Genomic DNA, 72,089 nt, shown 5'->3' with positions numbered 1-72,089 from the left:
TAATCTTTTGTCTTTGAAGCTTGTGGAAAACTTCTAGCCTGGTATCAACTCTCAAAATAATGACTCACCTAGTATTTATCAGGGTGCATCAAACTGATGGCATGCTTTCTCTGTCCATGAGGTATTCATTCAATATTCACTTTATTCATGAATGAATATTGTGAGACATTCCCAGGGGTGAGGATATAGCAAGAATTTCAGTTGAATAACCAAGTTCCAATTGAAATGCAATTTTCAATTTTGTTATGTTATGCTCTAGTTCTACTCTGAGTAAAGAGTAAACAGTTTTTTTTTTATTTTTTTGTGATTTGTTTATCAATTCACATGATGTTTATTCATTCACTCTTTCAGCTTTTATTTAATTGGAGTATCTTACTTTCACGCTATTCACTCCAATAGGGAAATCCCAGTCCTTGGTCCTTTTAATGCTTATAAATAATGTTACGTACATAATCCCACAATGCAATACTTTTCAACATGAAAAAGAAAAAAATGGAATATAAAAATCTTTTGTATCCATTCAGGATTTGTGAAAAGGCCCCTATAATTCTTGTAAATGATCCTTGAAAGGATATGGTGGATGCATACACACATTTGTCCAAGAATTAACTTCTGCTACACTGTTACAAACCTGTGTCATAGTCAAAGACTCAAATAGCTAAATGATTGTAGCTTATTTTCTTAATCTTCTTTGTTGTAACTCTACATATCTCCTATGTGGAACAAGTTTTGTTTGAGCTAATATTATCAATTATAGGCACAAAGGATGGGCTGACCATATAATCTCTCTCCTCCCATCTTTCCTTTTACATTTCGCTTCCCTTGTTTGATTTGCTGCATGGATGTTATTATACAAATTTTTAGGTATCGACTTGCTTCAAGTGTGGTGGTGATGGCAAGATAATCACTGATCACTGCCGAAGGTGTGGTGGCAGTGGTCAAGTGTGGTCAAAGAGAAACATGAAAGTGGTCATACCACCTGGCGTTAGTGATGGAGCAACAATGAAAATTCCAGGTGAAGGGAATGCCAATAAGAACAGGTTTGCTATCAATTCCAGATTTTTATTTTATTTTATTTTTTTCTAAATTGAGTTTTTCTAATGTAATCTTTAAATTGAATAATCAGAGTTTTGCCAAGTGACTAGAAATCGGCTCTTTCTGTTTCTATTTGGTGCCAACAGCTCCAGAAACTGAGAAAGATTAATCAGAGAAAGGGATATGGAAGAAGTAAAAGAGTGAAAATGAAGCGTGCCTTAAGGGGCATGACTTTGGCTTATTACTGATATATTGTCCTGATTTCATTTGTTCCATTGTATGGTTTTAAATTGCTAATAATTTTTTAGTGAAGTGTTTTTTAAGTCCATGAGGGGGTGGATACAATATAGATCAACATTAGTGTAAAATTTGAGCTGCTTTGTGGCCTAAAATTAGGAGTGAAAAAGTATGATGAAATTTATGGACAGAGTGATTCTAATGACTAGAAGGAAAACCTAAGCCATTCATCATCTCTTATACTCAAGCCCAAATATTATAGAGGTAATTTTTCTCTTTTGAGGATTCTGAAGAATATGAAAGTGTACAGAGGTTAGAGTGTGTGAACAATGGACTAGAGTATTGAAAAATAACTTGATTTCTTAGATATGTTTGTGACTCAAAAGTCTTAATGGCATTGCTGAAGATTAAAAAAGAAAGAATGGTTAGAAGCTTGCGCTTTCAAATCCTACTAATGTCATTTTCACTACTACTACTATCTCTAACTGGCATTCCATTCTTATTCTTCCCCTTATCATGTTATGACATGCTCATTATCAGGGCTATTTGATTGTGTTCTCAAAAATAGTTTTTTAAAATTGTTACTAGAGAACAAGAAAAGCATTTAGAAATATCTTGTTTGTGATCATTTTGTTTTACCCTAAATTTGAAATCAAAGAAATAAAAAAAAAATAAAGCTAGTAAGTAAAAGTTGGAAACAGTTTAGGAAACACATCTGGTAACACATTTTTGGACTTTTTTTTTTTTCTGTTTTAATGAACGAGAACGGAAAATTAGCTGTAAAAGTTGCAACAAAACAGGTCGTTGTACGTTTGTTTTGTTTTGTGATTTTCACTTTACAAGACATAAAGTACTTATCAAAAGGATTTTTAGACAATAATTTTTTTTCTTTATAAGATATTTTTTAACATAAAAGAAAAATATGGTATCATCACAGGGATGTTTAAACTTTGTTTCACTCTTCTGTCTTTTTTTCCTTTTGGCAGGGGTGTAGTTGGTGATCTCTATTTGGTCCTCCATGTAGATGAAAAGCATGGAATTTGGAGGGAAGGTCTACAGCTTTACTCAAAAATTAATATTGACTATACCGAGGCAATACTAGGGACTGTAGTTAAGGTAATAATAACTCCTAGTATTATAGGTGGAGAGGTTTTATTGTTCTTTGCCATTCATCTACTTAGTTCTATTAACAAATTATTTGATGCAATTAATATTTTGCCTCATGTTTTCCTTTCTATGTTGATTTTGTTATACTTAACTTTCATCACCACATAAATAAGAGATTAAAAATGTAAGCTGGAATTGTCGATCACTTTGTAGAATTGTGAATCTAATAAGATCTACCAAAATGGGATTCCATCTTAGGTTTCACTAGTTTCTATGGCATAATCCAAAGTTATAGAAAAAAAAAAAACGCATAATTCAGAGGCAATTCCACTTGATTTTTCATCCCTAACAAACTTGGTGACATGATTGACCACCTAATTACCATTAATACTACCTCTGACTCAGAATTTTAAGTGGTATCTAACTTGGCCTTGTGTTCTTGTTTTGAAAATGCAATCAAATTGAAGAGTTCAATTCTAACTTGCACTTCTTCTTTTTTTTATTGGCACCGGGTGTCCGGGAACAGTGTCCTGACTAATATTGGGGGTGCACAGGCCCTCAGTAAGGAATTTCCCACAAGTGCACCTCGGGTAATTTAAAGGGAAAATCCCTAGTCCAATGGCCCCTAGAGATTGTTAGCACTCAAGAGGACTTGAACCTTAGACTTGGGGGTAGCATACCCCCAAGCCTAAGGCCTTTACCACTTGAGCCAACCTCTAGGGGTTAACTTGCACTCTAATTGCCAATATGTTTCAATTTGTACCTTAATTTATGAAAAGTTTCAATGTGCACCTTAAACTACCAATAGGTTTTGTTGTGCACCCTAAGTTCCAAATTAATCCCTTAGATGGACAGGGGGTGCACATTGCAGTTTTCATCGTTTATGGTACCAATTGAAACTTTTGGACCTTTGGTACTTTTTGATCCACAGAGAAAAATGGATGGCAATTTGGTAGAGCAAAATGTAATTTCCCCCTATTTTTATCTACATTCTTCTGTCATTGCAGTTTCTTGAATATTTTTTTATCAGTAAATAAGCATTTTATTGATAATAGATGAAGCCAAGTACACGGGACTTATACAAGAGCCACACCTAAGTTTCATGAATATTTTTATCTGGCTTGTGTGTTGTTTTTCCTACTTTCTTCTGTCATCTTTGAACTGTGGGGTGTCTGATAAGCAAGAGTTATATGGTATTCTCCAGAGCACTATGGCCGGTAATATTGGTGTGGTTCAAAATATGAATAAATAAAATGACATAGAAATCTTAATGTGATTTCAGGTAGAAACTGTTGAGGGTTTGAAAGATCTTCAAATTCCCTCCGGAATTCAGCCTGGAGAAAAAGTTAAAATTTCACGCATGGGGGTTCCAAACATCAATAAACCTTCTCAGAGAGGTGATCATCACTTCATTGTCAATGTTCTGATCCCAAAAACTGTCAGGTGCGTGCCATTTTGATGTTTATACTTCTTTCCTATGCAGTGGATTAAGTTGGACAGCTTTTAACAGTATATTTCTGTCTACTTCTTGTATAACTTGTTTTTCTTTTCTTTTTTATTTTTTATTTTTTATTTTTTGTGTAAGTAATGGAGAATTTTATTGTTAGATAACACAAAAGCATAGACCAAGTGCATTGGATGTATACGAGAAAAATGCTTTAATTAGAAGTAGAAAATGATAGAAGAAAGCATGAAAATCCAGCACATGAAAGTCTGTTGTGGCATGAAATTCATTGAAATTCAGACTTGTGCGCCGGCAGCCTCTGGGTTGTCTCCCCACCATGTGACATCCCACCCCTATGTCGGCGACACTCCACCAACAGAGCCACTACAGATCGACACGACGGTGCATACAGAGCATATGGGTGGGCCACCAGACCTCCGGGTGGCACAGACTTTGATGCTGGGAAACGCTGGGCTGCCTCCCATCTCCCCGGCGGCGACGATTGTGGTCCCAGTGTTGGAGAAGACTACGGCACAGTTGACAGTGGTCCCGTGTCCTTATGAACACTGTGGGTCACCACAGAAACCACTGTTGGAACTTTCTGTGCTGGTCAATAACTGCTGGTCAGTGTCATCTACTGCACAGTTATTGGAAAAATTCTGTTCGGCAAAAAAACAGATATCGGAGATAAATGGAGGTGTGGACTCTGTGGGTGATATGGGGGAGGTTGAATTGGTTGGTTCTTTGGTTTTGTATGAGGATTTTAAGGATGGTGAGGATGAACCCACTCTAAATTCTTTTCATCCCAACGTGACAGATTGGGTTATCCAAAAAGCTATGGATCTTAAGCAGGTGATAGGGATTAAATGTGAGGGCTTCGAAGCTGAATTTATGGCTTTACTCAGCCATAGAGGCTGCTAATGCTCAATCCAAAGCGGACCTGTCTATGAATTTGGCCAAAATGAGGGAAAGAGAACTCAATAGGCTAACATGGGCAATGAAAGACAATGGTGGTGAGAAGAGCTCGAATCGGGAGCGTTGTAAGGGGAGGGGTAAAATGGTTGTCCCATGAAGCCAAAAATAATATCATGGGACGTGAGGGGCTGCATGATCTTAATAAGCGGCTCCAAGTTAGAAATTTACTTCGTCAATTGAAGTGGGATATAATTTGTTTACAAGAGACCAAGTTGGAAGCTATTACAAGACAAATAGTGCGCAGTTTATGGAGAGGGCTATTAGTGGATTATATTTATTTAAATTAATTCCTATGTTTATCTATGTATTTCGGGTATAGACAGATTTGTACAGCTGTATAGGATTTGTAATTTGAATATTTAGATTGGGTAGATAAGTATGGGAAACATATCTTATCCAAGATTTGAATCCCTTTAAGATAGGAAGTCGGATTTCGAATTTCCCATCTATGTAATCTATTTTTTGCTATTTATGAATGGGAAGAAAGAGCAGGAGATCATTCAACAAACGAAAATTGTTATGGTATCATAGCAAGGTTCATAATCCTAGGTTTTTCTAATTCTAAGATTTATTTATTTATTTATTTTTTCGGCTAGTGTTTTTCTGTTTCCAGAGTTGCGGCTATTTTTTTTTCTACTCTCAAGGGTTGCGGCTAAGGTTTCTTGTCTATCATGTCTTCTGAAATTAGAGATTCTCTTCTGGTTCAATTCGATGGAAAGAATTATGCTGCGTGGTCTTTTCAATTTCAACTTTTGGTGAAAGGGAAGGAACTTTGGGATCATATTAATGGGAGTAGTGTGGCACCAGAGGACAAAGATCAGTGGGCTTCTTGGGAAAGCAAGGATGCCCCAGTCATGTCTTGGATTCTTGGATCTGTTTATCCCCATATTATCTTGAATTTATGCTCATTCAAGAATGCTCGTGATATGTGGAATCATCTCAAGGGCTGTATACTTAGAATAATGTAGTTAAGAGATTTCAACTCGAACTAGAGATGTCGAGTTTCTCTCAAGGAGCTCTCTGTGTGGAGGAGTTTTATTTTGGTTTTTGTAACTTGTGGGCTGAGTCTACAGATATTGTGTACACATCAATTCCAGTGACAAGTTTGGCTGATATTCGAGCTGTTCATGAAGCAAGTATGTGGGCACATTTTCTTATGAAACTAAGGCCTAAATTTGAATTTATTCGTGCTAATTTGATGAACTGAGATCAAGTGCCTCCACTTGATATGTGCTTGGGGGAGATATTTCGAGAGGAGCAAAGATTGATGACTCGAAAAGCCATGCTACTCCAGCTCCTGTGGCATATGCAGCTCAAGGAAAAACCAAAGGGAGGGATTTGAGCACTACTCAATGCTATAGTTGCAAAGGTTATGGGCATATCGCTGCAAATTGCTCTAAGAAAACTTGCAACTATTGCAAGAAGCAAGGACATATCATCAAGGATTGCCCGATACGTCATCCACGTCGCCAAGAAATTGTCTATTCAGCTGCTGCTGAGGCTACTAGTATTGCCAGTTCTACCTTGGCCACTTCCTCTCATGTTCTAGCTTCCACTTCTCAAAATCCCACCTCTATTACACCAGAAATGGTACAACAAATGATCATCTCAGCTCTTTCAGCTTTTGGTATTTCAGCTCTAAGGGCAACATGTTGGGTGGTCTTATCTGCCATCAAAAGGAGCATCTAGGGGAGTTCTAATTATGTTTGATAAAAGGGTGGTGGATATGGTGGAGGATTGTGTGGGAAATTTCTTTGTTGCATGCTCTTTTGTAAATTTAGAAGACGGCTTCAAATGGGCATTTGCTGGAGTTTATGGCCCAAATATTGATTCGGAGAGAAGGCTAATGTGGGAAGAATTGGCAAGACTTCCTCGTTGGTGGGAGCTACCAAGTTGCATTGGTGGGGTCTTTAACATATCTCGCTTTCCAAGCGAAAGTTTGGGTGTATCTCACATCATTCCAGCAATAAGGGACTTTTCTGATTTCATTTCATAGCAGGAGCTTATGGACATTCCATTGACAAGAGGCACGTTTACTTGGTCCAACAACCGAGAAGTTCCATCTTAGCCGAGGATTGATAGATTTTTGCTAACTCCTGAATGGAAGTCACACTTCTTGTATGTAGCTCAAAGAAGGTTACCCCGGTTATGCTCTTATAACTTCCCCATCATTTTAGTTTGTGGAAGCATCCAAGGTGGTAGAAGGCATTTTAAGTTTGAGAATATGTGTCTTAAAACTGAAGGTTTTGTAGACAAGGTCAGACAATGGTGGTCTTCTACAATTTCCAAGGATCCTCAAGTTTCATAATGGCGAAAAAGTTTAAAGCATTGAAACAGGACTTGAAGCAATGGAATGAACAAGTTTTTGGCAATGTGTTTCAGCAGAGGCATTCTCTTGTGGAGGAGTTACAGGGTTTGGAAGGAAAGGAGGCGGCCAGAACACCATCTGAACCTTAAAAAATCCGCAAGAGTCAAGTAGTAGCTGAACTGGAAACAGTAACTTTGATGAGCAGATTTCATGGAGATAGAAACCAAGGGCGCTTTGGCTTAAGGAGGGGGGATAAGTGCACGGAATTCTTCCACATGGTGGCTAATTCCCACAGGAGGAACAATGCAATTGATTCACTGATGGTAGAAGGGGCAGTTTCTTTGGACCAGTTAGTAAATCAGCAACCACATTGAGCAGTATTTTCAACAACTCTATTTGGCGACCGAAAGTGGATGGTTTGAATTTTTCAGCATTAGATCAGCGGAGTGTAGGGCGGCTAAAGAGGCTGTTTGCAAAAGAGGAGGTGTGCAGAGTTATAAGAGGTATGGCAAGTGATAAGACTCCCGATCAGGACGGGTTTACTTTGGGTTTCTTTCAAGTTTGTTGGGAGATGATTCAGGAAGATCTAATGCAAGTCTTTCATGAGTTTCATACAAATGCTAAATGTGAAAAGAGTCTTAATGCTACATTCTTAGCACTTATTCCTAAAAAGGTGGGGTCCACATATGTTAGAGACTATCATCCCATTAGCCTTGTGAATGGGGTGTATAAAATTCTGTCCAAAGTGCTCGCGAATAGATTGAGCTCGGTGGTGGAAAAACTTATTTTGAAGCCGCAAAATGCATTTGTCAAAGGTAGACAAATCCTTGATTCGGTGCTTATTGCAAATAAAGTTTTGGACAGACAACTTAAGTATAGAGAACCCAGGTTACTCTACAAGTTAGATATGGAGAAAGCATGTGACCATGTCAATTGGCAGTTCTTACTCTACTTACTTGACAGATGTGGTTTTGAGGGAAGATGGCAGAAATGGGTGGAATTTTGCATCTCTTCAGTTTGTTTCTCTATTTTGGTGAATGGCTCACCGGTGAGTTTCTTCAACTCCTCTCATGGCTTGAGACAGGGGGATCCACTTTCTCCTTTACTTTTTTTATTTGTCATGGAAGCTCCCAATAAGATAATTGAGAGCGTTGTGGAAGGTGGGCTACTATATGGTTTTTCGGTGGGGAACGGGGATCTCAATATATCTCACTTGCTTTTTGCCAATGACACTCTCGTCTTTTGTGGTGCACATCTTTGACACATTCAAGCTTTGAGGGCACTACTTCTTTGTTTTGCAGCTATGTCAGGCTTGAGTATCAACCTTTCAAAGTCTGAATTAGTGCCAATGGGGGTGGTCCACAATGCAAAGAGTTTAGCTACACTCTTGGGTTGCAAATTATCATCTCTGCCTATGAAGTATCTTGGATTACCATTGGTTGCTTTTTTTTTTTTTTAAATCAGAGAGGATTTGGAATGACGTAGTCGAAAAGGTGGAGCGCAGATTGGCTTCTTGGAAGAGGTTATATTCATTGAGAGGAGGTAGGCCAACTTTAATTAAAAGCACTCTATCAAACCTACCCACCTACTTTTTGTCCTTGTTCCCGCTTCCTACAAAGGTAGCTAACCACATTGAGAAGTTACAAAGGGATTTCTTGTGGAGTGGCTTGGGGGAAGAGTTCAAATTTCATCTAGTTAATTGGTCAATGGTTTGTACTCCAATTTCCAGGGGAGGATTGGGGATTCGCCACTTGACGAAATTCAACCAATCCCTCTTGGGTAAATGGCTATGGAGGTACCAACATGAAGGGAGGCGTTATGGAAGTCTGTTATGGATTCATAGGTTGGAGAGGCTTTGGGTGGATGGTGTTCAAATGAGATATGAGGCACGCATGGAGTGGGATTGTGGAAATATATTAGGAGTCATTGGGAGTCTTTCGAGGACATGAACACATTGTGGTGGGTGATGGTTCTCGTATTAGTTTTTGGTATAACAAATGGTGTGGTAACCATAGCCTCCGAGACACCTTCCCTACTATCTTTGAGATCGCAAGAGAAATGGATGCAGCGATTGCTAATCTTTTGGCCTTCTCAAATGGCTTCATTAGGGCAGCCCAAGATTGGGAGTTGAAGTCTATTACTGAGTTTTTTGTAGCATTGTATTCTGTAAGTCTGTCATGGGGTTCCGAAGATAAGATGCACTGGAGTCGTTCCAAGAAAGATAATTTCACTGTTAGATCATTTTACCAAGTGCTAATGAGTCTTGGAATGACTAGTTTCCCATGGAAGAGCATATGGCAGACGAAAGCTCCTTCAAAAGTAGCCTTTTGTGTATGGTCAGCATCTTTGGGTAAGATCCCCACTATGGACAATCTAAGGAAATGACGGATAATAGTATTGGATTGGTGTTGTGTGTATAAGAAGCAGGGTGAATCAGTAGATCATCTGCTTTTACACTGTGAGGTGGCCAGGAACATGTGGGATGATTTGTTCACAAGAATCGGATTGTCATGGGTCATGCCTTTTAGTTTGGTGGATTTCCTCGCAAGCTGGAGAGGCTTTCATGGTAACTCTTAGGTAGTTGCCATAAGGTAAATGATTCCTATATGCATGTGTTGGTGCATTTGGAGGGAGATAAATGCTAGAAGTTTTGAGAATCAAGAAAGAACAACGGATGAGCTAAAAGTTTTCTTCTATAAGTCCTTGTTATTATGGGCAGGGACCATAGTTTGTAACGGACTAAGTGTCCATGATCTTCTACTTTCTATTGTAACTTCTAGTTAGGTGTTTCTCATGTATACTACCTGTGTACCTTGGCTTTACCTATTTTTATGAAGGAAAATTCTATACACCATACTACCATCCTACTTGCATCCCACTAAGTAAGATGTGGCACATTTACCACCATTGAATAATTATTTATTGCATGCTTCTTTATCATCAAATGGTGATAAATGCGCCACATTATATATAGTGAGATGCCAGTGAGATGGTGGTGTGGTGTATAGCATTACTCTTTTATGAATATAACTTCTTGATTACCTATAATAAATAAATAAATAAATAAATAAATAAAAAGTCCCATTGTAGTTTCTCTATTTGATTGGCCACAATAGTGAGGGGCAAAAGGGATGGAAAAGATGTAGACAATGTGGACAGAGTACTCTTGATCAACATGATCTCACTGCCTTTAGACAAATAAATTCCCTTCTAGCTAGCCAAACGATGCTCAATCTTCTCAATCACATAATCCCACATAGACCTAGTCTTGAAAGAGGCACCCAATGGAGGCCAAGCTATTTCATTTACAAAGAGGATACCATATACTCCAATACTCTAGTCTAACCATCTACAAGCTAAAACTGAATGTAAACAAAATCTCACTCTCATCTATATCAGATGACTATCGGGCAAACTAATTGCTTAAGCTAAACTTAAAACTATCTTCTTAGTAATATGGAATTACGATGCTTAGCTATGTGATGATGGTTTCATTGGCGTGATCCTATTTTTATTTTGTTATCTTGTGCACATGTTTAAACCCAAATGAACATTGGCAATGGCAGTGATAAAGAACGCCAAATTGTTGAGAAATTGGCTTTACTTAGGGCATCAAGCAGACTCCATTCTGATTTTGCCAATACAACCGGTAATGTCAGCTATTTTCCTTATATTACCATCTTTCGATTGAAGTAGACTGTTGGTGAACATCCTGCTGGAAATCCAGATTTTTATACCTTTTTCATTCTTTCTTTCCAGAAGTACAGCAAGGTGACTCTGATAAACATAAAAGTAGAAACCAAGAAACCCATGCTTCAAGCTCACGGATCAAACGCATGGCATCTTTATGGAACTCCATTAAGGATTTCTTGGGGTATGTTTCACTGGCACTTCATATCATATCTTCTTAGCTTGACTTGACAGTTGGGCATGCAGAAAAGTTGAAATTAAAGTATAAAATTCAAAGATATTGAACTGAGAAAACAGGATGTCTTTAATTATTTGGAATTGACAAATCAATTAATGGTGAAGCCTTTACCACTTGAGCCAACTCTTAAGGGTTACATATGAGCGACGCATTTCTAAGTAGTTTGTTAGATGAATAACTTCTCGAAGTTTTTCCTGTAGGTTGCACCGTAGTTCCTCTTAAGAAAAATGAGCTGATGAGTTGTCGTGATTATGGTGTTCACTATTTAGAAATAGGACTAATCATGGACGAATTACTTGTTCATATAGGCAATTTTTGCATCTACTGGAAACGAGTCTTGAATTTGCTTACTTATCATCTGTAAGCATTGAACTCATCCTGCAAATTTCTATCTTCTGCTTATTTACAGGCGGCGAAGTTCCCAAGAAGGGTTTGCATCAGTTAGCTTGGAGCCATCTGTTTCATTGTGGAGGTGTAGCAAGCCAAACTCCTCATTTGTAATCTCAATTTATGTAATTTTTGTTATAACTTGTATATTGTCCTTGATTGGAAAGACCGAGGACAGCACATCGGTACGAAAAAGAATTAATTCCGCCGGTATCCACAGAAAAAGAAAGGAAATTGAATTAAAGAATTTTTTTAGGTAAACCATTTGAGGGTATATCTACATGTATTACTGCAGTGGACAATGGGATTGGATGTAATTTCAGTTTTGCCTGCATCCTTTTCCTTCATAACTTTATAATGCTCAAGAAATGTCTTATAATGCGTATTATATTAATATAGTCGTTTACTTATATGAAGAAGAAAGAAATGTCTCATAATTTTGTTGTCTTTTTTTCATCTTGGCTAATGCTGATTCAATCTGTCATTGATGCTGAAATATGGATCTCATACTGCCCAAGGCCTGACTTCATCAGCATTGAGTGTTCTGAAAAACACCACACCCACACAACAATAGCGAGACAAACAATGAAATAAATATGGAAATACAGGAATTAAGCACACACAATCACACACCACAATATTTACGTGGTTCAACAATTTATTTACTTTCACGAAGCTGCATGAAATTTTATTCAAAGGAGATTACAACACAGTGAATTACAAAAGCTTCACTTTATTCACAATCTCAACTCTCTGTCTGGGGCTTTTTTCTCTCACAAGAAAGCTTTCCATGCCGTTTGCCTCTCTCTCACTTCAATCTCATCAACAAACATATGAAAAAACCTTTATATGTATAGGCTTCGACATGAGGAACCCTAAGGTGGCAAAATTAGGACTCTTTGCTTGAGTGAAGAGTCGAATGCATTGTGAGATAACCTCGAGTGAATATTAGCGTTTTTATCGCTTGAGCCAACAGTCGTGTACATCTTGAGCGAACTCTCTCTCTGAATTTTGCTCGAGCACCAAGTCAAGCGTAATTTAATGAACAATCTGTCTGGTACTTTTCATCTCTCAAACTAGGCTCCACACTCAACCCAACATTGAGAGGAGTTAAGTAGTGGCTGCATGTGCACCTCTTTATACAGTTTGAATGGTTCTAAAAAAATTAGTGTTTTTTCTTAAACAGGTTGGTAGATACATGATTCAAGCCACAAAGGATTCTTTCTTGGCTTCCCTTGTCTGAAATTTTGCAAGAGTTTTATAAGAGAGTAGTGAAATTTCAGCCACAAAAAGTAATTATCTATTTCCTTCTTAATATCCACAAGGTATTTGCTATTATTACCAAGTCTAAAATTTGACTAAAAATTAAAATCATTGGAGATATTAATCCGTTATCTATCTCAAAGTCAAAATAATAATATAATATTAAATATTTTAATAATAATTTTTTTTATTTTTTATTTTTATAAATACACTCTATATATTAATTAATAATTTATTTTTACTTAAAATTATCATTTCCCAACTAGTAAAAATAAATTATTTCCCACCTAGCTCATAGACCATGGAAGTAAAGAACCAGCTCTTGAGCCCTTCTTCCCTACAAACGTGTGTCACAAAATCAATTCAAACTCATCAAATCCAAATCAAATTTTCAAATAAAAGACCTTCAGGCTTCAAAACATACCATGCAGATGGGCGCTCGCTTTCGCCAGAGACATACTTGTACACCAAGAAAAGGCCCTCCTTTGGATCAATGCAAAAAGTTAAAAACACAGCAGAGGAACAACATTTGGCTTGTGAAGAGGGCTAGCAATCATCAATTCCCTCCAGAATGCCTTTGCAGATTCCTTATCTTCCTTGTCCAACTGCCTCGTTGGGGTATGCAACTCAGGTAAGGTAATATATTTTAAATAATAGTGAAATTTTTTAGTTAAAATAAAATGAAATAGTTTGTAAAAAAAAATGTGTTTGAATAGTGAGATGAGATGAGATAGATTTTACTTTTTAAGATTTGAAAAATGTGTAAATCCTGCAGTATTTATAGAGTACCTGAATTATGTACTGTTCATTTTAGTTTGCGCTGTTTATATACTATTCACATCAGATTGGCATTGATCATGTATTATTCATGTCAGTTTTTACTATTTTATATTGTTTATTTAAGTGGATATTTTCAAAATTTAAAAGATAAAATATTGCGTTTAGATAGCTGAAATTATTGTACGGTACAACTCCGGATGTAGGGCTGTAATCGAGCCGAGCCGAGCCGGTTTTTGGCTTGTCGAGTTCGGCTTGACCCAAAATACTCGAGCTCGAGATTCTTTTTTATTCTTTGTTTGAGCTCGACTCGATAAGATAAAATCTCAACTCGAGCTCGAGTTCGACCTCATCCCACAAACGAGTTCTAGTCAAGCCGAGCACCAGCTTGAATTGTTTTTTTTAATAAGATTTAATAATTAATAAATTAAATAAATAAACAAAAGAACTAATATTGAATTTATACAACTAACAAGTAGAACCTCTATTAAATTATAAAATTTTAAAAAATTTATAAATAATTAATATCTAACTAATTTGTATTTATCTTACATAACAATATATTATATGTTTACATATATTATTAATACATACACTTAATATAATAGCATATATCTATTTCATATATGGTTCTCACATACTAATATATGGAATTATTAAATTGTATTGACTAATTATTATACAAATTATAAAATATGCCTATAAAATATATTCACTATATAGACATAAGTAATTAGAATCTATATTATATATTTAATTATAAAAGAGGTATGTTTTAGGCCTGCAACCCGGTCTTCCAATATCGGGTTCGCGTCTGACCCAACCTGTGACGCCCCCAAATTCCGTTTGGGATTGGACGGACATTTGAAGCGTCGAGACATGCAACACAAGGTTACCTGCCCCCGTTCATGACATATAAGATGCAATAATCCTAACATGCATCTAACATTATGCAATATTCGCAGCGGATAATTTTTTTTTTCTTTAGCAATACTATGCACCAAACTGAAAATATCCCAATACTTAAAACATACTTCATACATAAAGATCCATTGAATAACTAAGATCACAGCACTATTCCAAAATAGTTATGATCCAATAGTACTGGAGATGCAACTCCATCGTACAAGTAGTAATTTAACTACTATATTAACATTAACGACGCACCGTCGTTCAGTCGACTGTGTCTAGTTGGTCAGCTCCTGATCCTCCTTCAGGTCCTGTAACAAGATCTACCATTCGGGAGGAATGGTAGTTGGGACTACCACAGTGAGATTTGATTACAAATCTCAGCAAGTTAACAAAAAACTTCCATACAGACTAATGATGCATGGATGACAGTAAAAGCATAAATGCATAATCAAATTCATAAGTAATTAAAGCATAACTTAGTGTACAACATAGCATAATTGACATAGCTTAAATTGAATCATGAAGTGAACTTGACTTAGCATGAACTTGCTCTGAAACTTGAATTAACATGAAAAATACATATTCCACAGTTGTTGTGGCCCAATGTATTCTACGTGTAAATACATACTCCACAGTTGTTGTGGCCCCATGTATTCTTCACAAACTTGACTTAACATTAAAAATACATACTCCACAGTTATTGTGGCCCCATGTATTCTACACAAACTTGACTTAACATGAAAAATACATACTCCACAGTTGTTGTGGCCCCATGTATTTTACGCATCACATTTGTAGTTAAATACATACTCCACAGTTGTTGTGGCCCCATGTATTCTACACAACTTGACTTAACATTTAAAAATACATACTCCACAATCGTTGTGGCCCCATGTATTCTACACAAACTTGACTTAACATGAAAAATACATACTCCACAGTTGTTGTGGCCCCATGTATTTTACGCATCACAATTGTAGTTAAATACATACTCCACAGTTGTTGTGGCCCCATGTATTCTACATAAACTTGACTTAACATGAAAAATACATACTCCACAGTTGTTGTGGCCCCATGTATTCTATGTGTAAATACATACTCCACAGTTGTTGTGGCCCCATGTATTCTACACATCACTATGTAGTTAAATACATACTCCACAGTTGTTGTGGCCCCATGTATTCTACATAAACTTGACTTAACATAACTTGAAATACATGACCAACTTGAGAGAGAAACATTTCGTAACATGGCATAACATATAATAAACAACATATTTAACATGACATACTTGCAACAATGAATATTACATGACTTGACATACATGTAATAGATGGCATACTTAGCATGATGTACTTGTAACGTACAATAATACATGACAGAATATATTATGTAACAGATAAAAACTGATGACAGAATAAATTCTGTATAACAGATAATTATGTGATAACTTAGCATGGCATGACATATATAATAACACATATACATATACTGTAGTTCCTTTACTTAGCACACATACACAGTAGACTGCTAGTAAGTTAAAAGCTAACTTACCTCGATCTCCGCGTTTCTTATAAAACCTCAAGCGCGATCACGAGGAACTGTAATTAGTGATTCTAAAAGTTAGTACTAAATCACTAATAATTTGAAATATGGAAAAATACTAACTTAAAGAGTAAAATTTCCATTTTACTTTCTACATGTAGGAAAATGACCGTTTTACCCATAACTTAATGATTTTGCATACTAACTCCAAAGGTCACCAAAATTTACATGCCTCATGTAAATTTTATCCTCAACTCAAATATCAATTTAGAAAAATTTAAAACTAATCACAACTATTAAAACTCCATAGGGCCGAAATTCTCATATGCTATTTCTATTGATTTTTGTTTCCAACTTGTTTTGATCAACCTTTTGATCTATGACTTATAAATATGTGATCTTCAAACCAAACCATCACATGGTTTAAAAAGATGTCCTAAAACATATATAAGCTTCTAATTCAAGATCACATGGTTAAAAATTAACCAAAACATAAATTTAGCCAAGAACATCCACACTTTGGCTTATCTGAATATCTCTTTGCATAAAATTTCATATCTTTGAAACTAACATCAAATATCTTCAAAATAATAATATAACATGTATATAAGATGCTTAGGATCCTCCAATAAAATTATCAAAGTCATTAGAATAGGTTTAGACCACCAAAGAGTTAAACTTTCTCAAAATAGAAACTGTTTTTCTTCTTCCAGTTTCTAAGTTTCTAAATCTAAGCAAATATTTCATCAAAACCTTCAATCATGCAAAAATCCTCAACCAATAGTCATATATACATGTTAACAATACTCCATAAAAATTTCGGACCAATATCTATCCATTAGCTTGGTCAAAAACTCCAAACTATAACATATTCTCCAGTTTATCTCCCAGAATGACCTTTCTATAGTTTACACAATATTTTACTGACCAAATGATCTTCAAATGGGACAAATAAGATATCCATGTAAACTAGATTCAAAAAGGAACAACTTATATGAAGGAGACTTTATGATAAAACACTTACAACAGCTTCGAAATGGGCATGCAAAAGAACTCCTAAAAGCTGTCCGAGAGAGAATGTTTGATATTCTTTTAAAGAAACGTGTAAATGAAGATAAGTTCATGGGTGATGGCTGGAGATGCTTATGGAAGAGATAAGGGAGATGATAAGGCTGGAGTTGAGAGTTGAGTGTGGTTTTCTCCTACCCAAAATATCTATAAAATATTATCTCAAAATATTCTATCCAATAATATCTATAAAAATCAGCTCAATATATTTTCCAAATGTGGAGTAGACTTGGAAGAGTAAGGTGGCTAAAATCTTTCTATGTGTATTTTAAATCTCTATTCTTAAGATATTTTCCAAATGTGTATTTTGCTTAGGTGTCATGATCTCACACCTTGATTTCCTTCACAATTCCATCTAATGGTTTCTCTTTGTGCCAAGTATCTAATACTATTCATTATGTGTGGTTAAGATCTTGCCAAGTGTCCAAATAAAATATCGCTATCCTAATTTGGACATTTCACACTATGATTTTGAAAACACTGCGCTCAGTACATTTACCGAGGTTACTATTCACTCCAAAAATAAACGTAATAAACTTAGTACTGAAAAATTCTAAATATTCAATTAAGCCTAGTGGTGTAGACTATAATGTATTTTGACACTTTTAACTATCTCAAATAATTAAAATCGCATTTCTGGCACCATAGTGAGTGATAACACTAACTATGTTGACAGGCTAAAATTTATGCGATTAGTTGATTCGTGTAAACTTACAAAGTTTTCACGAGGTTCCTAAAGTCAATAGAAATTCCTTAATTGAATTTCTAGCGGGCTGTTACAATCTCCCCTCCTAAAAAAAAGATTTCGTCCTCGAAATCGAATTAAATAAGAAATAGAAATTTAATAAGGAGGTGTTGCTTACCAACCTACTGTCTATCCCGTATATATTTGCCTTTGAGATTATGTCATTCCTTAACTCTCTTACTTTAATCAACAATTAGATTATACTTCTTTGTACAAGGTTGGCCAAGTTGTAACGACATACTCTCCAAACCTAAAACTTTAAGTAAATAATCTTCCGAAACTCTTCTTTAGAAAAGCATAGGTGATATACTTTAAATGTTCTTGTAAATACCATAGTTAGTAAAGAATTCATCAAAATTAAACCGTTAACCTCTCTCTTTTTAACAAAATCGGTGGCACTCTGTTTTAGACCAGACAACTCTGATCCGCGTGATTTTTATAGGTCTTCTGTAGTTGTCAGGCGCCGCATAGCTACGACACTACTTTGTTCTTCTGTAATTGTCAGGCACCGCAGCTATGATACTACATTGCTCTTGTCTCTTGTAGAGAAATGATTCACGAGAGGTGATTCGTCATAATTTTCTCTATAAAAGAATTATTCAGTTCATCTTCTTTCTCATCTCATCTTCTTCACTTTTCTGAAATTAATCTGCATTCTTACTCTGCAATCTCTTTCTGCTTACTCACTTTTCAATGGCTCAGCAATCTTCTCATTGCCAAAACATGAGGTATTCTGCACCTCGTTCCCCAGTTGTTTCTGCTTCTTCCATAGGTGCTATTATGCAATCAAATAATGATCTGACTAATAAGTCAGAAAATGAACTTATCTACGAGCTTGTGAGTCTCGGTACTCGATACTCATCAGCCATTGTCGCATATTCTCAGAGACTGCAATCCAGGACTGGTGGGGTTGACAAACTCCACGAGAGTATTTCTCTGCTTCAGAGGCTTCTTATGGAATCCAACATGAAGATAGAAGCAGTAAAGCGAGAGAACAGAGATTTAAAATCTTTGCTTAACTCTTCTTTTCGAGTGGCTACTCCTTTAGATAGGAGAGGCATGCAGATTTTTGAAGAGCAAGAACGTTTAAAGATTGAGGCAAAGAGCCTCAAATTTCTGTAATTTTGCTTTATGATAATAAAATAATACTTCACAAATATTCATATTTGTGTTTATATCTTCTGGTATATGTTTTATGTACTCCATTTTATTTCTTTCAGGGATTTTCATATATATGACATGATCCAATGACTTATATAAATATGCATTTAATCATGCATATTCAAACTCTCAGTAATCTTCAAGTTAATAAAAACCTCAAGGAGTTCTACTGGTCTAGGACTAACTTACTTCTTTATAATCGCAACAATCAGTCATCTTCCTAGGTGGTACTTTGATAACTGACCAGTTAATAACTTAAACTTGAAACTTTCTCTCTTATGATTGTCATAACTCTTCTATCCATCATAAGTTATCAATTATTCTAACTCTAAATGATTTGTTCCTAATGTTCACATAAATCCTCAAGACCAATATTTTACTCTCCATATAATAGTCTTCAAAAGAAGATCGATCTATGTATCCATAAAGATAGTGTTTTGCCAGAAATCATTAACTGGCGACGTGGTAATACTATTATCATAAATAAATTGTACTAAGGCTAAAGTTTCTCCTAATCAAATTACTCTTCCAAACACAATTTCTATCGTATTCTCCGAATCAAAACAATTCTTCAAATATGTGGAATACCATTTATCAATCCTACATATCCTTTCTCATATTACTAAAAGGTATTCTATATCTACATTGGTATGAACAATAATACTTCTAATGAAAATTGTTACTCTTACCACTAGGGTAACAATTTAGCTTCCAAACTGAATTCTCAAGCACTATCACAATTAATAGAAACAATGACTCGTTTGAATCAAATAATGTACAATTTACCAACCCCAATGACTTGACTTACTCCAAAATAATAATAATGCAATACTACCATCAATTGCAATCAGATCAACGTTAACTATGTTTACCTCAACTAATTCTTTATCCATCGGAAAATTCTGATCTTTTTGATTGTTATCTCCCGTAGGATTCCGAGGTATTCTATCACGAGTCATGTGTCCCTTCTTGAAACACACGAGCATATATATTAAAACCACATACTACCCTTCATACCTTAAGAAATTCAAGCCTAATGTTTGGTGCATTTCCTAAGGACATGTGGATTTACTGCCCAGAGACGTATTGCTCTGATACCACCCTGTGACGCCCCCAAATTCCGTTTGGGATTGGACGGACATTTGAAGCGTCGAGACATGCAACACAAGGTTACCTGCCCCCGTTCATGACATATAAGATGCAATAATCCTAACATGCATATAACATTATGCAATATTCGCAGCGGATAATTTTTTTTTTTCTTTAGCAATACTATGCACCAAACTGAAAATATCCCAATACTTAAAACATACTTCATACATAAAGATCCATTGAATAACTAAGATCACAGCACTATTCCAAAATAGTTATGATCCAATAGTACTGGAGATGCAACTCCATCGTACAAGTAGTAATTTAACTACTATATTAACATTAACGACGCACCGTCGTTCAGTCGACTGTGTCTAGTTGGTCAGCTCCTGATCCTCCTTCAGGTCCTGTAACAAGATCTACCATTCGGGGGGAATGGTAGTTGGGACTACCACAGTGAGATTTGATTACAAATCTCAGCAAGTTAACAAAAAACTTCCATACAGACTAATGATGCATGGATGACAGTAAAAGCATAAATGCATAATCAAATTCATAAGTAATTAAAGCATAACTTAGTGTACAACATAGCATAATTGACATAGCTTAAATTGAATCATGAAGTGAACTTGACTTAGCATGAACTTGCTCTGAAACTTGAATTAACATGAAAAATACATATTCCACAGTTGTTGTGGCCCAATGTATTCTACGTGTAAATACATACTCCACAGTTGTTGTGGCCCCATGTATTCTTCACAAACTTGACTTAACATTAAAAATACATACTCCACAGTTGTTGTGGCCCCATGTATTCTACACAAACTTGACTTAACATGAAAAATACATACTCCACAGTTGTTGTGGCCCCATGTATTTTACGCATCACATTTGTAGTTAAATACATATTCCACAGTTGTTGTGGCCCCATGTATTCTACACAACTTGACTTAACATTTAAAAATACATACTCCACAATTGTTGTGGCCCCATGTATTCTACACAAACTTGACTTAACATGAAAAATACATACTCCACAGTTGTTGTGGCCCCATGTATTTTACGCATCACAATTGTAGTTAAATACATACTCCACAGTTGTTGTGGCCCCATGTATTCTACATAAACTTGACTTAACATGAAAAATACATACTCCACAGTTGTTGTGGCCCCATGTATTCTATGTGTAAATACATACTCCACAGTTGTTGTGGCCCCATGTATTCTACACATCACTATGTAGTTAAATACATACTCCACAGTTGTTGTGGCCCCATGTATTCTACATAAACTTGACTTAACATAACTTGAAATACATGACCAACTTGAGAGAGAAACATTTCGTAACATGGCATAACATATAATAAACAACATATTTAACATGACATACTTGCAACAATGAATATTACATGACTTGACATACATGTAATAGATGGCATACTTAGCATGATGTACTTGTAACGTACAATAATACATGACAGAATATATTATGTAACAGATAAAAACTGATGACAGAATAAATTCTGTATAACAGATAATTACGTGATAACTTAGCATGGCATGACATATATAATAACACATATACATATACTGTAGTTCCTTTACTTAGCACACATACACAGTAGACTGCTAGTAAGTTAAAAGCTAACTTACCTCGATCTCCGCGTTTCTTATAAAACCTCAAGCGCGATCACGAGGAACTGTAATTAGTGATTCTAAAAGTTAGTACTAAATCACTAATAATTTGAAATATGGAAAAATACTAACTTAAAGAGTAAAATTTCCATTTTACTTTCTACATGTAGGAAAATGACCGTTTTACCCATAACTTAATAATTTTGCATACTAACTCCAAAGGTCACCAAAATTTACATGCCTCATGTAAATTTTATCCTCAACTCAAATATCAATTTAGAAAAATTTAAAACTAATCACAACTATTAAAACTCCATAGGGCCGAAATTCTCATATGCTATTTCTATTGATTTTTGTTTCCAACTTGTTTTGATCAACCTTTTGATCTATGACTTATAAATATGTGATCTTCAAACCAAACCATCACATGGTTTAAAAAGATGTCCTAAAACATATATAAGCTTCTAATTCAAGATCACATGGTTAAAAATTAACCAAAACATAAATTTAGCCAAGAACATCCACACTTTGGCTTATCTGAATATCTCTTTGCATAAAATTTCATATCTTTGAAACTAACATCAAATATCTTCAAAATAATAATATAACATGTATATAAGATGCTTAGGATCCTCCAATAAAATTATCAAAGTCATTAGAATAGGTTTAGACCACCAAAGAGTTAAACTTTCTCAAAATAGAAACTGTTTTTCTTCTTCCAGTTTCTAAGTTTCTAAATCTAAGCAAATATTTCATCAAAACCTTCAATCATGCAAAAATCCTCAACCAATAGTCATATATACATGTTAACAATACTCCATAAAAATTTCGGACCAATATCTATCCATTAGCTTGGTCAAAAACTCCAAACTATAACATATTCTCCAGTTTATCTCATAGAATGACCTTTCTATAGTTTACACAATATTTTACTGACCAAATGATCTTCAAATGGGGCAAATAAGATATCCATGTAAACTAGACTCAAAAAGGAACAACTTATATGAAGGAGACTTTATGATAAAACACTTATAACAGCTTCGAAATGGGCATGCAAAAGAACTCCTAAAAGCTGTCCGAGAGAGAATGTTTGATATTCTTTTAAAGAAACGTGTAAATGAAGATAAGTTCATGGGTGATGGCTGGAGATGCTTATGGAAGAGATAAGGGAGATGATAAGGCTGGAGTTGAGAGTTGAGTGTGGTTTTCTCCTACCCAAAATATCTATAAAATATTATCTCAAAATATTCTATCCAATAATATCTATAAAAATCAGCTCAATATATTTTCCAAATGTGGAGTAGACTTGGAAGAGTAAGGTGGCTAAAATCTTTCTATGTGTATTTTAAATCTCTATTCTTAAGATATTTTCCAAATGTGTATTTTGCTTAGGTTTCATGATCTCACACCTTGATTTCCTTCACAATTCCATCTAATGGTTTCTCTTTGTGCCAAGTATCTAATACTATTCATTATGTGTGGTTAAGATCTTGCCAAGTGTCCAAATAAAATATCGCTATCCTAATTTGGACATTTCACACTATGATTTTGAAAACACTGCGCTCAGTACATTTACCGAGGTTACTATTCACTCCAAAAATAAACGTAATAAACTTAGTACTGAAAAATTCTAAATATTCAATTAAGCCTAGTGGTGTAGACTATAATGTATTTTGACACTTTTAACTATCTCAAATAATTAAAATCGCATTTCTGGCACCATAGTGAGTGATAACACTAACTATGTTGACAGGCTAAAATTTATGCGATTAGTTGATTCGTGTAAACTTACAGAGTTTTCACGAGGTTCCTAAAGTCAATAGAAATTCCTTAATTGAATTTCTAGCGGGCTGTTACACAACCCGATAACACACATGATCAGCTGGCAACCAGGTCCAATCCAATCCATCAAAACAAAGGCGGGTCGAACCCGTATGATCCGATGAAAAAATGAAAAGAAAAAGAAAACATGCAGTCTTTCTTCTTCAGTGCAGAGGGACCGTGTACCACTACCCATACCCTTCTTCACAACAGGTCATTTTTGGAAGATGGAGTCTTCTAGATGTGTCATTTGAACGGTGAAGATTGATCGGACATTTACACTCATCCATGTATCTTCTGCTTTGGGGATTTGGTTTCGTTTGGTCACCCATCCATCCTTCTATCCATCATTAAAAAAAAAAAAAAATACAGAAAGAAAGAGAGCGAGTACTGGAGAGCTTGAGAGAGGAGTTGGTGGGGGAAGCCGGAAGCGAAGGTCTTCTGATGGATGTCACTCTGCGCCATCCTGTAACCGCAAGAGAGAGAGAGAGAGAGAGCAGGAGGGATAGTGGACCGAGTTGCAGGGCCACTGCTACTCCACCGTGGTCCAGACGATTCGACAAGCCGCAGATCAGATCAAATTAGAATGCTTTTTTGCACAACTAAGTCGACCCACACCCACACTCTCACCCCGTCTTGACGATCTAGTCTTTCGCCTTTTTGCTGTCCTCATTCTCTCAACTCAGTTATGGTGGTTACACTTTCAACCGATAAATATTGGGTTGGAAGATGTCGAACCTGTAGTTCAGTTGAACTCGACTTTATTCGGGTTGGGCAGATCGGGTCTTACATACGGACGAGCTACCGGTTTATTTTGCACAGCCCTACTATGCTTATATTATTAGCTAATATATATATACATGCATAGGTGTATGTATATATTTATTAATATATAAATGAGTTTTAATCGAGTCGAACTAACGAGTCGACTCGAGCATAAACGAGCCTTAACCGAGCCGAGTCGAGTTTTGTCGGGTATGTGTCATTTACAAATCGAGAAGGTATCTGCTTTCACGAACGAGTTTTTTTTTTTCATGAGTCTAGTGCGATTCGAGTTTAACCGAGCGAGTACCGAGCGGGCTATCGAACAGGCAGGTTCATCTACAACCCTATCCGGATGAGATGCATCCCAGTATCCAAACTTGGCCTAATCGCCATAGCCGTTCTGAATGGCCCAACTCTCGCCCTAAAGACAGCTCAAACCTCCTCTTCCCAAAACTCTGCCTACCAGTACAACAAAATCACTTACAATCATATAGAAAGAAACAAAATTTGATTCAAACAAACGAAACTGGCCATTACAGTACCTTTCGAGAAATTGTGAGTAGCTGAAACAATTTCACCATAGCTGAATCTGATCAGAGTATTGGCCACTGGGGAAATGCTCCTCTCCAATGACTCGATTTTGCGCCACTTGAGCTCTCTTGCTTGAGACTCCGTCATTCTACTATCCACATTCACCATCAAAACGGTAGTAGCAGTCGACGAATTCATGTTCTAGGTATTGAGTTCAACCTGGGAGCAAAAACTAAACCTAAAAGATGAATGAACCGATTGTGGGTCGGCATTTGTCAACTCCGCACCACACCTAATAGACCCTACTAGCAGCCATTCCTTGTTGTGTTCCAAATTCTTGTTACTAATTCTGTTGTTTTGGCCAGCCTTGCTCTGGTTCTTGCTAAAGCTTCATCTGAGTCAATTTTCTCTACAAATGGTTGAAGACTGTATAAGTTGAGTATTCTTACTTCCTCGACCGAAAATAAGTTGGAACAAAAATGGAAAGAAAAAAAAACCACAGAGAAGGGGAGGGAGGGAGTGTTTGGTGAGGGAAGAGGGAAGACGAAAATGGGAGGGAGACATGAGATGGTGCAAGTACTCTCTCGGCGTGAGAGGAAAGGAAGAGAAGGAGAGTGAAAAATGAAATGAAAATGGAAACCGAAAAACAAGGGAAGGAGAAGAACGTTGGGAATATAGTTAAGAGTAAAATATTGTTTTTGGTGATGAATATTAGTTAGGACTGTTCATCGACCCGACCCGACCCGTTAGCAAGGTATTCCGACCCGACCCGATAACAAGTACATTCCGTTCAACCGATGCCCGATACCGACTCGACAGCAAATTCGGAATTAAGTTCCGACCCCTTATACCGATTCTCTACTGCTAATGACTGTAATGACTCTAAAAGCAACCAAAACTAGAGTACCCATCACGCTGCCAAAGAATCAGAGACGACAAACTTGATTAACTGCCAAAAACTTTACTAAAATCTTTAGATAGAAAAATCTACGAGCACTCTGTTTTATATTTCTCACTGAGATTTTCCATTTCCGGACTCTAGCTAGTATAAAAGATCTAGCAAGGAGAATATATATGTTCGCAACAATTTCATCTCGCTAGTTATATTCTCATTTCTCATGCTTTTCTTCATTTTCTTAGCTAGCATCAGCCAAAGGGAACCCAGACAAATGAAACTCAATAAATAATAACTTAAGCATAACTCATGCTGTACTGAATCTAACAAACTGAATTTATGTCCCAGAAAATCCAAAAAAATGAAGAGAAGACAAATAAACCCTGAAAACGATCGGCTAAAATCAAGAATCGAAAAGCAAAATCAAAACTACGATTAACATGGCAAAGAGTAGAAAATAAAACAGGAAAAGTGAAAACGAAACCAATGACTGGAACCCAAATCCCATACTATATATAAAATCGAATGGAACCCATACTTCCCATGAAACCCAAATCCCATCTTGACCCAAGATACCCATACTTCAACCATCCAAGAAAATCACAATAACAAACCGAGAGAGAGAGAGAGAGAGAGAGAGAGAGAGAGAGAGAGAGAGAGAGAGAGAGAGAGAGAGAGAGAGAGAGAGAGAGAGAGAGAGAGTAATACCTTTAAATGATCTCGAAAATCAGGTGGATAAGAAATGGAGAGAAGATTTGAGATTTGAGAATGATGAATCAGGTACTGAAACTTGGAGGAAGCATTTGTCGTGAGAGAGAGCCTCTGGTTCTGTTGTGGTTTCTGATTTGTGGGTCTCAGATTTACGGGTATCGGGTAGTACCCGATAAGCAATGAAAACGGTAACGGGATAACCCGTTACCGATTCCACACCCAAACGAGTCGATATTTTGGGTCGGTTCGGTTCGATAGTTCGGGTCGGGTCGGGTCGGCCGCACGGCTTATTTGTACAATCCTAATATTATTAGTTGGTTAAATTTGGATAAAGAAATGAATTTACTGTAGCTTAGAAGTGAAGTTATTAAACTTTTTATTACTCCGATGCATACAAACCACTTTTATTCAAGTTAGCTAAAATTTAATTAGGTAGTGGCATTTCAATGTTCTTAGAGCATTCACATTTGGTGTTTCAAAGCACCAAATTTCTCTAATTTGAGATTTATTATAAGGTTTTGATTAAAATATCTCATACATTCAGATTTCTATTTTAGGAAAAAGGTTTAGGGGATGAAGATTCATTGTTCATCTCCTAAATCATTTTTTATTAATATTTTATTTTAATATACAAAATAAATATTTTTTCAATCATCTACACTTTCTCTCATACTCATATTTATTATAATTTTAAAAATAATTTAATTAATTAAGAAAATATAAAAAAATTAATTTTAAAAATATTATCATATCCACAAAAAAATAATTTAAATTTTTGTTTAAAATATTCACTAGAGTAATATTTCAAAACATAAGATAAAATATTGAGTAGTTAAGTTTAAAAATGGAAGTGAGAAAAAAAAGTAATAAAGAAAGAATAGATAAATATTATTTTAATAAAATAAAGAAATGATAGAAAATTTGATGTATGAAGTTTTTAAAAAATAAGTAAAATTTAATTAAGTTGCATAAATTATATCTAAGTCAAACTCAACAAATATACAGTAATTTTAACTAATACCAAACTCACTGGCCAAATATGGCCAACGCAAGTTATTAGCCAAATCATATTTTGACCATAAAATATTCCTTTCCACTTGTGTTCATCATGAGCCAAAGCGCACGAAAACTCCATAAAAAGAAACCAAAAAGATACCAAACTCTTCGACGTCTCCCATACAATCTAGAGTAGCCATCAGCAGCCACATCCACAGTCCAAGAATCCCATCATTGCCCACCATCGCCATCGAACACCTTCTAGTAACCCCTCTCTATATTTCTACCTTCGGCTCTCTTTCAACCCTTTTCCCCCTTTCTCTAAAAAATCCTCTCTTTCAGTCTTCATTTATAAAAAAATTTCAACTTTTCTCATGGTATTGATGGTTTTTTGTGGAATATCGATCTTGGTGGCAAATATTCACCTTTTGGGTGTTTGGTTTCATATTGGGCATTCTCTGTATTTGATGAAACGTATTATTGGACACGAGATTTGATTTTACATTAATTCCATCGGTTTTAGACCTTTTGTGTGTTTTTTGGTCATTTTATTTGACTCAAATCTCTATTTTGGAACTACATCGATCACATGTGGAATTTGTGTGGGTAAGTGTAATTTTGGGTTGGCATCTCTCTCCTATAATATACATGTGAAGTACTTTGGCATGCCCATTTATGTTCTCTATTTTGGGGCTCTAAAGTTGATGATTGTGTTTATGTAAGCACCATGCAACTTAAAGTTTTTTTTTTTTTTTCAATTTATCTACATACTGCCGTTGGGATAATTCATTGTTGAAAATCCTCATTTTTGTGTGTGGTGTTTTATTTATTGATATACTACACTTTGTTACTTTAGTTTCGCTTGTTTATGCTTGCACAGAAGTAGGGCAATCTTGCTAAAGCAATGCTTTTGCTTAGCTTATAAAAACCCGATCTCTGAAGCACCAAGATGCCTGATAGGCTGATACCTTCCTTGTGTTTTATTTGAATAATTAATAAATAATCTAATCCCAAAAGGCTCTTCATTTTAACAACTAATATTTTAATATAATAACGATAGATTTAAAAAATTTAATATTTGATATTATTGAAAAATAAGTAACTAAATTTATAAAAATGTCCCCTTCCTTTTCCTTTGCTTCACTGCCAAGGAAAAGAAAAGTCGACAGGACCAAGTTTTTGAAATTCCAATTAATTGGTCCGTCTTTTCTCCCACGTCTACGTCACAACATCCAACTACCTCTTATTAATGCAAGCCCTCTACCTCAACACACAAATCCCATCCATAAAGCTTCGTTTCCTGGGAAAATCCCCCTACAATCAGTTTTTTTTATTGTTTCCCGTATTTTTCTGATCCCCTAAACACCCAAAAAATGGCTCTAGAATGGGTTGTGCTTGGCTACGCGGCAGCCGCAGAGGCCGTAATGCTTCTCCTGTTGACCCTCCCAGGACTCGACCCTCTTCGCAAGGGTCTTCTCTCCGTCACCAAAGCCCTTCTCAGACCTTTCCTCTCGATTGTCCCGTTCTGCATGTTCTTGCTCTTGGATATCTACTGGAAGTACGAGACGAGACCTACGTGCAATTCTCCCGGCGCCTGCACTCCTTCGGAGTCTCTTCGGCACCAAAAATCCATCATGAAGAGCCAGAGGAATGGGACCTTGATTGCTTCGGCGTTGTTGTTCTACTGGGTTTTGTACTCGGTGACGAATCTCGTTGGTCGGGTCGAGGAGTTGAAGTATAGAGTCCAGAAGTTGAAGGATTACAAGTAAAGGGAATCCCATTTGGAGCTGTATATCGTCTGGTTGTTGGGGAAAGATGGAATTTTTATGAGGTCTATGTAATAAATATTAGATTTTTTTTTTTTTTTTACACTAATGGATATTAGATATCATTAATTCTTAAAATCCATTTGAATGTTAGAATTAAAAAATAATTGCAAAGTTAAAATGAAATAATAAATACAATATATTTATTTTAATTATTAATTATTATTTTTATTAAACTAATTAAATGGATTTTTTCTAATCAATTGATGTAGTAATATGCTTGGACCCAAATTCGTGAGGGTATTTTTTTTCAATTTTTAAAAATAATAATATACTAAATATAATAAAGATTTATTTAAAAAACAAAAACCTAATCCTCAACATCTTTGGAAAAGATATTATATATTATCTGATGAGTTATTGTTTCATTTCTCTTTTTATTAACTACAATTTTCTAATAAATATGCATCTGTGCTACTAAAATTTCAAAACAAATACACTGGTAGATGTCAACAGCGCTCAAAGTCTCTCACGTCTTGGGCCATCCTCCTCTCTGATTCTCTCCTCTTTGCATCATCTTCATTGTCGTTGGTGTTCCAAATCTGAATTTCAATTTTTATTTGGAAAAAATGGAATTTGTATATGTATTATGGTACAAACTTTGATTAAAACAAGTGATTTTGAGAGTTTATTTTTTAAGTTGTTAAGTCCAAAGTGACCATGCCGGGAGACGTAATGATCGGTGCCTGATAGCAAGAATACCATGGTGCAATCTGATCGGAAACACCCACATCAAGAAGAAGGTCGATCTGTGCTCGTTTTCAGCCATAATCATCAAACAAGCTGATTTCTTTCCAATCAAAAGAAATGATTCTAAAATGTACAAGTCTCGCACTCCTTTTGAAAAAAATGAGTAAATACTTACATGAAAAAATTATTTTTTTAATAATAAACATCATCCTTTTCAAAAGGAATGTGTAGAGATTGCACACCCTAATACTGCATCTAGCAATATACCCAAAAACACCCGGGCATTTAGAAAATAATTGCAATTTCAGCGAGGAAATCACATACAGAAAAAATGGAAGTTATTTACACCAGCTATATAGATCCTACCGTCGAAGTTTCTTCAGTAACCACTTCCTCCGTGCAGTGACATCCATGGCCACAAACATCTTGGCCTTTCTCTCATCTTCCAAAAGTTCACAAGCCTCCAAGAAGAGCTCGTCATCCATGTCTGGAACAGTTTGAAGTGCTGCAACAATACATTCTATTGAGCTGTAGTCTTTGTCCTCTTCAATACCCCCGTGAGTTTTGACTAGACATGACTTCTCCTCAGCTGCTTCTTGTATCTCCTCCCCGAGTGTTCTCTGAACTTTTTGAATGCCTGCTGAGGTTGATGAACTTGCGGATTTTCTCTTTTTTCGCTTCCGAGACATTTCAAAGTCCCCAGATGGAGATTGCATGTCTCCCACATCATTGACCCCCATCCCCAAGGCATTATTGTCGGTTTCGAATTTTATGTCCAAACTACTTGTTCTACCATTCCAACTGTCATTTCCATGAATCAAGCCCAAATCACTATAACCATCTAAGATCCTATCTCGGTATGCAATTGCATCAGGATGCTCCTGCAAAAAATCATTTAAGAGAAAGCTACCTACTCAAGTTATCCATTCACTGCTCTGCAATCAGTACGACTATGTTCAGCACTACAGTAAAAGGCATGTGTGCATGCATGTGTGTACCATATACCATAGCAACATGTTAGGAATAAGAAAGAATGTTACCTTGATATACGCCATCCAAACATCATCATCAGCTATCACTGTTTGGTCTATTTCATCCCAAGCAAAGCCATTATGATTGAGGAGATTCAAGACATCTGTATACTCTTTCATCAAACTCAAATAGCGATCTTCTAGTACATCCTTGTCACAAATAAGTCCAAACTTTTGATTGAATGAAGCAATCATCCAGGTCCAAGCTTGCTCGTTGTACGTCCCATAAATCTTATTTCCTCTGTGCAGCTGCTCTAACATGAGGTCAATAAAATAACGGTCCATTTGCCTTGTCCAGTTTATCCCTAGAGGATCACTATTAGCAGGAGATTGGTCATCCTCTTCACCTACAAATTAAAAAAACTAACATTAGGTGAGAGAATTTATTCTACATGCATATGGTACCAAAGAAAAAATGAAGTAATTATGTAGTTTAACACTGTTCAACAAGAACAAAGGTTTCAAACATTACTTGGAATCCATAGATTTCAATGCTCAGCAAAGTAGAACTATTACTTATTACAACACTAATTGAGACCAACTATGGCACCCGTAATTACACACGTTCAGTTTTCACATGGCCCTTCAGTATTGATGCATGTACCTTAAAGTCTCTGGTGATCCTAAATAGATTGTACCAGTCTTGTCTACCTATAGGTAGTATTGCAAATGTGTGTGTGTGTGTGTGTGTGTGAGAGAGAGAGAGAGAGAGAGACCAATATTTACTCCCAGCATACAGTCCTCAGCTTCCATAGCGTGACTTGAGTAATTACTCCTTTTGCCAGTGTTTTCACTTCCGTAAATCATAAACAAATCATTGAAATTTGGTAGAGTTCTATTGCGATATGTTCGGGCATCAGGATGCTCCTGCAGAAACTCTCTGTAAGCTGCTGGGAATAGAGTTTTTATGTAATGTGAATTCTTAGGATCATCTTGACATATTAAAAAAGAAAACAAAAAGATCACCTTGACATAACCATGCCATAGATCATCGTCAGCAGTTATCATCTGCTGCATTTCATCCCAAGCAAATCCGCTATGGTCAAGTAGAGTTTTCATATCGTTGAATCGCTTCCTCAAATTCATAAAACGACTTTTCAGGACATCTTTGTCATACTGATACCCAAATTCTGCACTAAACTTTGAAACCATATCGCTCCAGGCTAGCTTGTTGAATTTATGATCAACAATACTTCCATTGCATACCTGCTCTAACATAAGATCAATAAAATATCGGTCCATTGGCGGCGTCCAATCAGTTCTCCAGTGATGGCTATTGCTAAGCCTGGCACCTTCAGAAAATTCTGAACAATATAAATATGGAAAAAAAATAATCTCTGGCTACTCATTAAAACAGTACATTCAGACACATTGAACAAGCCTAGTACTAATTGTTCACCAAGTACAGTCCAAGTATCAAAGACAAATATTAAAAAATATATATATGCCACATGTTGCTTTACGCTTGTCAAAACAAAATCTCACCAACACCATTACAGCCAATATCTTGACCTGACTGGTAACACCCTCTATCAGAAGCTGGATTTCCATAAATCAAGCACAAATCATTGTAATTTGGCTTTGGCTGGTTTCTGTATGATTTTGCATCTGGGTTTTCCTACACACACAAAGTGTTATCCACATATAATTGAAACTGACATATAAGACTAAAATAAGTTGACAAAATGCACCTTTAAATAAGCATCCCAAACATCACCATAAGCTGTGACCATTTGCCGTGTTTCATCCCATGAAAACCCACTTTGGTCGAGAAGATTTTTCATATCATAGTACTGCTTCTCCAAACTTCTATAATGAATCTTCAGGAAATCTTTGTCATAGTGTAGGGCAAATCTTTCCTTGAACAACATAATCATATCTATACATGCTTGATTCTTGAAAGTGAAATCAATCTTCTTCCCCTTATGTACTTCCTCTAGCATAATGTCAATGAGGTATCGGTCCATTGAAGGTGTCCAATGTGTTCTTGAAAATTCACTGTTTGCATTACATGGGATGTCCTCTCCTTTTACAAACCAGAGATTTTGTATGTTAATACAAAAAGAAACATGTATTTCAGAGAGAATAAATTCAATAATGCAACTGATAGTTCTCTTTTTGACTTTTTGTCAAATGCTAGGATTCAAAAACCCTTACACATAGATAAGAATTAGGTTTCTGGGACATAAAAATTGGGATAGCAATCGGCAGATATGGTGATAATGAAACGGAAAGGAGATGGGTTTTTTTTATAATTTGAAAGCAAACAGATATTGTTGGTTAAGAACAACATAATGGGAGTATGAGGAGACTGATTATAAGTTAGAAATAACATAATGGAAAAATAAGAAGCAGACGATAAAATTCCAATCAGGAATAACATTTGGGAAGTTCTGCACTGCTGAAAAAAGAAACATACCAATTATCAAATCTGGATCTTCACTGTCAAGATCTGCATTGCATGCTGAAACGCTGTGTCTCCCGTTAGAAACTTCCTCACCATATATGACACATAATTTGTGATAGCTTGGGACAGATGTATTTTTATATGACCGGGCATCAGGATGAACCTGCAAATATCATACATAAGGCACATAGTAAAACAACTCATCCCAAAAGATATAAGAATGGGTAAGTGGCAATTCACCTTAGTATAAGAATCCCAGAAGTAATCCTCAGCCGTTACCATTTCTCTTGTTTCATCCCAAGAAAACCCACCTTGTTCAAGAAGAACCTTTATGTCATTATATTGCCTTCTTAAATGTTTGTATCTATTCTTCAGAGAATCTTTGTCATAGTGAGTGCCAAACTTTGCATTGAACAATTTGACCATTTCAATCCAAGCCTCAGCTACAAATCCATGACCAATTTTATTCCCACTAAGCACCTGGTCTTGTAACAATTCAATGAGGTAACGGTCCATTAGGGATGTCCAAATCATTCTCTGGCATTCACTACCAGCAGAGGAATGGCCCTCCTTTTCTTCACCTGCAGGAATGATAAGACAGATTAATGGGGATGACTAATCTCTCGACAAAACATTAGAGAGTTTCAAACATAGATAATATATGAAGCAAGTGTTATAGTTGCCGTCATTCAAATAGTAATAATCTAATTTCACAACAATTGCATTGCTCCTGGGCACTGGCACATAACAATATCAATATCAGCAGCTCAATAATTCTCTATCCCTAAGAGAAAATTTAAAGAAATTATTAACAAGACTAATAATCTCATGCATCTTACTGAACTGGTCATGCCTACAGCTATGTAATGAAAAAGCAGGAACCTTAAAAATACAAATTCCATTAAAGAGAAAATATAACCATTATGCTGCATACCCATCTGTCTCATTAAAACTGTATACGATAAAATACAGTTTTATTAAGTTTGATACCTACCATCAAAATGATCTAAAAAATCCCAAATGGAAACATAAGGATGAACCCCAGCATTCTTTTTTTTCATAGGAAAAGAAAATGAGTATTAACGAATTTAAGAGCATCAGCATGAGGAATACAGGTTGTATACTAAACGTCCTCCAACATTTTTTTTATCGTTTTGATTTAAAATGACACCAGTCTTGAGTTGTATAAGATCACCTTCAAAATTTTTCCCTCGCTGAAATTGACTAAAATGTCCATTGCTAACAGCATTTCCAAATATCAATTCCAAATCTCTACAGTTTAGCAAGGTCTTCTTCCTATATTGACTTGCATCTGGGTGTGCCTACATTGGCAATTGTAAGTGAAAAATACAATTGAAAACATGAATCCTAATAACCAAATGGTCAAAACAGTGTACCTTGATATAAGTATCCCATGCATAATCAGCTGCTGCTATCTTTTGTTGCTTTTCATCCCACGAAAACCCTTTTACCTCAAGTAGTCTCTTCATTTCAGTATAGTACTTGAATAGTTTCTTATAACGGTGTTTTAAGAAACTTTTACCATATTTTGTTCCATATTTCCCATTGAACAAAGTGAGCATGTCTTTCCATGCTTGGTTTTTGAATGTATTGTGGACCTTATGGCCTTTTTTAAGTTGGTGCAACATAAGCTTGACAAAATATCGGTCCATGGCAAGTGTCCAATCTTTTTTCGAATGCTTTTTACTCACGGGTAAAAGGCTATTCACTCCAACACCTACAATAACTATGTAATCAGTAAAAGTAGTAGTTTCTATTCATTAAGAAGAGATGATGCTACTTGAAAATCACATTACTATAGAGCTAGCAGAAAACATGAATTATCATCTTAGTCTTACTGAGTTTATTTCCCAACAAAGCAAGAAACTCAAGAAAAAATAAACCATCAGGAGTGGTCACATCAAGTATTCACAAGCCAAGCACTTTCATCTCATTCTACCTCATCTTTCTAGTGGTAACCAGGCCACTGTTTACTGCCCCAAAGATTGGCTGAAAATGAATTTATAGAGATGGAGTAGAAGGCAATTTTGCTCCTGGTTTATAAATTATAGTGAGTATAGAGTTCCTTCCATCTGGGGTATACACTCATTTGGGGGATTTTAGAGAGGGGGAGGAAGGGAGGAGGGAGAGGGGGGGGGGGGGGGGGGGGGGTGTGTGTTGCTTTTGAGTCTTTTCTCCTTTTCTTGCATACTCTCTAAATTAACAATAATAAAAAATAAATAATTAGATCTTGGCATAATTTTAAGCACTACCAAAGCTGCTTCAACATAAGCACGGTACCAATAGGATACATTTCAACGCCAATGACAAATGCAACATTTCTGCATATCCATGACAGAACACAAAAACACACCAATATTCAATCCTTGCATGTCATCATCAAAGTCTAAATCATGACTGGACCGGCTGTATCTTCCATCTGCTGTTGTGTGTGCATATATCAAGCACAAATCATTGAAGTTCACCAAGGCTTTATTTCTGTAGGACTGCGCTTCTGGGTGAGCCTGCATTTGTACTATGCTGATTAACTTTCACCCCAAAGGTAGAGCTAAAAAAATATAAAACAAAAATGACCAGAGAAAGTAATGCACCTTGACGTAGGAATCCCAAACATGATGACTGGCTACCACCATTTGTTTAGTATCATCCCAAGAAAATCCATTCTGATCGAGAAGAATTTTTATATCATTGAATTGCGTCCACAAATTAGTGTAGTGACTTTTCAAGACCTTTTCGTCATATGGAGATCCAAAATATGCATTGAACATGGTCAGCATATCAGTCCAAGCTTGTTTGTTGAATGTATGGCCCATCCTATTCCCCCTATGCACCTGATCTAACAAAAGATCAATAAAATAGCGTTCCATTGCTGGTGTCCAATTTGTCCTTGTACGATCACTGTTCAAGGGAATTTGGGATCCCATTTCTTACCCTACAAAATCAACAATTTCATTGTAACCATATGGCCCTTTAAACATAGAGGATGACTCATATCTAGTCTTAGTAATGCTATGGCGCAAAAAAGATCACCTTAACCACACAAACAGGTTTGCACGCTATCTTAACACATCTAGCTTTGAAGACCACAATGTAAACTCTCACTAGTGATCAAACCAAGAAAATACAATGAAATAGAACAAAATTTTGAAATATCATATGATCTTTTGGGCCCCCCGGGGATTCAGAGAATAAAACCCAGAGATTCAGAAACAAACGCGTTGCACTGGTTTGTTCGCGGTTCGATAATCCCCAAAAAATAACAATTCAAACTCATATCGACGACCAAAGTAAAGCAAGCTACTAGAGAGCACACCTACAAAATGATCTCAAGTTCCGCATATTAACAATGTTTCTTTGCCAAGAAAGTCGAGGGGGAAGAAAGGAAAGGGGAAATGTTAAAATTTATACTCCATACTTTTCTAGATTTCTATAACACGAAGATCCCAGCTCAAATAGACAATAACGGCTTGGATTTAGGCTCAGTCCAGTTAAAATTTAGCTCCCAACAGTATCACAAAGATGATTATGTCGAGAATTTAAGTGGTGGTTCCATCCGCCGTTTCCTACACCTTCTCAGTAACCAAACAGCACATAATCTAATTTCATATATATCATGTGGGTGTGTGCGCGTGTTTCGCTAGAGAGATAGAGAGAGATTAGGGTTTAGCACCTTTGATTTGGAAGAAGGAGAAAGAGACCACGAAGAGAGAGTGTACGGAAAAAAAGCCGTTCAAGGCAGTCTGGTTTTACTCGACCAATGGATTTATCAGGGCAGAGACTTTCGCCGTAACAAAATATTTGTACAACTCCGGCCACATCAGTTACATATTAATAATCTTTCACGGCGGTTAATATCGTCTTATTAAGAGTTTACATTGTATATGTGCTGGATGTTTTTGTCTTAACAAATACCATAGATTGACTAGTTGACACAAAATGGGCCAACATAAGCCCAACATGTTGGCCCAGAATGTGCACAAGGATTAAGGTCGTCCTGAGATCTAAGACTGGCCCATAAGCCCAAGATTCCATCTCTAACCACTTGTACTCTTCTCCCCAATATTTTGAATACCGTACCGGATGTCGTACTGGTCAAGACATTGAAACGAAATATTTCGATACCGGTACCGTTTCGAAATAGTCGATATATAAATAAATTATATATATAAATATATATTAATTATATTCTAAAATAATAGTCTATATATAAATAAATTATACATAAATACATATATATATAAATTATAAATAACCTGATATGAATTGGAGGTCAAAAAATGAACTTATAGTTTGAAGAAATGAAAAAAAAAGGCAGAAATACCAGTTGGTACGTAGGCCGATACAGGCCGAAATATCGGCCGGTATTTAAATCGGTAAGAAACAGATGTAATTTCTGTACCGGACCAGTGGCCAGTACTACATATACCGGCTAGTACAGTACAAAATTTGAAACAATGCTTTTCCCTACACCCTAATTAGTCTCTTATGAATTGGATACTTGTTGCCGAGTATACTTAATAAAATGTTTACATGACATAATTTGATTTAAGAGATAAATTTTAAAATTTAAATTTAAATCTTACCATTTAAATTATGTAAATTACTTACTTTATACACCAGCTTGATATTAGAATTTTTCGAGTGATAGTTGTATTATTTTTTTCTCTTTTACATATTCATAATGACATGACACGTACCAACTTTTCACAAATATCAATTGATGATGAAGATAATCTCCATAATAAAATTAGGTCTTTGAAATATAGAAAGAAACTGATTCATACAAGTTCGGGATGTACAATTTTCTTAAGTCTTTCAAGATAACGATATCCACTTACGAAAACCCATTTTTAGTGGCATCTACAACTCTTTTTCAAGTGACTTATACGAGACTTGTATATCTTAACATTTTTAACATCACATTTTTCAAATTTCAATTGAATCCCTATATATGAAGTAGCCGATAATGGTGTTTTTAAGGCCGTGAGCATGAGTTGGGTCCCCATCAAAGGGTCACGTGCCCTTTAACCTAATTGAGGGGCAATTCACCGAAAGAGGCTTAAGCCTTTTCTTCATCGGACAATTGCTGGGGCCCCAATTCCTCAACATCAATGTCACCCCAGTATATATGCCGTTTTTAAGAAGCACCCTTGATGGTGAAATGTGGCTGCCAATACTTTTCAGTTAGGCTGAAGAGTCAAGCTCGCCAGCAGAAATTTATGGTTCTCCTCCTCCTCCTCTTTTATTTTTATTTTAAGTATAAATCAATCCAAAAAATAATCTTTAAGTCTGTGTTTGGAAGAGAATCCAACTTATTTCAAATTAATTATTGATCAAATCCACTATCTTTTTAATTTTTTTTAGAAAAAAGTTCAATTCCTTTTAATTTATTTCATATATTTTAATTTAAAAAGTTAAATTCATTTCAATAGAACTCACAAAATATTACTATTCACAATTCATCTCAACATCCAAGCGCAGCCTAATAGTTTGGACAGTTTGGAGAGTCAAACATACTCTTCTTTTAAGTAGTTAACTTTCATCCACTCTTAACCCTCTTCAAATTTAATTAAAAAAACAAAACTTCTGGTTTTATTTAGAGGACTGTTTGGACAGTTTTATCTTAAGAGAATTGCTAAGTGAACTAATAGTTTGATCGATTGTGCTCTTTTTGTTTTTTTTCTTAAAAATTCTTAATAATTAAGAAAGTGATTATTAATAAATTTGTGTACTTTTATTTTTTTTAATATCTAAAAATGTTTAAAAAATAGATAAAAGAAAATGAAAAATAAAAATAAAAACAATTTTTTTTGTTATCGGTCCTACTATGGGTATCGATTATCGGTACCAGTAGTATAACTCTTTATCTTAATTCTAAAACTTAAAATGATAAATAGATAAATGCATAAAGTACATCTTACAATATTTATTTATTTTTGTACTTGTATAACTATATCAAATGATTCAAATGTTTAAAAAATTTTAAGGCCTAATTCCATGTTTGTCTCTCTTGATAGATTGACATATCTTAGAACTTGAGCAAGAGTTTTAGAATATTTTAATCTAAAGTAAGATGAGATTACAATGAGTTGTATGTGGAAAATATTGCAAAGTTGGGTAGAGTTTACTGCTCCATATTTGAACAAGATGGTGGGTTGAGTGCAGTGACAAGTATCTTTTTCCTCAATTTCCAACCAACAATAATTTGCCTAATCCCATTTATTGCCTACATAATGAAACATTGTCTTTTGTAATCAATCTTCAGTACTTCATATATAAAATCTTGACCAATCCATTAAATATGAAAATGAGTTGTGGTTTTTTGTTTATGAAATGTGAAAGTTTGCATGCAAGTATATAAAAATCTTGACCAATTATTGTCTCATCTTATGAAATTCTTGTAGTATTAGTCGTATTCTGATTTTTTAAGACTCTTTTGGTCCACTATGTCTATCAAAGTCAGAAACATTTAAGCCTCGTTTGATTATACAGATGAGATGAGTTGAGAAATTTATGAACAATAGTAAAATAGTTTCTGAATAGTAGTAAAATAGTTTGAGTTAAAATATTTTATGAGATTTTAGAAAATAAGAGAGAAAAAATTGAATAAAAATAAGATATTTTAAGCTATATTTTCTTGTTCTAGAATTTGAAAATGTTGAATTATTTTTTGTATTTTGTTCAAAAGTTTGAGAAAGACTTGAAATTGCCAAAAGCCCAAGACCAGGTCACAGACACATATTAATTCCCAATCTATTATAAGATAATAAGATATCATATTTAATATCACATCTTGTTATAAGTTAGGACTACCATTTTGTTCATACTATAGGACTATCTAATAATTAGCCTCTCACCCACCACTTACAAATTCAGTTTTGACATAGAGTCTTGGAACATCCAATATTCATCCTAGCAGTACTACTTTGTCCTGATAGTCTTTTGCTTCTTCTTTTTTCCCCCTAAAGTGACTTCATTAGTGAAATAGAGTTATTACAATAAGGTAGCATATATTACAAGCCATGTTATTATTGACTAAGGAGGATCCTTCTCACTATGAAATTCTAACAAACATGGTGGGATTTCTATCAGAAGAATTTTTCTTAACTTCTTGTTGGAATATGCTTATTGCGCAATGGAATGCGTGTATCGATTTTAAAATTAATGTATCTTAACTGCTCTCCATTCTTCTAGATCCTTCAGCAAAAATCTGGTATCCCTTTCTCTCCACATATGTTAGTATATGTGGTCATTCATAATATTTTGTGTCAAGGCATTTCGGATACTATAAAACGGATCACAATATTACTCACTTCGACTGTTCTAAAAATAAGTTTGGGAAGATAAAATGATGAATACCATAAAAGATATGATTGTATCTCTACTAACACTAATTGATCTTAAATGGGGTTGGCAGTTCATAGTCCAACAAGTAATATCAAAGCTAGAAGTCATAGATTTGAGTCGCAAGAGCCTCATGCAAAAGCAAGTTTAGTTATTTTAAGTAGATTGACAGTTCACCCTCCGACAATCAAGAAGCAAAGACAATATTTTATTAAGAGTTGTTTCATGAGCATGGTTTAAAACGCTACGAAAGGCCAATCTTTGGAAGGGATTTTCAAGCAGTGGCAGATGTCGTCTTGACTAACGACACCTAATAAATTGGGAGATCAATCCCATCATCAAAGACACTCAAATCCGTTTCTGTTTCAACCGATGGAAGATGCAAAAGGTCAATCGATCATAGTACATTAACTTAATCATGTAGCTCAAGATCTAACAAAATGGGGTTTTGTACTTTCATTTCATGATATATAGGCAGATAGAACTGTCACACCATACTTGAATATATATATATATATATATATAATTAAAATTTGAATAAAATATTATCAAAAATATAATTTTTTAATATAATTCTTATTTTAGAATTTGAAAATGTTAAATTATTTATTATATTTTGTATGAAAGTTTCAAAAAATTGTAACGAGATAAAATAAGATAATTTGTGCAATCAAACGAAACCTAAAATAAAAATATAGAAAAGGAAAAAAAAATTAAATTGTATAAACTATTCTCGAAATTATTGTTATCTAAACATCCTCTTATATCATATCAAATAATTTAATAATAAATAACGAATAATATATAATTTTCAATCATTTAAAGACATACGGGAGAATGATAGTAAAAATATAACGAATAACAATTCTTTGGTTTATATGAAACTTGGAAGATACTGAGATTAACTTAGTTCAATTTAATTTTAAACTGGGTCTAATATCCAAACACCTAACTCTTAAATCGATAAATATTATTCAATTCAAAACTTCTTTACACGTGAGACCCACAATTCATCTTAATTTAACTTAATATCCAAACGGGGCAAGCAAAATTGTCAAACTCCAAGCTCTTTCATTCTGAACGCATTTCAATAATTACTCCCCCTCATTGAGGCTGATCCTCGCTAATCGAATCCGAGACTCAACACCTCTCGTCGGATTGTGAATTGTCAATCCACCAAAAATATTAATTATTGCTAGGGAAGATACACTCGAGTATTTATATACAAGTAGTCGACATCACACCCCATAAACTAGTATTATTATTATTATTGAAAATGTACACCAATAAAAACAAATTTAAAGAAAAAAATTTTAGTCACAAAAAAACTTTAGAAAAATAAATTCACAAACTGATATATTTTGATGTGATATGTTATATTATAAAGATATTTTTATTATAAAGTAAATCTAACATTCTTAGTAATTTATGGATTTACTATGTAGGAATCTTTTTGTGACTGTAGCACTTGAAAATAATTGATTAAGAAAATAATTGATTTTCTTAATGAAGTAAACAAGTTGCAAATTGCTTTCAGAAGTAATAGGAATGTCATTGTCTGCTCAAAATTAAAGCACCTCCCATCTAAACATGGGTTAAACTACTTGCATGCACTCGGCTGTCTGCCTGTTCTTTTCAACATGATGTTATATTTAGACCTAAGATTTTGTGTTGAAGTGCACGTTAGGTTTTGGGTCTCTTTCCGGCCTGTAAATTAATACACCCTTTAAGGAGCAATTAATCCTCAAAAACCGTAGTATATTCACTGGTTTACTTCGATCAGCACCAAACTCAACTAACCTTGGAATCTTGGTATTAATTAATACTGAATAAAAACAAAAGATAGGGTACAAGAAGTGAAAATTCGATCATGTGCTTTTTATAAGTGAATCATGTGAATGGTGCTTGTTGGTGTCCAGTAGTTTTGCATGCTTCACAAGATCACCAAAGAAAACTTAGTTACAAAGAAAGAAAAGAGGAGAAAGGAACATCTCACCTATGGTTAACCTAATTTAAGCATGTGTGTGATCTAAGCATGCCTGGGCATCTATATATATGATCCTAGCTAGCACCTTGCTTTTCTTTTCTAATAAAGGATGAAGTTTGAGATTTAATTCATTATTAAGCATGTGATTTATTAGGATTATAGGTCCGAGGGACGGGGGAGTTTGAGCAATGCTACCACTCTTCAACCTAATTAAATCTGGTCAGACTTAGTCACACTTATTGATGTCACATATTTTAAGTGATTTCATCTGTCAATTGCTTAAATTACAATCACTTAACACGTGTTATATGGTTAGTATGACTAAGAATGATGATAATATTTAAGATAAATAACTACATTTCATATTCAATTTCTCATTCATAAAACAGACTCGAGGTTAAAAATATATATATATATATATATATACATATATCACCATATAACAATATAAGAAAACTGTTCAATTGTGATCAGTTATTTCTTGCGAAAATGATTATTTTTTGTTAAAATGAGTGTTTTAATCATAAATAATCATTCTCGTCGCATATAATCTGTCACAAATTGTCATTTTTTTTGTAGTAATATTTTCTTTAGCACAAGAGAAACCTTGCACACAAAGCCACATAAGTAAACATTATACATCTCATGAATTGTTTCCCTTATCCAAACATCATGAATTCAAGCATCGACCTGCATGCAATATCATGGAGAGCATGTATACAGACAGGTGAATGTAGAGACAGCTAATTTCTGCCCTTATTTTATGTGCAGTGTGGCTGTCAAGATGTATAACTTAATGCCCTTTGGACTTTGGAGACTCTCTCCTAAGAATCTCACCTAATTAAGATCATAACACACCCTAGTTTTTGCTGGAAATTTGATTACTTTAATCTCATGGTCTTCATATCTCATCATTGGACAGCACAGTATTTGGCCTTAAATTATCATAAACATGCATGCATGCTAGTTTGTACCTCATCCTAAGCTAAGCTTCAAGTTGTGGTATTGTTTTTTCACATCAAATCTGTCATGCACTAATCATCACCATAAACTTGGGTTTGTTAAAGGGTCCTACATCAACATACATATATATAACCAGTGAACGATTGAGACTCCCACAATTATTATTTCTATTGTGAAAAAGTTTATCTGTAAGTCTTTTTTAGTTATTTTATTTTTAAGTTGGTATGTAGAACACGTCGTCCACATCACTTTAATGGTAAGATTCAAACTTAAAATTTATCTTTCAAATTAAATTATGTCTCGTAAATATCGTATGATGTAGAGACTTTAGAATAACAATAATGCTAGTTTTATAATTATAATAAATTCTACAACAAGTGATGTGTTGACATATATGGCAATTGCAAGTACCAAAACTCTCTTATAATAAATTCAGTTAATAGTTTAAATTAGGAATAAAAAAATAGTGAAATGAATCGTGGTGGGATTCAGACAAAATGAAAAATAACAAAGCCTTGCGTAAAGTTCCCACTTTGACAAGACGTGAGAATGGGAAAATTGGGACTCTCTCATAACTTAATAAAGAAGGATTCTTTGTGGCAACGAGAATATTTGGTGGCAATGGATATTTTTGGAAGAAAGCCCCCAAAAAAGATAAGGGAGACATTTAAATAAAAATAAAAGGGAAAGTTATTTCTATGGAAAAGCCCAATCCCAAAGGACAAAATGGTAGCAGTTTTATATCTCCACCTAACGTGAATTATTGGCTCATGTTGAGATGATCTTGTACTGAAAATGGCAGGATGGTTCCCATTTTTGTAACTGTTTGATCCTGTATATGATAGCAAGTTTTATATCTATATCTAACTGTTTGAGAAACAATCATTATCAGCCCACGATAATGTTTCAGACGTTGATGTAGTATTCTTCGTGCCATCTATGAAATGAATAATAAATAAATAAATAAAAGATAAATAAGAAGATATATAGATTTATATTATTCGACATAAAAGCCTATATCTATAAGTTATTTAGGGGTGAAATTTACTATAATATACAGTTTTATAATTTCTCATGGCCTCACGTATCTCTCAATATTTTTTTTTGATAGAAAAATGTTTCATTGCATTCATTCGGTAAACGAAATTACAAATGTGACTTATAAGTCAGGAGAACCAGACTATAAAATCAACTAACGCAACTGCTCAGGAGCTTCCCCGCACATAAAGTGACGGACATTGCCTTAAACTTCTAAGACTCTCAAAAAAGAGAGTAAACACTCTGTATAATCAGAGACTGGAAAGCTCCTCTAACCTCCAAGGAGGCGGAATGCGGAGACAATCACCACGAACAAACAGTTCAATAGGATAGACCCATACTAAAACTAAAAACAACAGAAAACCCACAAAACAAGAAACCAACAAAAACAAAAAACAAAAATAAAACACAACCACGAGCACGGCAGGGCTCCGGCGGCACACCCTCCACAGGCAATCGGCATCACGAGCCCAACAGCACGAGCACCCAGCTTACGTACGGACCACAGAAACCTCCCAATGAAGGCCGGCCGTACGACTACCGGCCGTAGCATCGACCGCCACTCTAAGCACTTTGCCTCAGATTGAGGCCGCCCAACAGCACCTCACCTCAACGTGGACTCCACCTGAAAAGGGTAGAACAAAGAAACAACAACAACACCAACATCTGCTACACAAAACCGGGCACAACCACTGGCGATACAGGACACAAAAACCAGACACCGAAAGCAACCTCCATTAACGGAGATACAGGGCACTGCCACCAGCGATAGACCAACCGCGGCAAGGACCGAACAAAAAAAGAAAACAGGACGCCGATAAAAGAAAGACCGAAAACAAATCTACCGGCGAAACAGAGGCCGTGCCGGGCTCAAAAAGAAACCTGGGAGGAAAACTGCCACCCGGAAGCTGACAACCGAAGCCTGAGGATCCAAAAAAGGTCGAGATAAACCTCTGAAGGTAGTCTGTGGTGGCGCGTGAGGTCCACTCGCCGTAGGGAGCCCAAGTTTCGTCTCGCGCGTGCGAGCTACGCCCCACTCCGCCTGGCACCACGTTCGGTGGGTTTGTAGATCGGCACCTAAGCAGCATCCCGGAGGGGCGTGTGTAGACGTTCGGCAGCTGGACGGCCCGGGACGGTGATCCTCCCTTATTGGCCTGAAAAAACCTAAAAACTGGAAATAAAAAACCTTTAAACAGATAGAGAGAGGGAGGGGAGCAGGAGACGAAGCTCCCAACCCCTCCCCCCCGGGTGGCGCTGCTCTAGGTTGGGGGAGGTTTTTGAAAAATAATAATTTAAGATTTCAAAAAATTAAAGATGATGTCTTCTTTGAAAGAATATTCTTTGGAGTCAATGTGCATGGTAGAGTCTGTGCGTATAGAAGTCATAAAGAGCCCTTTAGATTTGTATAGATCTCCTCTTTGTATAGAGATCTATTTCCTTTTTTAGAGTGATTGAATTGTACTTACCTTATAAAACCATTTCATTTTAAGAGTCTGAGTCAACTTATTTTATCTCTTAGTTTTATCTCTTTCCTTATTGTTAGTGATAGATTTTCAATGAATTTAACTCGGTTGAATTTATCCCTAATAGGATCCATTATTATAATTTTAAAAAATATCAAAACACTAATAATTGTTTTTGCATAATTGATGTGTAAAACTTCCACATTAGTGGTATGTGTAAAATAGATTTTCTTTATATATATATATATATATGTGTGTGTGTATAAGTCATGAGGAAACCTAACCATTCTCCCTTTCCTTTACTCTCTTTTATAATAAAAAATGATTAATATGTTGCCTTTTGCATATTTTCGAGCAACATGCATTGCACCGCTAGATTTTCAAGCTATTAAAAGTTGACAAATGTCACTTGTAAAAATATCACACACTATTTTTTAAAAATAAAAAATAAATATAATATTCACATAAAAAATTAATTATTTAATAATAAATTATATTCTTTTTCAAAAAAAATTATACAGAATTTAATTAAAACTAGATCTAATATTAGTCTTAAAAAATTTTGTGAAGCCATAGTTCATTTTGATCGGAGTGTTCCCATCTTCAATCATATGAATGATCCCAACAATTTATTTGTTTATTTTTTATTTAATAATTAAAGAAATATTTTTTAAATGATGTTATAATTTTTTTTAAAATATGAAAATATATTAAAAAAATACATTAAAGAAAAACGCTATCGAGGCCTCCCATACGTGTGACGGTAGAGCCACTCTATTTTAAAGCTCTAACCGCTTATGCCCCTCCACCTTGGAACTTAAACCCCACATGTCATTTCATTTTGTACTTCTTGATGCTGGCAAAATCCTACGGTACTGTAAAATCCTTTTTATAAATTATTTTATATTAATATATCTGATTTAAAATATCATTCTATAAAAAGATGTAAAAATGATTGTGTATCTTTTCCAAATCCTATTTGATCCAACCTCCTTCTATCGATGTTATTACTTTCCCTAAAAATTAAGGTCATCATGCTCCTTGTCTATGGCAATGGAGGTGGATTTCTTTGGTTAACATGGCAGAACAATCTACATAAACGCAATATCTTCTAATGTTACAAGTAAATCAAATCAATCAATAATCTTATGAATAGTTAAATCAACCGTCCTTGTGAACACCTCATCTCCATATTTTGCCATTTTAATATATATGATCGAGCTGTTTAGAAAAAACATCATTTAGATACAATGGATCTAAGATTTTGAGAATGATATTTTGATATTTTTTCTAATTGATTCCTTGAATACATACAATTATGCGTTTCCACAAGAATAAAAAATTTACTGAGTTACTTTTTTTTTTTTTGATAAAGGGGACGAAAAGTTTCAAATTCAGATTTTTCATTTAGAGAACTGAGTCATATGTCATCAGGCTATCAGACTCTTAATAAATTACTTTAACCGCAAGATAAGTTGGTTCTAAGGAAATTATAATGCAAACCGAGTTTGAAACTTCTAATATATTATTATGGGATGTGAGTGAAATGAATGTACGATTTATCAAGATTTAACTTGTTACCTATTGGGGATAAAGTTAGTGCAAGTGTTAAGTCCATCAAAGACGCATGGAAGATTATAAACCCTACCATGCTAAGATAAAAGTGACAAAAAGAGAAAGAGATGGTCTAACAATGACAAACTTTGATAAGACATAAAAAGAAGATGAGATATAGAACAACATATAAACCAAGCAGAAGAGAATTGAAAAAGAATGAAGAGATAAAACATAGAGCTCTAAGGCTACTTTTCAAGAGTTGCATGATTTTATAAAGCTGAATAAATCATATTATTAAATTTGAAAATATATCTAACATTATCCTTCCTTGGCATCCTTTTTATTGACAAAAGATAAAAACACTCGCTCTTTGTCTTAAAAAATATGAATGATTTTAAAATTACGTTTAGATGTTAAGTTAAGTTGAGATGAATTAAATTTTTTATAAATAATAGTGAGTTGAGATTATGAAATATGTTTTATAGGATCCACTTAATATATGTTTAGATATTAAAATAAGTTTATATATATATATATATATATATTTATGAAAAGTTGAAAAAGATTATGGGTCATGTGTGTAAAGATATGTTAGGTTAAAAATAAGTTGTGGGTCTCGTGTGTAAATAAATTTTGAGTTGAAATGAGTTTAGTAATTTAAGAGTTGAGTATTTAGACGTTAAACTTAGCATAAAACTAGACTAAGTCAATAGATCGAGTTCTACTGGCTCTAAAGTTTACTTTTTTTTTTTTTTTTTTTTTTTAATGAGAGAGTGAATATCATTATATTATTGATAATCATTTTTTGGAGCAATAATTTTGACCTTGCTATTATTGGAAAAAGAAATCTACCACTAGTTGGATAGACAAAAGTGGCAAGAATCTTATCATTTCAACAAAAGAAATTATAATTAAATCAAAGTTAAAAATCAGATAAATAATAAATAACAAATTTTTTTTATTGAAATGATCAATTTACCAACTTAAAATATGATATATCAATCAATATGATTAAAAATAATTTACATAATAATTTTTACAATATTTTATATAATCATATTTTAGATGAGAGTTTTTTTTTTTAAAATAACTTAAAAAATTAATATCGCTATCTTAAAACATAGTTACCATATGTTTAGTGTGGATATATTATTTATGAATAATGATAGACTTATTATCTTTCAACTATTATTTTATTATTTTTTTTACTTAATAGTTAAAGAAATGATCATTAATGAAATTATATATATATTTTTTATTTTTTTCTTAATGATTAAAAATGTTAAAAAAATATTTAAAAGAAAATAATAAAAAAATAAAAATTTCAAATATACTAATAGTGAAGGGGTGACAATAAAATAGTAATCATCATCCATTATTTATTATAATATATACTAGCTTGGCAGGCACGTGCAAGGCGGGTGCTTGACATGTTTATGTTATATTAATATTACTTATCCTTTATATGGTGTACATAGAAGTAGTAAATATCAGTGCTACCATTCCTCCACAAGCTCAAAGCACGTTTTCAATAAAACGAGGGTCGAGCTACTCGGACCGTGAGATTTAACCGAGAAAAGCGACCGATAATTAATTCACTAATAGTTAATTTTTAAATCATTAAATAAAAATAAAAAATAAAAACTTCATCAACCCCTTTAATCCATCACTTTTATCCATTCGAGTATCATCAATTTTATGTACAGTTATTTTATATATTTTTTTATTCATTTTACTGATATAATTAGTTAAATATTAAAAAAATAATAATACAATCAATCATATTAATAAAATATATAAAAAATATACAAAAATAACTATAAATAACATTTTCCAAAACAACAACATTACTTTACTTTTACAGTTTCATTTATCAGGCAGAAGAGTAAAGTTTCATTATAATCTAAAGAAAAGTAATCAAACTAAAATTAATGTGCATTTGTCAATTGTCATGATGAAGAGTATGCCTTTAGATGGAATATCATGCAGAGTCAGACACGGCACTAGGAAATGATGGGGGCAAAGTAGTACATAAAATCATTACATAACTTTAGAAACAATAGAAAATTCTTCAAATATTTATTTTTATATATTTTATTAATATAATTAATTATATTAATTTTTTTAATACGTAACTAATTATATAAATAGAGTAAAAATAATTATATATAAAATTTTATAAATAAAATTGCATCATCTTGTAAAAGAGGGGCATTTTTAGTACGGCTGTTGGCTGGCTTACTCGTGCCTAGCAGCCGCGCCTAAGCCCTCCTTCTGGCGGGCAAGCAAACCATCCACACCAAGCAAGCGGACAGGCCCCGCAATCCTAAATCCACACACTATTTAGATTTCATCCGTTGCCAACTTATATATATTATATGAAAAATGATATTCGCTGTGGTGAGGACGTAAATATTATATAAGTATTTTAAAAAATTAAATAAATACGAGACTTATATTAAAAGAAATTAAATTTTTAATAATAAATTAAATTTTTTCAAATCAATTGTATGATGTTTATATACTTTATAACTGTACGTAACATTATTATTTTATTATTCTTTAGATATAATTTTAGCTAGGTCTTTATTTCAGTATTGAAATTGGCTGAATCTACGGGCGAAAGGATAAATAATACATTCACCAGGTCAATGGAGACAGATGAACCAAACAAGGGGGTGGGGATGTAGGCGGGGGGGCCTCGTCGCTACACCGCGTGTGCGCCCGGCGAGATATAGAAAGGGCAGCTACCCATGCGTATAGAACGGATAGCAAGTCAAGTCTAATTATTTTTTTCTAAGTTTTAAGAAACTCTCTTTTCTTTTTTATTGAGATGAGAAAATAAATTTTACAATAAAAATAATAATAATTTAGCAAAGAAGAAATATTAATATTATACTGTTATTTTATTTTTATTTTTTAATTATTTAATAATAATAAATATGTCATATTATATATAATAAAAAAATAAAAAATTTTTCAAAAGAAATAAAAGATAAAAGGAAACGAGAAAACAGGAGAATCCCAGTTGACTAGCCAACAAGAACACTCACTGCAAAGAATACACCTAGGGTTTCTTACTTCACTTCCATTGTCGTTTTTACTTTCTTTTCTGTATCTATCTAATTTGCGTGAAGTTAACCACACTGCCCGTCTCTCTCTCTCTCTCTCTTTCTAAGCCGCAGACAAAAAATGCAGCTTCCCCAACTCATTCACTGACCCCGAAAGCTAACAGATGCCTTGAAATTGGACTTGAACCTCAGAATCTGCAGACCATTTTCATTCTTGGCCTCCCTCTTGAGAATCTGGGTTTTCTTTTAGGAGAAAACCCACCAAGTATACAAAATGCAGCTTCAAACGCTTCCCATTTTGCTTTTCACCTTTCTCATTGTGTTCCCCTTGTCAAGACCAGATCTGGGTTCGGACCGATCTGCACTCTTGGCCCTCCGGTCGGCAGTCGGTGGCCGGACCCTTCTCTGGAACGTCACCGAGTCGAACCCGTGCTCTTGGGCTGGAGTCGTATGTGAGGACAACCGTGTCACTGTGCTCCGTCTTCCGGGAGTGGCCCTCTCAGGCGAACTCCCCTCTGGCATTTTTGGCAACCTGACCCGTCTGCGCACTCTCAGTCTGCGTCTCAATGCTCTCACGGGTCAACTCCCCGCTGATCTCGCTTTATGCGGGAACCTTCGCAACCTTTACTTGCAAGGTAACCTCCTTTCCGGTGAAATCCCGGACTTCGTGTTCAGTCTTCATGACCTCGTTCGGCTCAATCTTGCTTCCAACAATTTCTCTGGCGGGATCTCTCTGGGTTTCAACAATCTGACCCGGTTGAAGACGTTGTTCCTCGAAAACAACCAACTCACAGGGTTGATTCCCCCTGAGTTGGACATCCCGAAGCTTGAGCAGTTCAATGTGTCCAACAATATGCTCAATGGTTCAGTACCAGAGAAACTTCAATCGTTTAAGGAGGATTCGTTTATGGGGAATTCACTATGTGGGCGTCCCTTTGAATCTTGTTTCGGGAATGTGACTGTTCCGGGCCAAGAAAGCGGAAACAATGGCGGAAAGAAGTTGTCCGGAGGTGCAATTGCGGGTATTGTGATTGGATCCGTATTGGCTTTCTTGGTTATCCTTGCAATTCTGCTAGTGTTCTGCCGGAAGAAGAGTAGCAACAAGCAAACGAGCACTGTGGACATTGCGATGGCGAAGCACCCGGAGGTGGAGATTCCGGGTGATAAACCTGCCGGCGACGTCGAGAGCGGCGGATATGGAAATGGGTATTCGGTGGCGGCCGCGGCCGCGGCAGCGATGACTGGGAATGGCAAGGCAGATGTAAACGGTGGTGGTGGAGGGGCTAAGAAGTTGGCGTTTTTCGGGAATGCAGCGAGGGTGTTTGATCTGGAGGATCTGTTGAGGGCCTCGGCAGAGGTTTTGGGGAAGGGGACGTTCGGGACGGCGTACAAGGCGGTGTTGGAAACGGGGACGGTGGTGGCGGTGAAAAGGTTGAAGGATGTGACAATTTCGGAGAGGGAGTTCAAGGAGAAGATTGATGCGGTGGGAGCAATGGATCATGAGAATTTGGTCCCTCTCAGGGCTTATTATTATAGCAGGGATGAGAAGCTGCTTGTGTATGATTACATGGCCATGGGAAGCTTGTCTGCACTTTTGCATGGTGAGCCTTCTTCTTGTATTGGTTTTGGTGATTCTTTGTTATGATTTCTTCCGGATGCATAATTCTACTAGATGATTCCTTGTTTTGGAAAATTCCTTTTTTTTTTTTTTTTTCAAAAAAAAAAAAAAAAAGAGATTGATTTTCCCTCTTTTTTCATGTCCAAGGGGGCTATGGGGCTGTTGTTTAGATCCCCTTTATTGATTTTGCTGGCTGAACTTTTATTGTTTCCTACTTGGTTTCATGGTTATTGACAAATTCAATGCAATTGGCGTTTGCTTGCTTGGATCCCTTGATTGATATTTTTCTTCTTAGATGGAGTTACTACTCATCTGGTTTGCATAAATCCAAGTATTGTGCTGTCTGCATAGACTTTTATTGCCAATGAATGGTTGCATAATTGACGTAATGTTCGTTAGCTTTCATTTGGTCATTGTTCAGCTATTCAGATTTGAGTTGTACATCAAAGGAGTGATATCATTTACTTAAGTGTATAACTTTTGAATTTTTCCAGCAACGCATTATAACTTTTTGGTCTCTTATTTTCCGCTACAGGAAATAAAGGTGCAGGCAGAACTCCACTGAATTGGGAAATTAGGTCTGCCATTGCACTTGGAGCTGCTCGTGGCATTGAGTATCTGCACTCCCAAGGTCCCAGTGTCTCTCATGGAAACATAAAATCATCCAACATCCTCCTCACCAAATCCTATGATGCCCGAGTTTCTGATTTTGGTCTCGCACACCTTGTCGGGCCCTCCTCCACTCCCAACCGAGTTGCTGGCTACCGAGCACCTGAGGTTACCGACCCTCGGAAAGTATCCCACAAGGCAGATGTCTATAGCTTTGGTGTTTTGCTCTTGGAACTGCTAACTGGGAAGGCCCCCACTCATGCCCTTTTGAATGAGGAAGGGGTCGATCTTCCCAGATGGGTGCAGTCCATTGTACGAGAAGAGTGGACTTCTGAGGTCTTTGATCTTGAGCTCCTCCGCTACCAGAACGTTCAGGAGGAGATGGTCCAACTATTGCAGCTTGCAGTAGACTGTGCTGCCCAGTATCCTGATAAACGCCCTTCAATGCCTGAAGTTGCAAAGCGCATTGAAGAGCTACGTCGTTTTAGCTTGCGAGAAGATCATGGCCCTCAGTCTGATCTCATCAATGAGTCAGATGATGTGTCTTCTCGGTAAGTTCTTCAGTGACTGCCACCATCCCTTCCTAATGGATTGTAGAAGACTCCACTGTTTTCTTATGCTCATATATTGTGTTAATTCTGGTGGTTTGGTTGTATGCTTGATCCCCCCCCCCCCCCCCCCCCCAAAAAAAAAATCTTCTTTCCTTAGGAGCCAACTGTCAATTTTTTCATTTCCTTTTGTAATTTTTTTTTCTCCTCCTATTCCCCCATTGTACTAGTTTGTTTTTTTTCCTTTTCTCATTAATACTTTGGGGTGGGTATCTGTTCCATTAGTTATTGTTGGATTATGGTGGTTGTAATTATTACTTTTGCTTTTACTTTCGCTTTTGCTTTTGGTGCAACTTTTGGCCTGCTGAAGTTGAGATGTTGCAGTTGCTTTTATAGGTTGGTTGTGACGTCTCTTCGTTTGATTCATCTCTTAAATCCATAGCATTGTGGCATAAGCTTAGATTCACATGCAAATCCTACCTTGGTAAAGATGTATTGATGCTCACCAAAGCCCTACCTTTTTTCTCCCCTTAAGCAACTGGTATTAGATGTTAGTAGTGTCAAAAATAAAAGTTGAGGGATGGGGTCCACACAAAAAGGGTAATAAAATGACAACTAGAGACAACTCGATGGTCCAATATATTTTTGGCTAATCAGGTACTAAGACAGAGCATTTTGAAGTTTGTCGATGTAATGGTCCAAAATGTTATCAGCCTTGCTATTGTAATTTAGTCTTTGGTATATTGGAGGGGATAGGACAGATGCACTGTTTCAAACTGATGTGGGGAAATACTTTGAAATAGAATGATATAAACGTAATCTTTTTGCAACCCTATTCTAAATAGATGGTATATTTTTGGTAAAATCATGTCACTTTTTTACAACTTATTTTTATTAAAATTCTCTCAATTTTATAACAGAGTTGAGTATGTAAACTCCAGAACTCTTCTGACAGCTACAGGAGTCATTGTGTGTAGGACTACCAATTATTGTATTCGAGTATTGAGCCTTGGTTCAGCACTTCAAGCTCTTACTCCTATGTTACATTCTGGTTGGTAGTCAGAAACAAACAACACAAATAGCACAGACAACCATTCAAAAAAGTATTCTAATTTCACCGAGAGAACACTTTCTGCAGCAACACATACTGCATAAACTTTGAAATTTCAAAACATCAAAGAGTGGCAGTCGAATGATACTGTCTTTGAAAGTTGATCATTTTTTCCTTTTTCGGTGGACCAAACCGCTGCATGTAAATGGAGGGAGGGGTCAGCTGTAAAAGATGCGTAGACTGTCTGATATCTGTGGTCCTACTCCCAGTTGATGGTTAATTGTTGTTGGCATCCAAAGCCTCGGAAACTTAAAAATCTATTTTAGGGTCTCCTAAATTTTGTTTTCTTTTCCTCAGTTTTGTAAAGAAGATTTAAATAAATAAAAAAAAGAACGTTGGAAAAGGAAACAAAGATACATATACCTTCCCAATTCCGATATGGGGTTTGTTTTATTGTTTGTCTATTTGCTATAGCTATCTATCTTGCTGTCATTTGCTTTGCTGAAGATTCAAAACGGCTCTGTAGTAAGATAAGTCCAAAACATTTCATCAAATGATACAAAAACTGGACACCCTCAGTCCCATTCTCAAAATGGACCAAGAACCCACTAGATGATAAAACACTTAGAGATCAACCTTTCCCTTGGTCAGTTTGTCCTACAAATGTTGTAGCTCAGGACAGAATACTTACAGGCTTCAGCAATATAAAGTATAAACCTTTGTGCAAGCTGGAAACAGTGCCATGTGAGGAGATTAGTCAATTCAGATTTGTATATTTTTTTTGTGATTTTTTGGAAGTTATTGCATATATTGTACCTGTCAATGATAAAGTTCTTGTTGACAACTTGGGACCAATCTGATCTATAAGAATAATGGTAACTTACCGTTGGGAGCTCCCGCTGGAATTTCTTTTCTATTTTTTTTTTGCTTCGTGATTAAAAAAATATTTTTTAATAATGTTGTGATTTTTTTTTTTAACAAAAAAATATTTAAAAGTGTTAAAGAGATATACGTTAAAAAAAAACTTCAATTTGTAGTGACGGGACCACCAACGGTAGAGTAGAACCACTCATAATAAAATAAGCGTTATGGAAATTGTAATTCTTTAGTTGGAAGCATTTGGTAGGTATGGCATACTGTCTTTAGTAATGTGGAGGCCTAAACATTCATTTGTTAGGTCTACAATGACAAAAATTTAGTAATTTATTTTACAGGCTGCAAAGTGCAACTTTGGATCTGTATTTTTTATTTTATATTTTATTTTTAGCATTAGATACTCATGGCTTAATTTCTCACATTGCCGTCAGAGCATTATTTTTTTTAAAATTTTTTTATTCTTATACAGTACACTCTTCATTTTTTTTATAGTTATACAGTACACTCTTCTATAAACCATCATCAGAATCCATCCCTGAACTTCAATTTATAGTACCAAGTTTGAGTTTCAATGCACACCTTGTGATCATTTCTATTTTAGTTTTTAATGTTCTTTTTTAATTCGATCATTTTTTACTTTCTTTTTTAGAGAATGATATGAAGACAAATCTCACTAACCTAAAACTTAAAATAGGGTGTCTTCTAGTTTTATAACTTTTATTGATAAAGTTTCTTAGAACTTAAAAACAAATAATGTTTAGTCAGTGGCCAAGAAAAAGTTGAAAAAAGAGGAAGGATTAATAAATTAATAATCAGGATTAATATTAGTGCTATACAACTATAGATTAGATATTAAATTATCAAAATTTCATAGGCTTGTTTATGAGCCCCCCCCCCCCCCCCCCTCTCTCTCTTCTTCTCTCCTTTCCCTTCTTCAAACAGCAATATAACTACTGAAATAAAAAGTGAAGTTGAAATAAGTTTTGTTGAATTGTTATAACTTAATAATATGTATGTTTATGCCAACAATCGCACTTTAGACTAGAACGAAAAAAAAAAAAAAAAAATCATTTTTGGCTTACAATGGTGACCCAAGTCTCAACCGGAGTCATCTAAAGCTGACGATAGCTGTTCGAAGCGGTGGTACTGTATCTATACATACTTCTATAGCAATAAATAAAAAATAAATACAAGAAATGTAAATAGTGATGGAGACATACTTACGTCGTTCGGCATATGATCAATAACCACAGTTTGTTTGAAGGACAAATCCACTATATATTAATATTTTACAACCTCTCAAACTATCTCATTTCTCTCTGTATAATGGAGGTTGGAGACCTTTTTTTTGGAGAAGATAATATCCTAGATTTCTTGTTTTCCGATTGAAGATGAACTTTGTGTTCCTGTAATCGTCCCCCCTAGTCCCTCATATCCTTTTTATTATGGCCCTGTCAATGATAGGTGAGGAAATAATATTTATGTTATTTCTCACTTACGTGTCCGATTAGTTTTTCTTCACATTTCTCATTTTTCTCTTTTCATCCTATCTTTTCTATTCTCATCTTATATTTACTTTTACTTGTCCATTCTTTGTCTTTTCTTATTTGCCTCCTAATTGTGGCCCATTGATGGTCTGGACTATCTATATCTGAGCCTACTATTTTTACAACCTTCAAAATATAAAAATGAATACATACATATACATACAAAAATTAATTATATAATTTCTACCAAACAAAATGCTGGGAGAAAGAAAATCTTATGTCATTCCTCCCTTATATATATGATTTGTTTTCCTTATCCTTTCTCATTTTTCTCTTTTTTTTCCTCTTTTTCCTCTTCTCATCTTATATTTACTTTTCCTTATCCCCTCTATATCTCTTCTTAATTTGCCTCCTAATGGTGACCCTTTGATGGGTTGGGCCTTGTATATCTGAATCTAATATTTTTATCACTTCAAAGTATATAAATAAATACAGACACATATATATAAAAATTAACTATATAATTCCTACCAAACAAAATGCTGGAAGTAAAAAAAATCTTATGTCATTCCTTTTTTATGTGTCTTACTTGTTTTCCTTCTCATTTCTCATTTTTTTTCCTCTCTTTCCTCTTCCCATCTTACATTTGCTTTTACTTGCCTCCTAATCAAAGTTTTGAATACCGTTTCGGTAGCCGTTTTGTTTAAGCCATTGGAATGAAATATTTCAATACAAGTACCGTTTCAGGATTAATTATATATTATATATAAATAATTATATGTATATATACACCATCAACCAATATAATAAATACATATATATGTAAGTGTGTATCATGTATATGTGTATATATATGGAATAATTAAAAATTTATAAAAATGAATATAAGTTCAAAAAATCAAAAATTTGAGTTGAGAAATAGAAACAAAGAAAAATAAATAAAAGAATAGAGAAATTATTAAAAATAATGATATTTAAAAAAGAGAGAACGAGGGAACATATTTAAAGTTACAAAAAATTTAAAATGATATAAATACATTTTATATTTTAGAACCAATTAAATACCATCTGAATTTAAATTTTACAAAAATGTCATTCAAGTCCAAGAAAATTATAAAAACAGTTCAAAACGAAATAGGATCCAAAATGCCAATTCTGGTCGAAATGGCCAGAATTTGATCGGAATGGCCGAAACAGATCAGAACGGGCCTAAATTTGGAATGAAACGGAACAATGAGGTTTAGTGTACCGAATAATACACTTAAACAAAAAATTCTAACCAGAACGGAACAAAATTCAAAACTATACTCCTAATGGTGGCCTTTTGATGGGTTAGGTCTTGTATATTTGAGTCTACTATTTTTATCCCATTTAAAGTATATAAATAAATACAAACACATACATACAAAAATTAGTTATATGATTTCTACCAAACAAAATGCTGGAGTTAAGAAAGTTTTTTGTCATTCATCTCTTAAGTGTCTAACTTGCTTTCCTTCATTTTTCTCATTTTTCTCTTTTCTTCCTCTCTTTCTTCTTCCCATCTTACATTTCATTCTCCTTGTCCATTCCTTGTTTCTTCCTACTTGTCGCCTAGTGGTAGCCTTTTGATGGACTAAGTCTTATGTATCCGAGCGTACTATTTTTACCCTTTCAAATTATATAAACGAATACAAACATATACATACAAAAATTAGTTTTATAAATTCTACCAAACAAAAAGCTAGTAGTAAGAAAACTTTATCTTATTCCAAAAGAAAACCTTATGTTATTCTTTTCTGTCTAACTTGCTTTCATTCGCCTTTTTCATTTTTCTCTTTTTTTCCTCTCTTTCCTGTTCTCATCATTTGCTTTTCTTTGTCCTCTCATTGTCTCTTCTTACTTGCCTCCTGACAATGGCCCTTTGATGGACTAAGCCTTTTATATCTGACCCTATTAATTTTACCCAATTGAAAGTATAAAAATAAATAAAGACACATACATATAAAAAGAGAAATGATATTTGCAGTCGTGGTTGTGCAAGCGGTATGCAGTCACTTTGAAAAAAATGAATTAATATGGGATCAACATGAAAAAAAAACTAACTTTTTAATCGTGGACCCTACTCTTTTTCAAAGCGATTGTGCGGTGTTTACAATTCCACGACTGTACGTAGCATTGCTCATATAAAAATTAGTCATATAATTTCTACCAAAAAAATTAAATTCTAGGACTAAAAAAACCTTATTTCATTCTTCCATTGCGTGTCTGACTCTCTTTAAATCTCCTTTTATATTTTTCTCTTTTTTCTGTCTTTCATCTTCCCATCTTATATTTACTTTTACTTGTCCCCTCCTTATCTCCTCTTACTTCTCCTAATGGTGGCCCTTTGTTAGGCTAGACCTTATATATCTGAGTATACTACTTTTACCCACTTTAAAGTTTGTAAATGAATACAGACACATACATACAAACAGTAATCATATAATTTCTATTAAACAAAATGGTAGGAGTAAGAAAACCTTATGTCATTCTTCCCTTACGTGTCTGACTTGCTTTCATTCCCCTTTCTCATTTCTTATTTTTTTCCTCTATTTCCTCTTCCCATCTTACATTTGTTTTTCTTTATCTCCTCCTTGTCTCTTTTTACTTGCCTCCTAATGGTGGCATTTTGATAGGCTGAGTCTTGTATATCTGAATTTTATATTTTTACCCCCTCAAAGTATATAAATGAATACAGAGACATATATACAAAAATTAGTTATATAATTTCTACCAAACAAAATGCTGGAAGTAAGAAAACCTTATGTTATCCCAAAAGAAAACCTTATTTTATTCATCCCTTATATGTCTAACTTCATTTCATTCACTTTCTCATTTTTCTCTTTTTTTCTCTCTTTCCTTTTCCCATTTTATATTTACTTTTCCTTATCTTGTCCTTATCTCTTCTTACTTTCCTTCTAAATATGGCCCTTTGATGAGCTGAGCCTTGTATATTTGAGTTTATTATTTTTAACTTTTTAAAATATATAAATAAATATAGACACATACAAACAAAAATTAGTTATATAGTTTCTACCAAATAAAATACTAGAAGTAAGAAAGCCTTATGTCATTCTTCCCTTACGTGTCTGACTTGCTTTCCTTCCCCTTTCTTATTTTTCTCTCTTTTTTTCACTCTTTTCTCTTCCCATATTAGATTTTTTTTCCATGAATCCTCATTGTCTCTTCTTGCTTGCCTCCTAATGGTAACCCTTTGATGGGTTAGGGCTTGTATAGCTGAGCATATTGTTGAGTATTGTGGAGTCTGGTCCACATCTTTCGAGCAGAGGCATTGGCTGCTCGAGCGAAATTAGACAGAGTGGAACGTTCAAAGATAGCTCGACAGTGAGCTCGAGCGGTTGCGGGAAGGAAGTTCGCTCGACGTGCGCTAGACACGCCGCTCGAGCGAACATTGATTTTACACGAATTTTAGGGTTTTTCAGTCGTTTGAGTATATATATGTTATTTTTGACATATGGTCGTACTGTAGAAGAATAGTAATCGTCATATCATTGTATTGTGATTCCTCAGTAATAAAAATCCTCTGCAGCTCCTGTGGACGTATGCAATTTGCCGAACCACGTAAATTTTTGTGTCGTGTGTGATTGATTTCTCTTTCGTATTTATTTTTTCACTTTATTGTCATCGTCTTTCACAACACATACTATTTATACCCTTTCAAAATATATAAATGAATATAGACATATACATACAAAAGTTAGTTAAATAATTTCTACCAAACGAAATGCTGGAAGTAAAAAAACCTTATATCATTCAACCCTTACATGTCAAACTTGTTTTAATTCCCCTTTTTAATTTTTTTTTCTTCTCTTTCCTTTTTCCTCTTTCCATCTTACATTTGTTTTTCCATGTCCTCTCATTGTCTCTTCTTACTTGCTTCCTAATGATGGCCCTTTGTTGGATTGGTCATTGTCTATCTTAATCTACTATTTTTATCCTATTAAAAGTATATAAATGAATAGAGACACATACATAAAGAAAGTAGTAATATAATTATACCAAACAAAATGCTTGGAATATGAAAACTTCATGTCATTCCTCCCTCACTTACTTTTTTTTTTCCATTTTTTTATTTCTCTCTTTTTTTTCGTATCTTTCCTCTTCTCATCTTATACTTGCTTTTCATTGTCCCCTCCTTATTCCTTCTAACATGTCTCCTAATGGTGGCTCTTTGATGGGTTGTGCCTTATATATTAACGCATACTATTTTTTACACCCTTCAAAGTATATAAATGAATACAAACACATACATACAAAAATTAGTCATATAATTTCCACCAAACAAAATGCTTGGAGTAAGAAAACTTTATGTCATTCATCTCTTACGTGTCTGACTTGCTTTCTTTTCCCTTTCTCATTTTTCACATTTTTTCATATCTTTCCTTTTTCCATCTTATATTTATGTTTTCTTGTCCCCACCATATCGCTTCCTACTTATCTCTTAATGATGGCCCTTTGATGGGTTTGGCCTTTTATATCTAAGCCTATCATTTTTTCCCTTCAAAGTATATAAATGAATATATATATATATACATAAAAAAAATTAGTCATATAATTTCTACCAAACAAAATGCTGGGCGTAGAAAAACCTTATGTCATTCCTCCCTTGCGTGTATAATTTGCATTCATTTTATTTTCTCATTTTTCTTCTTTTTTACCTCTCTTTCATCTTCCCATCATACATTTATTTTTTTTTCCTCTCTTTATCTCTTCTTACTTGTCTCCTAAGGTGACCCTTTAATGGGCTGAGCCTTGTATATATGTGCCTACTATTTTATCCCTTTCAAAATTTATAAATTAATACAGACACATACATACAAAATGTAGTCATATAAATTCTACCAAATATAATGTTGGGAGTAAAACAACCTTATGGCATTCCTCCCTTACGTGTCTAACTTACTTTCTTTTTCTCTTCTCATTTTTCTCTTTTTTTCCATTCTTTTATTTTCTCATATTACATTTACATTTCTTTATCTCGTCCTTATCTTTTCTTACTTTCCTCCTAATGATAGCCCGAGTTTTGTATATTTGAGCCTACTATTTTTACCCTTCCAAAATATATAAATGTATACATCCAAATACATTCAAAAATTAATTATATAATTTCTACCAAACAAAATGTTGGAAGTAAAAAAACCTTAAGTCATTTATCCCTTCCGTGTATAACTTACTTTCATTTTTCTTTCTCATTTTTTCATCTCTTTCCTCTTTCCATCGTACATTTATTTTTTCTTGTCCCCTCCTTATCACTTCTTACATGTCTCCTAATGGTAGCCCTTTGACGAAATGAGTCTTGTATATCTGAGCCTACTATTTTTATCCCTTCAAAGTATATAAATGAATACAAATACATACATATAAAAAGAGAAAATCTTCCCACCAGATACTCCGTTTATGTGTAATCAATGGAAAAAAATGAAAACATGACACGTATGGAATACACCAACTAAATGAACAAACCACGTCGCACTGCATTAGGCACAATCTGTCTCTTACACATCACGAGTTTCTTCACTGTGTCTCTCTGCTTCCCCTCTCTCTCTCTCTATTGGGAACCCAACCGTGCCTGAGAAATCTTCATGCGAGAATCCAGAAAGCCGAACTCAGAAAGAGGAACATCCTGCTTCGAACCAACTGAGAGGCCAACCTAGAAACCACATCCTCCTGCTTCGAACCCAGAAAGCCGAACGCTGAACCCACGTCGTCCTGCTTCGAATCCATATCCAAATGCTTCGAACCCACGCCGTCCTGCTTTGAACCCAGAAAGCCGAATCCACTTCATCCCGCTTTGAACCCAAAAAGCCGAACCCAGATCATCCCTACGCCGAACCCATCAAGCTTCGAACCCAGAAAATGCGTCAAACCAATCGAACCCAGAAACCCACCCATCAAGCTTCAAACCCAGAAAACGCCCCTGCTTCGAACCCATTTTTACAACCCTATTCACATGCCTCTCCCCCGTAAACCCAACCGAAACCTATAAAAACCCTAACCCTCCATCATTTTACAGAACAACAAGGAAATAGAAAAAATAAAATAAAAAATTTGCTGCCTTACAGAATGAAGGTAAAGGTTCTCTTTAGAAGCAAGTTTGAATCATTATTTCCCCATTTTATATTTCTTAATTATTTAGTACCCGAATTAATTAGTACCTTCATTATTTCTGTTTGGCATTATTTAGTACCTGAATTGGTTTTGTTGTTCTGTAAATTTCAATGCCTGATGGTTTGTTCTGTAAATTTCAATGCCTGATTTGTTCTGTAAATTTCAATGCCTAGAGTTATCATGCATATACTGGTTTGTTCTGTAAACTGGTTTGTTGTTTAGAATATTTTGGCAAATGCATGTTTTAACATTTTTATATTTATAATGGATTTAATGATAAGATTAAATCCATTGCTCAACATGGATTGATGCCTTGAAATTTTAGATACTAGATAAATTAGATAAATTATTGGCTATTGCACGGCATTGATATGTAGGCTTATGTCTTGGATTGTCTAATATTAATCGGCATCACAAATGCAGTACACTGATGATGAGAGTGGTGCAGAACCACTTTGCCATTGTGGGATTCCAGCAAAGCTAAGGATTTCTGCCAAAAATACTAGTTTTGGCAGACGGTTCTTAAATTGTCCAAACTATAAGATGAAAAGACAATACTCATTTTTTCAATGGATTGATTTTGAACAAGAACTAAACCATTGTTGCAAAATGACATTGGAATTAGCTTAAAGAAGAAATGACAGGATCAGCCAAGAACGTGTAATGGCTGAGGAAGTAAAATTTAAAGCTATGGAAAAGAAGTACAAAGGAACATTATTCTTGTTATGGTTATGTGGCGTTGTGCTTTGTGCTGTAATTATTTTTTATTTGAACAATAATCATGTATGTCAGTTCCAATGCTAATATTATATGGTTAGTGTTTGGGACCAACAATATGAATGTAACTGCCCATTTTGGTAATAGATGTAATGCTGTCATTTGTGAATTAAATTTAGTGGTTTTAACTCCATTCCACTTTTAAATACCAACAATATGAATGTAGTGCTCTCACTGTAATAGTACGTCTGAGACTCTGAATGCATGGGCCACTTCGGTTTGCTTTACACTATAAAATCTGGATATGGGATTAAACTTTGTGAAGTAAATTTTCTTATAATAAATTTTTTGCTTTTAAATACCAACAATATAAATTTGAATGGGCCACTAAAGCATCTGGATATGGGATTAAACACACAAAAGTTTATTTTCTGGTTATGGTAACACGTGAATACGTGAATATGAACATAGTGAATACATGAGCAGTCTGAATAAATAGGGGCACACATATATAACGCCCAATAGTCTGAATAACCAGCAAAATTACGTCCAACAGTCTGAATAAAATGCAAAGATATGCCCAACAGTCTGAATAAAATACAAAGACAGTACAACACAAATCTTCCAGTTCAGCGTGGTATGCCACTTCAACACAAAATGCTCCAATAGTTAGCTACTCTGCAAAAAAGCAAGCACAAGATGGGTAAAAAAAATTAGCAACAAATTTTTTAAAAAAATAAGGGTAAAAAAAAAAAAAAAAAAACAGTTGCAAATAAAATAAACACTAACCTCATCTAATTTTGTTCTTCAATATCAAGCCGTTGTGATATGTTTTCATTTATATTTCCAATATCCCTACAAAAAAATAGAACAAGACAATAAGCATCAAAATGACTTGTTAAGTTATTATATTATAAAACCAAAAAAATTTTTGATATAAGTATTATACCCGAACGATGGGCAGTTGTTCTTCGTATGACCCTCAATTTTGCAAATGCTACAACGTCTTTTCTTCACTGTTTGAGTTTCTTTCGGGTTCTTTGCTCTCAAGGATTTCGGTCTTCCTTTCGTTGGCACACGTTGAGGATCTTGTATAGTTTGTGAGAAATTTGATATTACTTGTGATCTTAACATAGGGGAATCATTATGTGACATGTCCCCGACTTTGAAATTTCTTTCTCCAATATCTTCCATTAAAAGCAACTCATTGTGGACATTCTCTAAGGCAAGAGAAAGGTGGTTCATTTTAAAACTTGATTGTGAGCCAAGGTCTACAACATCGTAAAACTGCATCATCAACTTGTTTTTTCACATTATCAGATCTTCTTGTGTCATTACATGCCCCTCAGAAACTGGTAACTCAAGTATAGCTCAACTCTTAGCATTGATTGTCCATCGCTCAACCACATAGTGATATGACAACACATCTAATTTTGTTTCTTTGTTAGGACACATAAGATATGCTTACAAACAATACCCAGAAACTCAAACATATGACATGTACATATTGCCTTCGCTTCTCCACTCTCCAAAGTCACATAATAAATGGGTTTCTCTTTGCCAGTAGGTGCCACTGCATACATCTTACTTTCACTCTCTTTCTGAACTTTGGACGCTTTGTATCGTTGGCTATTAAATAGCTCATCTTGAAAAATTTCGAATGACTTCCTTGTATACACTGACGCCGCCTCTTCCTCAATTGACCAACATATTTTCAAAATCGCCTTAGTTGATTTCGCTCTCACATCCTTCTCTTTTTCCTTAAAATAGCGTGCATCTAAGGCTTTCTCATACTGATGAACAAAATCACTCACCATCGTGCTCGAACGAACATAATCCTTGAAAAATTTATTCATGCTCTCACTCCTTTGCGTGGTTGACATACCAGCACAAAGTCTTGTGGACAGTTTCTACTCGTCACTATCTCAACGTCATCACTATCTGAACTCCACCCAAAATCCTTCGTCTCAACATAAAACAATGTAATCAATAAAATATCAATTAACATATTTAATAAAATGCTTTTTAATAGACAAATGAATAATATCTCAGCCAATAAAATGCTTTTTAACATATCCATTATGAAAAAAACCTTCTGCAAAGGCTTGCGGATTAGATTAATAATACCACATCATTTAATCAAATGTAGTCGGTCTATCATGAATTCATTTTTATAAATATATAATATTAGTACTCGATCTTTACTTGATTGTTATTTAAATCTACCGAGGTTATATATCTCCTATACTGATGATCATACATTTTTTGTAATTATTTCACCACATGAGAATCCAATTATTTCAAATTATTTTAATGCATAAATTTTATTTTAGATTATGGAAACCATATTCCTTTAAAAGAAAACTGTAGCATAGCAAATAATAGAAAACCAAGCAAATTTAATAACATCATGTTGACTGTGCCAAATGTGCGAATAATGGTAAATCAAAGCCAAGCCAAAACCCTACAAAAAAAAAAAAAGAAAAGGCAAAGATCATTACAAATAGAGAAAATATTCCCACTGAAAATTAGGAAAATAATATAAAAAAATAAAACCCTAATCCTCTGGAAAATAATAGAGAAAAATCAAATCGGAACCTCAAAAAATCTAAATAAAAATTTCATGGGCTCAACAAATCCGAATAGGAATAAAAAAAAAAAAAAAATGGAAGCTTGCTAGTAGGAATTTCATGGGCTAAGAAAATCCTAATTCAAAAACTCAAAAAATCTAAATAAACATAGTTAAACAAATAATGAAGAAAAAATGATGAGAAAATAATACTCACCAGTGAAAAATAATACGAAAATATGGCTTCAAAAAAATCTTGATGCGTGATCTTAATGCGTGATGCTGCTTCCAGTAAGAGAGAAAGAGTGTTCTTCGGTCACCAGAGGGATTTTCGGAGAGAGAGAGAAAGTAGGGGGGAGGCGCTTGACATAAATGAAGAGTTATGTTCCTATACTTTGCACTTTATTTGGACTTTTAAGACATGCATACGTGTCATGTTTTCATTCATTTCCGTTGATTACACATAAACGGATTATCCGGTCGGAATCGTTTCTCATATAAAAATTAGTCATATAATTTTTATCAAATAAAATGTTAGAAGTAAGAAAACCTCATTTTATTTCAAAAGAAAACTTTATGTTATTCCTCCCTTACGTGTCTAACTTGCTTTCCTTCCCGATTCTTATTTTCCTCTATTTTCTAATTTTATCATTTGATTTTCCTTGTCCCATCATTGTCTCTTTTTACTTGCCTCTTAGTGGTGAGCCTTTGATGAGCTGAGTCTTGTATATCTAAACTTACTATTTTTACCCCTTGAAAGTATTTAAATGAATATAGATACATACATACAAAAATTAGTCATATAATCTCTACCAAACAAAATTTCAGGAGTAATAAAACCTTATATCATTCATCTCTTGCGTGTCTGACTTGCTTTCTTTATTTTTTCTTATTTTTCATTTTTTTCCTCTATTTCATCTTTCCTTCATACATTTACTTTTTTTTCCCCTCATTGTTTCTTCTTACTTGTCTCCTAATGATGGTCATTTGATGAGTTGAGTCTTATATCTGAGTTTACTATTTCTTACCTCCTTCAAAGTATATAAATGAATCCATATATAGGATGTCATTAGGAGGTAAGTAAGAAAATACAATGATAGAACAATGAGAAGTAAATATAAGATTGGAAAGTGAGAGAGGAAAAAGAGAAAAAAATAAGAAAGAAAAAGGAAAGCGAGTTAGACATATAAGGGAGGAATGACTTAAAGTTTTCTTACTTCCAGGATTTTGTTTGGTAGAAATTATATAACTAATTTTTGAATGTATGTGTTTGTATTTATTTACATATTTAGAAAGAGTAAAAATAGTAGACTCAAATATGCAAGGCTCAGCCCATCAAAGGACCACTAGTAGGAGGAAAATAAGAAGAGACAAGGACGAGACAATGAAAAGTAAATGTAAGTTGGAAAAACGAAAGAGAAAAAATAGAAAATTGAGAAGGGAAAAGGAAAATAAGTTAGACACGTAAGGGAGGAATGCCATAAGATTTTCTTACTTCCAATATTTTGTTTAGTAGCAATTATATGACTACTTTTTATATGTATGTATCTCTATTCATTTATAAATTTTAAATGAGGCAAAAATAGTAGACCTCTTGAAAGTATATATATGAATATAGACACATACATGTAAAAATTAGTCATATAATTTATACCAAACAAAATGATAGGAGTAAGAAAACGTTATGTCATTCCTCCAATATGTGTCTTGCTTGTTTTCATTCCCCTTTTTCCTTTTCTCTTCTTTTCCTCTATTTCCTCTTCCCAACTTAGATTTGATTTTCCTTATCCCCTCATTGTCTCTTTTTACTTATCTTATAATGGTGCCTTTTTGATAGTCTGGGTCCTGAATATATGAGCCTATTATTTTTATCCCTTTAAAGTATATAAATGAATACAGATATATACATACAAAAATTAATCATATAATTTCTACAAAACAAAATGCTAAAGATAAGAAAACCTTATTTTTTTCCAAAAGAAAACCTTATATTATTCCAAAAGAAAACTTTATGTTATTCTTTCCTTACGTATCTGACTTGATTTCCTTCTAATTTCTTATTTTTCTCTTCTTTTTTTTCACCTCTTTCATTTTCACATCATTTACTTTTTCATATCCTCTCATTGTCTCTTCTTATTTACCTCTTCTTATTTACCTCCTGAGGGTGACCTTTTGATAAACAGGACATTACAAATATGAACCTACTATTTTGACCACCTTGAGAGTATATAAATGTATACAGTCGCTTACACACAAAAATTAGTTATATAACTTCTTCCAAACAAAATGTAGAGAGTAAGAAAATCTTATATCATTCTTCCATTGCTTGTCTGACTTGCTTTATTTCTCATTTCGTATTTTTTTCTTTTTCTCTTCAATTTTATCTTCCCATCTTACATTTACTTTTCTTTGTCCCCTCATTGTCTCTTCCTACTTGTTTGCTAATGATGGCCCTTTGATGGGTTGGGTCTTGTATATCTAAACCTACTATTTTTACCCCTTCAAAGTATATAAAAGAATACAGACAAATACATACAAAAATTAGTCATATAATTTCTACAAAACAAAATGCTAGAAGTAAGAAAACCTTATTTATTCCAAAAGAAAAACTTATGTTATTCCTCACTTACATGTCTGACTTACTTTCTTTCTCATTTCTCATGTTTCTTTTTTTTCCTCTATTTTCTCTTCCCATCATTTGCTTTTCTTTGTCCCCTCATTGTCTCTTTTTACTTGCCTCTTAAAGGTGCCCTTTAATAGGCTGGACCTTGTATATCTGAACCTAATATTTTTACACCCTTGAAAATATATAAATGAATACAGTCACATACATATAAAAATTAGTCATATAATTTTTACCAAACAAAATGCTAGAAGGAAGAAAACCTTATATCATTCCTCCCTTGCATGTCTAACTTGTTTTCTTTCTCAATTCTTATTTTACTCTTATTTTCATCTCTTTCGTCTTCTCATCTTACACTTACTTTTCTTTGTCCCCTCCTTATATTTTCTTACTTATCTCCTAATGTTGACCCTTTGATGAGCTAGGCCTTATATATCTGACTCTATTATTTTTACCCTATTCAAAGTTTACAAATGAATACAGACACTTACATATAAAAAGTAGTCATATAATTTCTACTAAACAAAATATTGGGATTAAGAAAATCATATGTCATTCCTCCCTTACGTATCTACTTACTTTCCTTTCCTTTATCAATTTTCTCTTTTTTTCCTCTTTCTTTTTTCCAACTTACATTTACTTTTCATTATCTCATCCTTATTTCTTTTTATTTTCCTTCTAATAGTGGTCATTTGATGGGATGAGCATTGCATATTTAAGCCTACTATTTTTATCCATTCTAACTATATAAATGAATAAAAACATATACCTTAAAAAATTAGTTATATAATTTATACCAAACAAAATAATGGAAGTAAGAAAATATTAAGTCATTTATTCCTTACATGTTTAACACACTTTCATTTTCATTTTTTTTTTCTTTTTTTCCTTTCTTTCGTTTTCCAATCTTATATTTACTTTTCCTTACCCGATCATTTTTTAATAGTAGCCCTTTGATGGACAAGGCCTTATAAATATGAGTTTACTGTTTTTAACCCATTGAAAGTATATATAAGAATATAGACTTATATATACAAAAATTAGTCATATAATTTATACCAAACAAAATGCTGGAAGTAAGAAAACCTTATGTCATTCCTCCATTACATGTCTGATTTGTTTTCCTTCCACTTTCTCTTTTTCTCTTTTTTTCCTCTATTTCCTCTTCTCAACTTACATTTGTTTTTCTTTATCCGCTACTTGTCTTTTTTTACTTGCCTCATAATGGTGCCTTTTTGATAAGCTGGTTCTTATATATCTGAACCTATTATTTTTATCCCTTTAAAATATATAAATGAATACATATATATACATACAAAAATTAGTCATATAATTTCTACAAAATAAATTGTTGAGATAAGAAAATCTTATGTTATTCCAAAAGAAAACCTTATATTATTCTAAAAGAAAACCATATGTTATTCTTCCCTTACGTATCTGACTTGCTTTTTTTCAATTTTCTCATTTTTCTCTCTTTTTTTTATCCCTTTCATCTTCACATCATTTGGTTTTTCTTGTCTCCTCCTTGTCTCTTTTTACTTACTTCTTAATGGTGTCCCTTTGATGGGCTAAACTTTTTATATCTGAACCTACTATTTTTAACCCTTTGAAACTATATAAAGAAATACAGACACATACATATAAAAATTAATCATATAATTTCTATCAAATAAAATGCTGAGAGTAAGAAAATCTTATGTAATTCATTCCTTACGTGTCTGACTTGCTTTCTTTCTCCTTTCTTATTTTTCTCTTTTTTTCTTCTCTTTTGTCTTCTCAACTTACATATACTTTTCTTTATCCCCCATTGTCTCTTCTTACTTGCCTTATAATGGAGGCATTTTGATGGGTTAGGTCTTTTATATCTGAGTCTATTATTTTTTACTCTATTTTAAATTATATAAATGAATACACATATATAAATAAATACAAAATTAGTCATATAATTTCTACCAAACAAAAAGCTGAGAGTAGGAAAACTTTATATCATTTCTCCCTTGCATGTCTGACTTACTTTCTTTCTACTTTTTCATTTTTCTATTTTTTACCTATCTTTCCTCATCTCATCTTATATTTATTTTTCCTTGTCATCTCTTTGTCTCTTCTTACTTGTCTCCTAATGGGGACCCTTTTATGGGTTAGTCCTTATATATTTGTGATTACTATTTTTACCCCTTTTAAAATTTATAAATGAATACAGATACATACATACAAATAGTAGTCATATAATTTCTACTAAACAAAATGTTGTGAGTAATAAAACCTTATTTTATTCATTCCTTATGTGTCTAACTTATTTTCCTTTTCCTTTCTCGTTTTTCTCTTCTCTTTTTTTCTTTCTTTCACTGTCTCATCTTATATTTACTTTTTATTTTCTCATATTGTCTCTTCTTCCTTTCCTCCTAATGGTAGTCATTTGATTGGCCGAGTCTTGTATATTTGAGCCTATTATTTTTACCCATTCAAAATTTATAAATGAATACAGATGCAGACATTCAAAAATTAGTTATATAATTTCTACCAAACAAAATGCTGAAAGTAAGAAAATCTTATGTCATTCCTCCATTACGTGTCTGACTTGTTTTCCTTCGAGTTTCTTATTTTTCTCTTTCTTTTTTCTGTTATTTCCTCTTGCCATCTTATATTAGCTTTTCCTTATCTCATCCTTATCTCTTTTTACTTACCTCACAGTAATGCCTTTTTTATGGGCTATGTCTTATGTTTCTGAGTTTATTATTTTTATCTCTTCAAAGTATATAAATGAATATAGACACACATACATACAAAAATTAGTCATATAATTTCTACCAAACAAATTGTTGGAAGTGAGAAAACTTTATGTTATTCTAAAAGAAAATCTTATGTTATTTTTTCCTTACATGTCTAACTTCCTTTCCTTCCCCTTTCTCATTTTTCTCATTTTTTTTTATCTCTTTCCTCTTCACATCATTTGCTTTTCATTGTCCCCTTATTGTCTCTTCTTGCTTGCCTCCTAATGGTGGCCTTTTCATGGGCAGGGCCTTGTAAATCTAAGTTTACTATTTTTACCACTCAAAAATATATAAATGAATATAAATACATACATACAAAAATTAGTTATATAAT

At 34.3% G+C, this 72,089-nt stretch overlaps 4 protein-coding genes across 10 annotated transcripts in view; 3 read left to right on the top strand and 1 right to left on the bottom strand.

Annotated features, from left to right (window-relative positions):
* The window catches only part of LOC122297112 (chaperone protein DnaJ), a 16,018-nt gene extending 4,218 nt beyond the window's left edge, over positions 1 to 11,800 (top strand). For both annotated transcript variants that reach the window (XM_043107014.1, XM_043107015.1), the window contains 6 exons: positions 865 to 1,040; positions 2,259 to 2,388; positions 3,662 to 3,822; positions 10,673 to 10,755; positions 10,866 to 10,980; positions 11,444 to 11,800. In XM_043107014.1, coding sequence (XP_042962948.1) covers positions 865 to 1,040; positions 2,259 to 2,388; positions 3,662 to 3,822; positions 10,673 to 10,755; positions 10,866 to 10,980; positions 11,444 to 11,681 — 903 coding nt within the window. In that variant the 3' untranslated portion in view covers positions 11,682 to 11,800. The remainder of the gene's footprint in view (positions 1 to 864; positions 1,041 to 2,258; positions 2,389 to 3,661; positions 3,823 to 10,672; positions 10,756 to 10,865; positions 10,981 to 11,443) is intronic.
* A 16,784-nt stretch (positions 11,801 to 28,584) lies between these two features.
* Positions 28,585 to 29,206, top strand: LOC122296121. The gene has a single exon (XM_043105568.1). It carries the CDS (start codon positions 28,712 to 28,714, stop codon positions 29,105 to 29,107), a length of 396 nt encoding a protein of 131 aa, XP_042961502.1. The 5' UTR covers positions 28,585 to 28,711; the 3' UTR covers positions 29,108 to 29,206.
* Positions 29,207 to 29,922: 716 nt separating this feature from the next.
* On the bottom strand, positions 29,923 to 37,135 carry LOC122296120. Of its 6 annotated transcripts, none has more exons than XM_043105562.1 (13): positions 36,984 to 37,135; positions 35,905 to 36,245; positions 35,667 to 35,817; positions 34,690 to 35,030; positions 34,488 to 34,614; positions 33,533 to 33,873; positions 33,305 to 33,455; positions 32,577 to 32,911; positions 32,371 to 32,503; positions 31,852 to 32,189; positions 31,602 to 31,752; positions 30,895 to 31,232; positions 29,923 to 30,735 (listed from the first exon to the last, which is right to left on the bottom strand). In XM_043105562.1, exons 2-13 carry the CDS (start codon positions 36,235 to 36,237, stop codon positions 30,217 to 30,219), a joined length of 3,258 nt encoding a protein of 1,085 aa, XP_042961496.1. In that variant the 5' UTR covers positions 36,238 to 36,245; positions 36,984 to 37,135; the 3' UTR covers positions 29,923 to 30,216. The 6 variants fall into 6 exon arrangements, with proteins under 6 accessions (XP_042961496.1, XP_042961498.1, XP_042961497.1 ...); XM_043105564.1 differs by having other exon boundaries at positions 31,852 to 32,177; positions 36,984 to 37,134; XM_043105563.1 differs by lacking the exon at positions 36,984 to 37,135 and adding an exon at positions 36,729 to 36,954.
* Positions 37,136 to 50,694: 13,559 nt separating this feature from the next.
* Positions 50,695 to 53,864, top strand: LOC122296464 (probable inactive receptor kinase At1g48480). The gene is made up of 2 exons (XM_043106203.1): positions 50,695 to 52,337; positions 52,890 to 53,864. The coding sequence occupies exons 1-2, from the start codon at positions 51,011 to 51,013 to the stop codon at positions 53,516 to 53,518; spliced, it is 1,956 nt and encodes a 651-aa protein (XP_042962137.1). The 5' UTR covers positions 50,695 to 51,010; the 3' UTR covers positions 53,519 to 53,864.
* Positions 53,865 to 72,089: the final 18,225 nt, after the last annotated feature.

The sequence above is a fragment of the Carya illinoinensis genome, chromosome 15 (assembly GCF_018687715.1).
Source record: "Carya illinoinensis cultivar Pawnee chromosome 15, C.illinoinensisPawnee_v1, whole genome shotgun sequence".
NCBI classification, from domain to species: Eukaryota; Viridiplantae; Streptophyta; class Magnoliopsida; order Fagales; family Juglandaceae; genus Carya; species Carya illinoinensis.
This window is presented reverse-complemented; position numbering and strand designations above follow the sequence as displayed.

Excerpts from the sequence above, each read along its gene's own strand:
- LOC122296121 (XM_043105568.1), top strand. The coding sequence starts at position 28,712 with ATGGCTCTAGAATGGGTTGTGCTTGGCTACGCGGCAGCCGCAGAGGCC.
- LOC122296464 (XM_043106203.1), top strand. The coding sequence starts at position 51,011 with ATGCAGCTTCAAACGCTTCCCATTTTGCTTTTCACCTTTCTCATTGTG. Across the intron at positions 52,338-52,889 it reads CTTGTCTGCACTTTTGCATG|GAAATAAAGGTGCAGGCAGA; the intron begins GTGAGCCTTCTT and ends TTTCCGCTACAG.
- LOC122296120 (XM_043105562.1), bottom strand. The coding sequence starts at position 36,237 with ATGGGATCCCAAATTCCCTTGAACAGTGATCGTACAAGGACAAATTGG. Across the intron at positions 32,912-33,304 it reads AGATCCAGATTTGATAATTG|GAGAGGACATCCCATGTAAT; the intron begins GTATGTTTCTTT and ends GGTTTGTAAAAG. Across the intron at positions 32,504-32,576 it reads TTTGGGATGCTTATTTAAAG|GAAAACCCAGATGCAAAATC; the intron begins GTGCATTTTGTC and ends TTGTGTGTGTAG.